The following is a 58,017-nucleotide window of genomic DNA, read 5'->3' as shown; positions in this document are numbered from 1 at the left end:
CTTTAAAGTTCATTTTCTCAGCTTTAAAGTACTGAAGGGCAAAGTCCATTTTTTTTCCTCCTACTCTTCAGCTGGAGGCTGTCATGTTATACTTTTTTAAATAGTGTGTTGGAAAGTTCTTTATATAGGAGTAAAGCTGGTTTCTGTCATTTCCAGGAATATTAGGGTCATTGCTACTAAATATGCCTAGTGTTAAAGCAATCCTGGTATAAAAATCAGAATTGTCAGAGAATACAACCTAATGTAGAAAAAGCTTCAGGCAAAATATTATACCTAGACACCAGCTTTATAAATTTTTTATAACTTTCTTTCCATTGACATACTTGAGATCTTGAATTTTGTAGTATGTGACATTTGTTAATTTGACATTTGGGAATAAGGACTTAAAAGATACACAAAATACTGAAACATTAATGAAATTTAGATAGGAAGAAAGTTTCTTCAAAATTGGGATTTCTGCATGATATCTGTTAAGGATGAGAGTTCTTTAATGTGTAGCCAATAAAAGAAATCATGCACGTGGTCTAGGAGAATTTCACTTTAAAAAATTGGATTTGTTCCAGACTCTAAATGCCTGCTGCTTCCTGAAAATGACTGAACTATATCTACTGGTTTCAGTAATGCTGAGTAATTATCATTAAATCCAGTATTTGATACTTTTCTAAATACGATCAAGATGTACGCAATTAAATGTAGTCCACAAAGCTGAAATCTTAGTAGATCATGGAGGATAAGAAATAAAACCACCATCTTGAGCTCAAGACAACTGAAATATTGATGACTTTCCCCTCAAATGTTAATAGGCAGTGGTAGTGTAGAAGGGCAGGAAGTTTTTAAACCACTGACTGGTTCATTATCCTCCTAAATGTCCATCTTGAACTTAAATTTATTAATGGTTTTTATATATATTGTCTGATTACAATTTATGTTTCAAAAATTCCAACTATACATTGCTGGCAGAAGCCTACAGGCCTGTTTTCAGTAAATAGCTAGCTGCATGTTGGAGGCTTTTTAAACCTATAGTCTTTTTTTCCAGTAGACTAGCAATTTAATTTGATGGTAGGTCCTGCCTCCTCCATAAATATCCCAGTTTTAGAATGTAGCATTTCCTATCTGTAGTAATAGGAGGTCCCTTAACTGTCATGAGAGCCATAGATTTGATTTGTTGCATACATTAGGTAGTACAGTTGGCAAATATTAGTCGCTTTCTGTTGTGTGTGCTAGCACCTTCAGTTCACAAGGGGGTAAGAGGAATCCACTTGATTTGAAGTACCTTTTGATTACCTGGAATAATCTGAGTTGTTCATTCAGAAAGCATAGAAAAGTCAACTGCATCAAGGTTTTAAAAGCAGCATTTATTGATTGAAAATAAATGTGTAGATAAGCTCACAACAGCATGGAATCCATGTTATTTAATGAAGTACATGAAGACTCCTTAGATCTTCCACCATGTATCTTGTGTGTGCTTATAACAACCACCATATTCAAATGGAGGGGAATTTTCAATATTTTACTGAAAAAAAATTAGAAATTCTTTCTTCAGCAGCTCTCCATAGTTTGACAAACTTTTGGAAAGAGATAAAAACACATGCCAGTATTTGTACGTTGAATGTTTATTACAACTAATTGGCGAAGTGATAAAGACAGTGCTCACGTGGCCTGAATATTGGTCACAATCACAACAAAGCTTAATCCAGCCCAGAATATACAAGTGAAAGTATAAACCATGAAGACACGTTTAGATATGTATAAGTACTTAGAAAAGTGACACTGAACAATTATATAGCTTTAAAAAATATAGGGCCAACTAATGCCATTTTACCTCATTCAACTCTCACTTTTTTATATGAAACATGTCTTTTTAAATTTTTATAAGACTTCTGTTAACTAGGCAGTGCCATGGAAAGAAAGGAAGCTGCTGTAAAGTTTGCAGCACTTCTAAGTGGAGGGAAGCAAATAGGGAAGCAAAATAAATTTGGCATTAACAAGCATCCCAGAAGGAACATTCATGCTTTAAACAATGACTTTACACATAACACTGTGAAGAGAGCAACATGTTTTCTGTAAGATACTGTTATGAAGAATTCCTGGCAAATTAACATTCTCACTTTATTTTGGGCATCAAAAACAACTATGTATGTCATTATGACCACAAAAAAATTCATTTCAGGAGTCAAATGTGCCTTGGCCTTAAAAATTATGTGCTTACTATTATGAAACAATCCTGTTTCTCATCCCAGATTCAGAATGCTTAAGAAATAATTTTTAGTGTAGAAGTATCATTCCAATTAAGTCATTAAAAATAATTCCCTTTATTTTTGAAAATATTCCCTTTTATTTTTGAAAGGTATGTAATTTCCAATAGGAGTCTTTGGAGTAAATTTACTTTTTAAAGTTTCAACAAAGTTAAGTCTCCATTCATTTGATAAGTGACATGTAATTCCCTTTTTTTATATATATATACCGAAATGCTGCACTAATCTTTGGTTTCATAAAACCAGGTTTCACATTATAATTTAAGTTTCCTTTGTCAAATACAGTAATTAATAAATGTATACTGCCTGATTTTGTATGTATATGTGCCATTTTCATATGTGAACATAATCAGATTAAGAGAAACTGACCTTTAAAATATCCAGAAAAGGTATCTTTTTCTGCTACCATTCTAATTCATATTTAAGTCCCTTATCACTTGATAACTAAAGTTCCCTTTAAAAAAAAATTGTGTAGGCATGAATGAAGCAGCTTAGCAAAACAGTAACACTGACAAGACATCATCTTACACCATTAACTAACATGGACATGAAGGGAGTGACCATCTACAGTGTGTGAAATGCCACAAGAAGTCATCAAGGGAGGAGAGTTATGTCAGTCCAATTTCTTCAAGAACACTACGTGGGGTTTCAGCTTCCTGTGGAGGGAAAATGTGAGACTCTGGTAAGCAGATCCAGGGAGTCTTGAGAATGTAAAAAATTGACATGGAGAACATGCTTGTTTTAGAGAATCAAGAAAGCAATTTGGTGTCACAGTAGTATTCTAATAGTGGCAGCCAGTGGTTAGTTAGGGTTTTGTGCCCCAAACGTTGGAGACCACTAAAGGACGGTTTCAGCATTCATTAAGTCCCTGCTAATTACCTACCAACATGTTTCGGCATTCATTAAATACCTGCTAATTACCTACCAACGTGCTGGATGCCGTTGCTGTAAGGCAAAAAGCACTCAAGCCCAGTGCAAGCCTACTAGCAAATTATGAAATCACTGCTACTCAATTATATCTATGAAAGGTTAAGTTATCTTCGTGGTAAAATTCAAAACCTCTTCCCTCTGTGTTCCCACAATTCTTCACCTAAAGTTGTGTTCCATGCTTTCTGTCACATGCATTTATAGAAATGTCTTCCTCTTGGAGATTTTAGTTAACTGTGTCCACAGCAGCAAGTCTTCAGAAACAGCTATCTTCCCAGACCTCCCCAGGGCAACCAATGGCATCACTAGAGGCCACATACAGAAAGAATACCCTGGGACAAAGGCATTTTTGTTCTGTGTAGCAACCAATACTGGTTTTTAAATGTCAAAGGAGGTCAAAACAAACCAGGCATATCCAGGAAAAAATTAGTTAAAAATTTTCCAAAGTGGCTGATTTTGCAAATCACAAAATAAAGGACCAAGGAGGCCAACTTTCAGGTATTACTAGCAATGAATTTTGTAATTAAAAGGCAACACTGTCTTTTAATGAAGGAAAATAATATACATTTTTGGTATCCAGTAATAAACTTACTTTTGCATCCTAATCATGGTACAGCACAAAACAAGGAGAAGAGAAATTATATTAAACCATAAATCTTTAGAATATTAATTGCATATAAAGCACTTCATGGTGTAATCTTAAGTAAATTAAACTCTATGGTCTGTTTCCTTATTTGGAAAATATGGGTAATGGTACTTACCTTCATATGTTGAGATTAAGTGAGTTAAGGCTCTGCCTAATTTATAGAAAGTGCTCCCAAAATGTTAGGTGATACAGTTACACACTTGAAATCTAAAATGGAGGTATTTAGCATTTAGTACTAAATGCAAGTACTATAAACCAATTCTATTTATAAAGCTTATGACCTTTTAGTATGTCTGTGTAGTAATGAAAAATGGGTAAAAAGAGTCTAACCTATGAAGTATTCTTGCCCCCTCAAATTGAACCTCAATCTAGTCAGGTTACAGATCTAAATAGAGATGAGGGATAAAAGAACAAGCTAAATATTGCCACATGAATACGATGGCCAAATCCATAGGGTAGGACGTTCTGCAGCATAAATAACCTGGTTTAAAAAAAATGGCAAGGGGGGAAAAAAGCAGAAGACTTGTTAAAGATTAAAAGAGACTTAAAAGACACATCAACCAGATACAGTGTGAGAGTCTTGGTTGGAAACTGATTCGAACAAATCAAATATAAAAAGGCATTTTTTAGACAATTAGGAAAAACTGAGCCAGGCACAAGATATTATTAATTGCTGTTAATTTTGTTGGGTGTGGTACACATCTGTTAGGGACACATACTGAAGTATTAAAGACAAAATGACAGAATGTCTAGGGCTTGCTCTAAAATACTGAGGCAAAAATGCGGGGAGTGTTTGGGGAAACATTTGACATCTAAATCACATAAATATTAAAGAAAAATTTAAAATAATTATTTCCATGTAATGTTAAATAGTTTAAAAGTTCATGTGGCCTTTAATGTATTAAAGGATGCGTACATTGAATTCTACACAGTTTACGTTCTCAGCTTATCCATGTAAAAATGTCCCACAACTACTGCTTGGAGCTGGTCAGACTTTTCCCCATGTGCTCACTGCCTGCAATCTTATATAGCATTTCCTGAAGAGAATCATGCTGCTTATCAAACATGCATTATTGAAAATATTTGTCCTTTCTAAAAGGCCTAGTTTCAAAGAATTATTTACACATTTTTTTCTTGTGAGACTTGTACAGATAGAGTTTAAAAATAAAATGTGTTGATAATATAAAATGGAACTTTCATATGTTCACACTGAAACTGTAGCTCAAAATCAGCCAGAAAAGTTATTATCTAAAGTAGTAAAATTTGTAGAAACAAAAAGTCAAATGGTGGTTACCAGGGGCTTGGGGAGAGGGAGAAATGGGGAATTGTTGATTAATGGGTATAGAGTTTCAGTTTTGCAAGACAAAAAAGTTCTGGAGATCTGCTGCACAACAATGTGAATATACTTAACACAACTGAACTGTACACTTAAAACTGCATAAGATGGTGAATTCTGTGTTATGTGTTTTTAACCACAATTTTTAAAATTTGCCTGGAAAAATGAAAATATAACAAGTTATGAGGGATGGAGAAGAAAAAAGTCATTCACATGAGACGAAGTACATGCAATACTTTTATTTTAGACATGCAAGGAAAGCTATTTCAGAATCTACTAATTTAAAGCAAGCAGCTGTATACAAATAGCAAAAGAAGCAACATTTTGTTACAGCTTAGCACAAGGCATCCAACACAAACAGGCATGAGACAATGCATATTTATGTAGCATTAAAAACAGATGAATAACATATTGTGGGGCAGGAGGAGGAATGGAAGGGAAAAATGGAAATGAAAGACCAATGTGTTTCAATGCTTCCAATGTATGGTGCTAAATTTACCATTTGATAGCACATCCAGGTGCTTCAAATGTAGTGCATTACAGTGAGAATGTTAAGAATGGAAAATCTTATCTGTATACCTGCCTAATGCTAAGTGTGGTCAAAATACATTTTCATACATCTTCATTCAGTGGTAAATCAGTTTGAACATCTTGTGAAGTTATTGTTTAATAACTTAACTCAGGCTTTACGCTCTCTAGATATAAACAATGAATTGTTTTCCTTTTGTAATATGCTGCATGTTTTATTAAAAGAATATGCAATAGTTATCAATATTAAAGATTTTAAAATTCAGAAATATAATGCCACAGTTAACAAAGCATTAAGTATTTAAACAGGGACTTAATATATTACAATGTCATCACTAGTAAAATATAAGTATTTAGGTATTAAAACTGAATATTAGGCCGGGCGTGGTGGCTCATGCCTGTAATCCCAGCACTTTGGGAGGCAGAGGCGGGTGGATTACTTGAGGTCAGGAGTTCAAAACCAGCCTGTCAAACATGGCGAAACCCCATCTCTACTAAAAATACAAAGCTCGGCATGGTGGTGCATGCCTGTAATCCCAGCTACTCGGGAGGCTGAGGCAGGAGAATCACTTGAACCTGGGAGGCGGAGGCTGTAGTGAGCCAAGATCATGCCACTGCACTCCAGCCTGGGCAAAAAGAGCAAAACTCCATCTCAAAAAAAAAAAAAAAAAACAAAAAAACCCCCCTGAATATTAGAATTTTTGAACTATATAAACTCAGCATTAATGCTTTGAAAGCAGACTTTTCAGACATAGCTCTCTAATAAGTTCTTAAAGGGATTGTTTGATAATATATAGCACAAGTGTGATTCAATAAATGTGGCACTACAAAATTTCCTAAGACTGAATGTTTTAACCTTAAATATATAATAGCACAAATTAATTTTAGTTTCTTGTATTATTATTATTATTTTTTGAGGCAGAGTTTCGCTGTTGTTACCCAGACTGGAGTGCAATGGCGCGATCTCGGCTCACCGCAACCTCCGCCTCCTGGGTTCAGGCAATTCTCCTGCCTCAGCCTCCTGAGTACCTGGGATTACAGGAGCGCACCACCATGCCCAGCTAATTTTTGTATTTTTAGTAGAGACGGGGTTTCACCTTGTTGACCAGGATGGTCTCATCTCTTGACCTCGTGATCCACCCGCCTCGGCCTCCCAAAGTGCTGGGATTATAGGCGTGAGCCACCGCGCCCGGCTCTTGTATTATTTTCACATTTACTTTTATGTGATACAGTAGAACACATTAGCTCATACAGATTGTAAGATAATCACATAAAATAGTTTCTTTTTTTAACCTCAATATTTGAAGACCAAACCATACTATGTATTATGGTACTGCTCATTTTGACCTAGCACTTCAGCTATATTTTCTTTGGTAAATATTTTAATGATTGTCATGTTTTCCTCTTGTAAGATTAATCATAGGTGGTTCATTAATGATAATATGTATGTGTTTAAGATTTAATATTACTCAAAACACTTCTAGGTCATATTTTATCAAGATGAGATTAAATCAGTTTCAGAGAGGAATAAGCTGTATCAAGATCACATACAGAATGAAAATAAAACAGAAAAGTTTGGAATGTGAACAGGAAAAAAATACAATCATAAAAGTACTAGTTCTGAAATATTCTACTATAATTATACAAGATAATAAATCACCATGCTGAGGATATTTTCTTTCATATGTATATCAGCATTCTATTTCCTCTGTGAAATTCTGCATACTCGATGGGTAGTCATTTAGTACACAGGGACATTAAAATATTCATGACGTGGCTACAAAAGAAATGCATATATTCTTACACACAGTATACAAACTGACATAGACACAATCAGATTTCTAGAACATTTAGTTCACAGTAAAGATAACTAAAACTTAAGTTTCTGTTTGTTTTTGTTCTTTGGTGTAAGGCTGAATATTTAACTTCTAAACAATGCCCAAGAATTTAGATTCATTTTTTTCTAACTTTACTATATATAGTGGTCAAAAGGATCACTGACATCCTCCAAAAATTCTACAAAATCCTAAAACACTATATTTACTACTAATACTATGACAAGATTTTCAGTGTAAGTCATCTAGTCAATAATGAGTTGACCAAAAATTCAATTAGAATATTCCCCTTCCACCAGTGTTTAAATTCATCAGAATTTTATTACATGAACTAAAGAACCTAGAGAAAAATCCTTCCCAATAAAAAGTGGAAAAGTAGTCACTCATCTGGTATTTTAAGTAGCAATGAAGGTTTTTAACGGTTTACTTATAGCTACAAAAGCAAAAAATCCATATTACTTTTTAAAAAATCCTCAAGACAGATTTTAATGTACTCTCCAAACAGATTTGAGTGTCTATAGAAGGACTTCTAGGGGCTCCAAGAGTTCTGTGAAATTAGAAACAAAATGATGTACAAATGTTCCTGGGGAGAGGGCACATCACCCTTCAGGCTCTCAAAGGGATTATATCCCCACCAGAAAGCAATTTTAAAATTGCTTATTTGAGTGTCTTTAAAGTATCCTCATTTTAATATTTATTCAAGTTGAAGCTTTGAAATGTTGAACTACAAAATCATGTAAACTGTTTCAAAAAAAATATCTAACAAATCCTTAAACTTACACAACCATTAAATACAAAAGTATCTGAAGACAAAAGCCAGTTACATTTTAATCCTTAAAGAATTCCTAAATATTTTAAAGAGATAGCTGCCCTTTCCTCCCCACTCAGAATAGATTATAGTGGAATGAAGCAGCAAGTTAAAATCATATTAATAAGAAATTAAACTCCCAACTACTTCATTTTCTTATAGAAGCTCTCATTTTCATAGGGAAATTCTTCTGTATCAATGGCATTAGTGATTCACAGTATTTAATGAATGCTTTTTGTGTCAATGAACCTCTGAACCTATTTCCATATTCTGTGTAAAAAATAAATTATAAGCCCCAATAATGGATAATTATCCAAGCAAAATTCCCTATGAAAATATCAGTTTAATGAAGTAATTGGGACTATCCCTTGGGACTTAATGTAATTAGACTTTTCAGGTAATGCTAAAATGTAAATAACAAACTTGACAAAATTGTAATTACAAACTGAATTTATATATCCTACTACATTTTGATGCATGTCAGTACTCCGGCACGTATTCTAGTACGCTTTCTTATACCCAATGAAACTCTTGCTGTGATACATAGTCTCTGTTTTCTGGAGAAAGAACAAGAAAAGTTTAGGTCTGTCAAATAACCTTTTCCTAAATAATACCAACCTGTCAAATAGCCTTTTGCCTAAATAATACCAGTTCTTTGAGCCTTTATATTATAGTTTTTCGTCTTTTTATTTTCTCTCTTAATTTTCTATCATACCATGTAAAAACCAACCATCTAGAGCTTATGCTCATTAAAAGAAAAGAGGTGGTTTCCCAAATAGAGTTGAATATGCGACCATTCCTCCTCAGGAGACTTACTATGAACTACACCAACAATTATACAGGAACAATTCTCAACGTGACCACCCAGGCATTTCTACCACTTATACTCTGATACACTTTTCACTACTTTTAGGAAAGAAAAGGGTTGATGATAAGCCAAACTATTCTTTGCAGCCAATGATCCATATTACTATACTTAAATAAGAAATAGCATTTATTAATTGTGAGAATACTCTTCATAGGGAGAAACCCTTCTTCATTGGAAAAACATCCTTCAAGAAGAAAAGAAACTCTAAAATGCACCAAAATAAATGTATTCTTTTTACCATTTTTAAGTCGCTTTAACAACGTTTTAAATAATTTCCCACTTTAGACTACTAGGGTCAGAAAAAGCTCTGTTATAAATGCCTTAAGGACCACTTAACATTTAAGGTAATTTTTTAGCTAAGTGATATGCCCATAATTAACCAAAATATTTTCCTCTCAGATACAAAGAAAGTAGATTGAATTACAAACTCCAGTTCATAATTGAATCTCTCTCTTACCACCAGTACCTCTTGTGAGTCACATAAAAATTATATCAATTAGGAATTAGGGAGGGTGAGAGTAAAGTCTGTCATAGCACACAAGAGACCCTGTGCAGGCCTAAGTCTACTATCTTGTTCTTCCCCTGGGTACCTGTACGAAACAGTCACATACAATACTTAGCAAATTATCAGTTTCTTTAAACACTAAAACCTCAGTGATTTCAGTTAAGTGGGAATAAAGGCCACAATGAAAACAGTGAGAAAAAAAATTTTTTAATCCAGTTGTATTATACAACTATAAACCACATATTGTCCTTAGTACAGATTCTCTGGAGACCTATTCTTTGAATAAAGATGACAATGTATTATTTCAACCTGAAACAGGCCTTCAATCCCAGGAACTCTTTTTTACTCCTCACTAATTTGCTCCTCACTAAGTCTACTGCCAACTCCTCACACTGTCCTCAAGCTATATACAACTCCTCCCCTTCTCCCCAGTCCCAACAATTCTCCCTTAGATGATGTCATTTCTCAAGACTAAGAAAATGACATTTTCTCAATTTTGCTCATCCTACTGATGAATTAAAGAAAAAAAAGTCTACAGCTTTACCAATTATCACCTTATAACCAAGGAGAAAGACTCTTCCCATTCAAGACCAATGTTTTTGATTCCACTCCCATTCTCCCTTCCAATACACTTTTTTTTTCCGAGACCTGTCGCCCAGGCTAGAGTGCAGTGGTGCGATCTCAGCTCACTGCAACCTCTGCCTCCCGGGTTCAAGCAATTCTCCTGCCTTAGCCTCCTTTGTAGCTGGGATTATAGGCACCTGCCACCTCACCCAGCTAATCTTTGTATTTTTTTTTTTTTTTTTTTTAGCAGAGAGGGGTTTCATCATCTTGGCCAGGCTGGACTCAAACTCCTGACCTCATCTGCCTCGGCCTCCCAAAGTGGTGGAATTACAGGTGTGAGCCACCACACCTGGCTCTAATATACTTTTTCTTCCCCCCTCCCCACCCATGCCAAGAGACAGAGTCTTGCTCTGTCACCCAGGCTGGAGTGCAGTGGCACTATCTTGGCTCACTGCAACCTCTGCCTCCCTGGTTCAAGCAATTCCCCTGTCTCAGCCTCCCAAGTAGCTGGGATTACAGATACGTGCCACCATGCCTGGCTAATTTTTATATTTTTAGTACAGATGGGGTTTCACCATGTTGGCCAGGCTGGTCTTGAACTCCTGACCTTGTGATCTGCCTGCCTCGGCCTCCCAAAGTGCTGGGGTTACAGGCGTGAGCCACTGAGTCCAGCCCCAATATACTTTTTCTTTTATTCTATTCCTATTTGTCCTTCTTAGAAAACATGCACTTCCACTTTCTCCTGCATGAAGAAAAATTTTGTTCTCAAAACCCTACAAAAAGGACCAGATGTAGTGGGAAGTGTAGCATGACAATTAAACAGCAGAGATAAGTCAAGTTACATCTGTTCTCAAAACCTAAGACAAGGCCTGTTACCAAGAAATTTCCTAGATATTCACCATACTAGGCTTTGACTCAAGTAGAACCAACCGGGAGGCTATAACCAACACAGATAAAGTAGCAATTATCTGCAGGCTTAAGTCTTGTTGACATGAGAAGTGCTTAAGTAAACCAATAATATTGAATATCCATGACTGAATGCCTAGACTACTGATTCTCTTTCTAGTACTATAATGTAGTAAAAGAAAATAATTTACATTCAACGAAAAGTAAATGTAAATAAGTGTAATTTCAAGTTATTGCTGTATTGTAGTTTTTCTTATAAAGGGACTTCTTTACTTATTCCTTGCACAATAAAGTGGTATGCTTCATCCTTCATATTCTAGAATACGGTGGTCCTTTTTATTGCCCCTAATCAAATTCTATGGCAAAAGATGCAAAGTCCTTACTCTCAACTCTGGAACTCCCTTTCTTGCGTCAAAGACCAAGATGGCCAGAGAGTATCTAATTTCACTAAAATCTATTTTGAACAATAAATGAAAAAAGAGAAGAATTGAAAGCACTCTATAAGGTGACTTTTAGATGACAAGGATCCTGGTGTCAGTCTTATCTCACAAGCATTTGTGAAGTGCTAAGAAAGTCAAGAGATTTTTTTTTTTTTACATTAAGTTAGCAATGAGTGGCAAGAGCTACATGGTTGCTCCAGATGGTTAGTGTCTAAAATGGCCAAGACCAGACAAGTGCTTTACTTTACGTGCTGAAACTTTATTTTAGTAAATTCTACTCTACTTTTACCATCTGGAGCAACACGATGTACACTCTTTCATTCACACAGCAGCATTTTTCCATTTTTAAAAAATGTATAATACTAAATACATGCTTGTTTTTACACTGGTATAAAAAGGGAAGGGGGAACTTTAAACATTTTCAGAGGTAACACAAGTTAGCTAATATCCTGCTCCTAAGCCTGGGCAACATGGTGAAACCCTGTTTCTACAAAAAATAAAAAAATTATTCACTAGGTGTGGTGGCATGTGCCTGTAGTCCCAGGAACGGAGGAGGCTATGATGGGAGGTTTGTTTGAGCCCAGAAAGTCGAGGGTGCAGTAAGCTGAGGCTGCAGTGAGCCACTATCATGCCACTGCACTCCAGCCTGGGTGATGGAGCAAGACGCTGTCTCAAAAAAAAAATAATAATAATAAAATAAAATAAAATAATATCCTGTCCTAGATCTTTTCTCACTTGATATACTTGGAGTATCATTCCATATCATTGCAAAAAAAAAAAAAAAAATCTCATTTCTTTTACAGCTACATCAGTTTCATGTATAGTTGTATTATAATTTTCTTAACCTATTTCTCACTGATGAATATTTGGTTAAGCTTCAATGGTTTATTATACTAAGCAATGTGTCTCAGTACATTTTTGTTGAATAAAATTCCTTAAAGTGTAACTAATGGGTCAAAAGGTATGTACACATTTAATCATTAGCAGATATAACCGAACTAATCCTCCAAAAGAAAATACAACTTTAAGTGCTCATTTTTGCCAATCCAAGAAGAAACAAACAAACAAAAAACGGTCTAGTTGATTTTTAAATTTATATTTCCTTAATAAAAGGACCATTTGTTTTGCTTTCATCTGTGAATTACATACTCATGTCTTCTGCTGTCTTTTTCTATTGTGCTATTGATCTATTTCTATTACATTTGTCTTATAAATTTGTCTTAAAAATAATGATGAGGATAATTTACTACATCTTATAAACTATGCTCTAAAACCCATTAGTTATCAAATACTAAGGACAAATTACTTTAGCTATTAATTGTGCTTTTAAAATAAAAAAGCAGAGGCCAGGTACAGTGGCTCACATCTGTAATCCCAGCACTTTGGGAGGCCAAGGTGGGAGGATTGCATGAACCCAGGAGTTTGAGACCAGTCCTGGCAACATGGCAAGACCTCAATTCTACTGAAAATTTTTAAAAAATTAGCTGGGCGTGGTGATGTGCACCTGTAATCCCAGCTACTCAGGAGGCTGAGGTGGGAGGATCACTTGAGCCCAGGAGTTCAAGGCTGCAGTGAGCCATGGTGGCACCACTGCACTCCAGCCTGGGTGACAGAGTGAGACGCTGTCTCAAAACAAACTATACAAACAAAAAAAGCAGAATAATTAACTTAGCAAATATAATTTAAGAATGAGGGATCTCACTATATTTCCCAGGCTGGTCTCAAACTTCTGAGCTCAAGGGATCCTTCCGCTTCAACCTTCCAAGTAACTGGGATTACAGAACTGTGCCATTGTGCCCAGCTAGCAAATATAATTTTAGACTGCAAATAAATATTTTAAGTATGTTTTAGGACATGCTGTATTGTATTTGCCTTGGAATACCCTAAATTTAATCAAGGTTTTCTTAAGGTAAAAGATTTCTTAGAATCACAGAATTTCAAATACTAAAACGCTACTAAATATCTTTACTAAGTAAAATCTTTAAGGCTAATAGGATGCAAGAGAACAACAACAAAAAGTCTATATATGCAACAAAAGTCTATATATGTAAATTCTGGTCATTTGAACTATTCTACCTTTAAGAAATTAACAAATCCCTAAAGTGGATAGGAAGACTGGCAGAAAATTGAAAGGTGTTCTGTCTGTAGGGTATACACAATTCAGTTTCCACTTAAAAACTCAATTACCTTAACAGAAGTTAACAGATTTGGCTGTTGCTGAGGAAATTAAATTATACAGTGACACCCCACAAGCCTTGCTGTAGGTTGGATTCTAAAGTCAACTGTAGATTATCACCCCAGTTACTGATTATCAAGTAGAGGTAATTTTGGTGAATCACAGGGATGACTTTTTTGAGACAGAGTCTTGCTCTGTCACCAGGCTGGAGTGCAGTGGCATGATTTTGGCTCACTGCAACTTCTGACTCCCTGATTCAAGCAATTCTCCTGCCTCAACCTCCCGAGTAGGTGGGATTACAGACACGCGCCACCACACCCAGCTAATTTTTGTATTTTTAGTAGATATGGGGTTTCACCATGTTGACCAGGATGGTCTTGATCTCCTGACCTCGTCATCCACCCACCTCGCCTCCCAAAGTTTTAGGATTACAGGCATAAGCCATCTCGCCCAGCCTAGGGATGACTATTATAGCTATTTGTGTGTTCTTAAGCACATTTATCCTTTCTCGATTTTTTGCATTTTTGATTAATTTTTTAGCTAGTTATACTGTGGTCTATATATAATATTGAAAAAAATGTAGCAGTCTATAAATGTAAATGGAATCTTTATTCTATAGTGTTAAATTAAACCAAGGCTTCTTAACCTGGGCACAACTGACATTTGAGGCCAGATAACTCCTGTTCTAAGGGGGCTGTCCTGTACACTGTAGGATTCTCAGCAGCATCCTTGGTCTTTACCTACTGGATGCCAGTAGCACTGCACCCCTCATTGTGACAACCAAAAATGTGTCCAAACATTACCCAACGTCCTTTAGAGGGGCACAACTGCACTACTCCCACCTCATAAGAACCACTGGGTTAATCTAATTGGCTCTAGTTGGTGGGTAAGATTATATTCTAGTGTGTTTGCTTGTATTTGCTAATGTTTCCATAATGGGAATTTTTATTTATTTATTTATTTATTTATTTATTTTATTGCATTTTAGGTTTTGGGGTACATGTGAAAAACATGCAAGGTTGTTGCATAGGTGCATACGTGGCAGTATGATTTGCTGCCTCCCTCCCCTTTACCTATATCTGGCATTTCTCCCCATGCTATCCCTCCCCAACTCCCCATCCCCCCACTGTCCCCACCTCCCCACCAAAAGACCCCCGTGTATAGTGCTCCCCTCCCTGTGTCCATGTGTTCTCCTTGTTCAACACCCACCTATGAGTGAGAACATGTGGTGTTTGATTTTGTGTTCTTGTGTCAGTTTGCTGAGAATGATGTTTGGGAATTTTTATTTTTTTAAAAAAAAGGCATCAGAGGAAACAAAAGAAAATGTCAGTAGGTGAAAAAAGGACCCAAACCTGAAAATTTTCAGAAAGTATTTTTTAATTAAAAAAAAATTCGTCACCGACACCACAGACTATTCTCTTTGCAGGTCTCTGTGCAGGTTCCAACCCTAGGGCTCATAAAATCAAATTACTAGGTCAGGATCAGCATTTAAGAAAAGTAGAATAGGCCGGGCGCGGTGGCTCAAGCCTGTAATCCCAGCACTTTGGGAGGCCGAGGCGGGTGGATCACGAGGTCAAGAGATCGAGACCATCCTGGTCAACATGGTGAAACCCCGTCTCTACTAATACAAAAAATTAGCTGGGCATGGTGGCGCGTGCCTGTAATCCCAGCTACTCAGGAGGCTGAGGCAGGAGAATTGCCTGAACCCAGGAGGCGGAGATTGCGGTGAGCCGAGATCGCGCCATTGCGCTCCAGCCTGGGTAACAAGAGCGAAACTCCGTCTCAAAAAAAAAAAAAAAAAAAAAAAAAAAAAAAAAAAAAAAAAGAAAAGTAGAATAGAAATAGCAAGGGGAAAATACTCAAAATTTTGAAAAGCATAAAAAGAAAAAAGGCTCAAAAACACATAAAGCAAAATGATTACAACCTGAGAACCAGTGAGTAACAACACTGGCCAAATTATTATTTTATTACTTTTTTGCGGGGGGACAGAGTCTCACTCTGTCACCTAGGCTGGAGTGCAGTGGGTCGATCTCAGCTCACTGTAGCCTCCGCCTCCAGGGTTTTCAAGCCATTCTTGTGCCTCAGACCCCCAGGTTGCTGTGACTACAGGTGTGTGCCACCACACCCAGCTAATTTTTGTATTTTTGGTAGAGACAGGGTTTCGCTATGTTGGACAGTCTGGTCTCAAACTCCTGGCCTCAAGTGATCCGCCCGAATAGGCCTTCCAAAGAGCTGGGATTACAGGTGTGAGCCACTGCCCCCAGCCAAATTGTTTCTTAATAAATGTAAAATGAAAGGCAAGATTTGTCCTCCTTTCTGCCCTTCTTTTCAAGTATTTCCATTTCAAGCATTAATGTAATCAAACCTCATTTATCCAGAATTTGTTCTAATAAGCCGTGATTAAGTTTACCTATAAAAAACTAAAGTATGCTGGCAATAAAAGACTATAGGCTTGTTAACTTTAAACCCAATTTAAAAGAGTTAGGCTTGAGGGATTTAACATGAACAGTAGTAATTACATAGGAATTATAGGAGTTTGTCTTATTTAAGCAAATTTTAAGAGGAATCATATCAAAATGCTTTTTGCTGTTAAAAGACATTATTGAATATATTTGGAAGCATCTCTTTTTTTCAAACAATTTAAGATATTCTTGAGTTTGACTAGCATGCCCAAATATTCTTTCTTTTTTTCCCCCTCCCTCCCTCCCTTCCTTCTTCTTCTCTCTCTCTCTCCCTCTCTCCCTCTCTCTCTTTCTCTTTCTCTCTTTCTTTCAGCAAGGTTTCAGTCTGTTGCCACCCAGGCTGGTATATAGTGGAATGATCATGGCTCACTACAGTCTGGACCTCCTGGGCTCAATCAATCCTCCCACCTCAGCCTCCCGAGTAGCTGGGATTACAGGCACACACCACCACACCTAGCTAGTCATTTTTTTTACTTTTTGTAAGGACGGGGTTTCAGCACGTTGCCCAGGCTAGTCTCAAACTTCTGGGCTTAAGTGATCCACCTGCCCCAGCCTCCCAAAGTGCTGGGATTATAAGTGTGGGCCACCACGCTCAGCCCAAATATTCTTAATTATATCAACAGCTGACTTTTAAAAAACCCAAAACTTCATATTAAAAGATGTTATTCAATACTTCAAAAAGTACTTATTAAAATAATTTTAAGTTATAAAAGCTTCATTTTTTAAAAGAAATCACTTTTCTCCTAAGATCCTTACCTTTCCATTTGTATGCAGTCCCACAGATTATTACTTTCACAAAAATATAGCATAGTACTAAGATATATCATGCAGCCCCCAGCACTAAAACAAATCAATTTTAGCAGCACTAATTCTCCATAGAGTACCACTTTCTAGATGAGGCAGATAAACAACTGCAAATCCAGTAAATCTATTCATAAAGTGGATCATCTCGAAGTAGAAGCAAATTCATGAGTATAATCCTTGCTTTTGGTACCTCACTTATTTTGCATTTCACAGATTACTTTAGTGAGAAAAAATACCAACAGCAAACAAAGCTCAAAAGAAAAAAAAACCCACAAATTTCAAAATGATGCTGTTAGTAAAGCACTAATCAACACCATCATGCATCAACCGCTGAGGGTTAAAGCCCAAATGCCCAGTATTTAACTATTTGATCTTCACAGATCAAGCAAGGACTTAGAAATCATCTCACGTGCAACAGTCTTTGCATAGCACTCCATTTTATCCATGCCACAAAAATGGTAAATTTAGTAGTTACCAATAAATAAGTTGGGGATCAAAGGGACTAAAGCCTTAGACTGGCTCTTTATCATAAGATATCCTCAGACAAACCTCCCCATTCTTCATTCTGGCTCTATAAAATTAAGGAGCAGAGAAAAACTGGTAAGTGCTTGACTTTACATTAAAAAAAAAAAAAAGCCATGCTATTATTTCCTTTATCATTATATATATGTGTGTTTAAATAAATCCAACTACATCACCATCCCCACCCTATCCCTCCAAAAATCTAGCTTAAAATAGGTGGTGGGATCCCAGCACTGTGGGAGGCCGAGGCGGGTGGATCACGAGGTCAAAAGATCGAGACCATCCTGGTCAATATGGTGAAACCCCGTCTCTACTAAAAATACAAAAAAATTAGCTGGGCACAGTGGTGCATGCCTGTAATCCCAGCTACTCAGGAGGCTGAGGCAGGAGAATTGCCTGAACCCAGGAGGCAGAGGTTGCAGTGAGCTGAGATCGCGCCATTGCACTCCAGCCTGGGTAACAAGAGTGAAACTCCATCTCAAAAAAAAAAAAAAAAAAAAAAAAAAAAAAAAAAAAATAGGTGGTGGGGAAAAGTATTCCAAGTATTGCAAAGAATATCAATTTAGCAATTTCAGCATGTTGTACTTCAATAATTTAAGAATCAGCTTTAGTACCAGTGGCATGTTAAGATAGCCAAACATTAAAAAATGAATAATGAGCCGATTTCTGGGCTTTACCCAATATATAATTATGTATTCATACAACCAAACTCCAAAAGGAATAAATATGAAGTTTGGTCTAAAAATGTCAAAACTAATCCCTTATTTACCAAGTGATGAAGTAAAATAAAAAAGATAACTTTGTTATTTAATCACAATGTCTGCTGATATTTTAGCAACTATGATTTGAATACACATTTAATGTTACATTTTTACTGACTGTAATATGCTAACAGAAAATCTGTATCCACTAACCCTCTTCCCTATTTGGCTATAAAATGAAGGACTACCTTAAACTATGTGTTTATACAAACTGGGTAAGAGAAAATTTTTTAAATTTTTCTGAAGAAAATAAGCATTCTTAAAGATAAAAATGTATATTTCACAAATTTTTAAAAAATCAAAATCATTTTGATATTTACATATACCTTTAAGCTAACAGATAGAAGTACATTATAAGTTCAAAGTCATCTTTGGTGCTTACAAATAATCAATTCAAGTAAAAGACCTGACACTAAATAGAAAAATCATGATACATGAAAAATTAGATTAAAATTGACCAATTAGGACTTCTACTACAAAAATAAGGCTGAATTTAGATCTTCACAGCTATATTTACAAGTGTGGAAGCAAAATCATTTCATGACATTGATTAAGTGAATGCTATACCCCAAACTACAAGACTAAAAAAGTTATAAATCTAGGCATTTTGATCAATTCAACAAGAAATAGGTTGAAAATTATTATTTATATCTACATAGCCAATAAAAAATTCCAACTACTGATAATCTGGACTATAAAAATTCCCAGTCTAAGAAGTCAAAGATGGCACTGTCTTAGGAAATCTACTCTTTTCCACACAGAAAAACCTCTGGGAGAATTATTAACTTCTCACTATATGACTGAGAAGCAAAGAAGTTGGTATCTTAAACAGAATGTTTAAAATATATATACCAAGACAATACATAACTGGGGCTGAGGGGACTGCACAGTGGTTAAGATTTTACATAGCTGTGAAGAAATCTGGGTTTGGAATCCTGGTTTCGTCAGTTGCTAACCAGGTGGCCTCAGACCAGTCATGGAACCTCACTGAACTTCCACTTTCTCATTAGGATACCTCTAACCTTTCACAGGATTTCTTGAGAATTAGCACAGGATGCTTAAAGCAAACTGCTGAGCCCAGGACCTCGCATACGAGCACTCAAGCATTAGTTACCATCATAATTATTTTTGTTGTCATGGTATCCAGAACAAAAAGTTTTCCAGCAGTTTGTGGACTGCTTTTTCTCTTATTCCACTCGCTATTTTATGAACATAATACTCAAATACTCTCCCACAGATGTAAACTTGCATAATGCATCAAAAACATAAATGAATCTCTTTTTAGGAAACATGCATCTTGTCATTCCTGCATTTCTTCTCAGAATATATTGATGAAGAGAACAGAATAACCTGAAGCCTTACTCCTCCACACAGACTTGAGCTTGGCTCCATAATGGCCTTAATCTACAATGTATTCTCACTCTAAATTCAGAATGGACCACCACCTTCTGCTTCCCCCCCAAGACCTAAATGACTAAGAAAAATGGTTCACTCAGACTGCTAAATAAGACATCTCAATGTAGTACTCAGTTTCGTTTGTGTACAAAGCAATGTAAAAGTAGTCACAGAAGAGAAATAGGACCACAGCTTTCTTCTAAAGACAAGGAACTGTAATTAACAGTAGTTATTTATTTTAAACAAAGGTTATAAGGGGGTAAGGAAAATTTTACATGGGACCTCAGTCATCCTATGCTTTTCTCCCTATGCTTACTTTCCCCAATTAAAGATCTAAAAATAGGCCAGGCACGGTGGCTCATGCCTGTAATCCCAGCACTTTGGGAGGCCGGTGGGTGGATCACCGGTCAGGAGTTTGAGACCAGCCTGGCCAACACAGTGAAACCCCATCTCTACTGAAAATACAAAAATTAGCTGGGAGTGGTGGCATGTACCTCTAGTCCCAGCTACTTGGAAGGCTGAGGCAGGAGGATTGCTTGAACCCAGGGGGCAGAGGCTGCAGTGAGCCAACATTGCGCCACTGCACTCCAGCCTAGGTGACAAGAGCAAAACTCTGTCTCAAAAAAAAAAAGACATAAAAATAGTACTTCAAAAAAAGGGACAATATTAACGATTAAAATAATCCCATAGGGAAATATATATACATATGTACATATGTACACACCAAAATAAATATGGATCTGCAATAATGTTATCCCCTAGTAAATTAAACACTCAATATATGCTCTAAGGTAAACTTAACATTGCTGTCATATTCTAAGGTCTATACCAATTTCCCAGTAGCATTTAAAAATCCAGGCATAGCTGGGCACAGTGGCGCATGCCTTTAATCCCAGCACTTTGGGAGGCCGAGGGGGGCAGATCACTTGAGGTCAGGAGTTCGAGACCAGCCTGACCAACATGATGAAACCCCACCTCTACTAAAAATACAAAATTAGACAGGCATGGTGGCACATGCCTGCAATCCCAGCTACTCGGGAGGCTGAGGCAGGAGAATCGCTTGAGCCTGGGAGGCAGAGGTTGCAGTGAGCCAAGATTGTGCCATTGCACTCCAGCCTGGGCAACAAGAGTGAAAGTCCATCTCAAAAAAAAAAAAAAAAAATCCAGGAACAAAGAAATATCAATACCCTAAACATTACTCTCCAGGAAAAACATTAAAAGTTAAACTTCAATAACTTTAAATACATTTTAAAGCAAATGTAATTAATTAGAAAACAACGAAAAACTTGGAAGAAATGCCAGGTTCTGATAGAGTAGAATATCGATCTGTAACAAAATATGAAAGTGATCAAGGGAAGAGACATATATGAATAATTTTAATCCTGGTTTTGACCTAATTTTTTCAAAAGTCTGATTAGTGAACGGCAAAATAAAGAGATACTAAATTTAAAAACCAATTTTACAACAGTAGAGTGTATGCTTATAGTCAGCACACCTGATACTAAAAACAAACCTCCAAAATAACATTTCCAACCGACTGGTAAACCACCGTGACAAACTGTACACACAAGGCAAGGGGTCTGTGTTCATTTTACTACTGAGGAGTAGATGGCATCAGGGCTGCCAATCTAATACTTTACTTTTGCAGGTACCTTAACTGCTCTTCTGATAACTACAAGATCATTAAGTGTAAAATGCATTGTCTCACATTTAGTAGATGTCTATCCAGATGATGTCATCTGAACTTCAAGCAATTCCCACAAACCAACCAGTCAGTGACTGATGCGGTGGGATCCTCAAATAGCTTTCCCTTCCTCCCAGAGTCTAAAAGTTAGGAAGTTAAAATGGAGAAAGTAAGTTACTCTTCTTCCTTTATTTCATTCCCTTAAAACTGAATGCATCCAAGGCTAAAAAATGGGACTTAAAGTCTCCTTTGGTGACTAAAAAAAGACAAGAACAAACTGATAAACAAGTATGTAACAAAGAATGGGCTAAAATAGACTAGAAATACAAAATCATATTTTCAATGCTTTTGGAAAATGAACCAGTGAGACAAAAATATTCAAGACTTTTTATATACATGCAACATACACTTAACAACTATTTTAGTGAAAACACATTTCATTTTTTAATATTTACTAATCACTTCTCATGCTGTAAGCTTTCCATATGATAAAAATCACAATTAGCTCTAAAGCATAATTCAATTTGGTATCTGAATTATGGTATCATTAAGTTTTTAGAAATAGGTAGCCTTATCTATGAAACGTTAAGCTTCAGAAATAGAAGGTACATCAGCATCAACTGCATGATTAACCCAGGATGACTATGGTAATTAGAAAGAAAAGGGAGTTACACATCTGGGGATATGAAGGTAAGACAAGAATGCAGTTTGACAGAATGTGGTTTGTTATTTAACAAGAGCAAAGAGAAATGCAAATAGTTTAGTTTTGCTAACAAAAAAACGAGAAGGTTCTACAAAAAGTACAATTAGAAAACACTATCATTTGCTTGGCTACATTTGCATTTAATGGACATGAGGTAAAAATATGAGCCAATTTGGAATGAAAATGTCATAATCTCACAGTCAACTCCTGATTATCTACACTAATGTAAAAGGGGGGGTTATCTTAAACAATTTGAAGCAATAGATGGAGGGGTTATCTTAAACAATTTGAAGCAATAGATGGAGGGATTATCTTAAACAATTTGAAGCAATAGATGGAGAGTTCTCAACTTACTGCTACTTTCAGCCAATCTTTTCCCTTCTTAAAGTAGTCTGTTCTCTAAAGGTTTAGACTCCAGCGTTTTAGAGTCCAAAAAAGGCCATCGGGAAGGGGCCTGACTGACAGACCATCTCCAAACTGAACCATCCATCCAGAGATAACTGAGTTGACGTGACTGACACATATTCCAGTGAATAAACTGCACATGGATGGACACGACATGCTAGCATGCTTCAGTGTACTTTCTGAAACTTTAAGAATGATGAATGAGACTTCCCAGCAAGGGCAAAGCATGCTAGTGCCTACCGAAGAGAACAAATAGCTTACCTCCTGCAGTAGATCGGCCTGCTCAATTGCTTTAAGGACATTTTTCTTGGATGTTTCCTGAACTTCCCCTCCCAAAAGAAACTCATCCAAAATAAAATAAGCCTTCTCAAAATTAAAGATGATATCTAGTTCACAGACCTGAAAAGAAAAAAAAGAAAAGAAAAAACTGTTACAACTTAAAGAAGCAAAAGATGCTTATTCACTACCAGATAGTGAATATGATCTGACCAGAGTGAATCAATCTTAATTCTTTCTAAAAATGACTAAGTATCACTGACTTCAGTAAGCTTAATTTCCAAATCTCAAGTACTTGAAAACATATTCCTACAAGCTAAATAAGGCTGGGCTCTGCATGCTCCCAATGAGGGTAACTTAATAATTTCTACTCATAAAAACTGATCTTTAAACATATATTTCCTAGGTGACATGATCAGAACTGCTAACCAAACATAAATTCTATACTAGGTACTTCCAAGATATTAATGTTTGTAGTTGGACTTGTTTATATTTCACTATTTTAAACCTCATCCTCACCATCTTAATTAAATGAGTTAGGTCTATAGGGCCAGCAATTCTGAAAGTTAGAAACTGAATTGGCCCACTGATGAGAAATAGTCATTCCCGCCCTCTCCTGCGGTTAGAATCCCAAGACAACCAAATAATAAACTTGTTAGAAAAAGGGTTCTAAAGAATACTATGGCATTCAATTTCCTAAAATAAAATACTACTCACACTGCCAAAATACTTGTCAAGTAATTCCACATAACGATGAATTATTTCCAGGGTAATTAGTTCATTGTCCTGATCCTCAATAGCACAGCAAAAATACAGACTAGCGTATCTGTAACAAAGTACAAATGTGAAAAAAATTGTTACCCTGTAATCATGTTTTCTAAATATATTCTTGTATCCTATTATGAAAGACCCCAAGTTTATACAGCTTATTTCTTCTTTCACAACAGTACAGATTTTTCTCCTAGACTACAAAAGTAATAAATGCATAAGAGAAATTTTGAAAAGCATAGGCAAGAAAAAAGAAAAAACAAAATAATCACACCACTTAGAATAAGTTATTTTGCCCCTCTTTCTTTCAGGTTCTTTTCTAAAAACATTTTAAAGGATAGCAGACCCAGTTTTTTCCTAAGTTTACTTAATTAAAACAAAATATATAGCAGATTAATTCAAACTGTAAGTGCAGGGAAGAAAACAAACCTTCCAGCTGAAGGAGGACTTGTTGAAGGTACTGTCAAGGTGAGGTCAATATTTTGGGATATCTTATTGGAACATGTATAATATACACACAGAGAAGATCTTAAGTCCTAAAAGCTCAATGAATTTTCAAAGTGAACCCAACTACATACCAGCACCCAGATCAAGAGGCTTAACACTACTGAGCCCTGAAACTCCTCTGATACCCTCTCCCACTCACAACCTCCCATCCCCAATGGTAACTATACTCTTGACTTCTAACAGCATAGAATTGTTTTTAAAAAGGTTTCTAGGATTGTGAAATAAACCACAAGAAAAGAACAATAGCTCCATGTTATTACAGAAGTTAGAGAAAGAGAACAGAAAGTTCCTATCACTTAAAGGAAACTGAGACCTGTCCTCAAATTTTCCAAGTTCTACACTGTTGAACTGAAGGGTAGTTTATTTACCCTAGAAGAGGGAATAAGGTTGGGAAACTTATATTCTCCTTCAAATTATGATTCTAGAATATGGAACCAGGTTATGCTTGACCCAAGGAAACAAAACTGCAACCTTGAGGCATAGTAAGTCCTTTGAGGGGATTAAAAGGGCATTTTAAATGGTTTACATGGACTTAAGGCTTTTGAAAAGAAAGAAAATAAAAACCTAAGATATGCTAAACATAGAATATATCAGTTGAGATTGTAATTTTCACTGAAGATCACTTAAATGATTTTTAGAAAACACAATGGGCAGTTATTACTCGTAGCATTAATGTAAAATAATACTGCATACAGAATAACATGAACAACCTGTTTTGAGACTCAATGAATTCTTGGTCCTCAGTATGAAAATAACTGGTATTCACACAACAGCATTAATTTCAATATTATTAAAACCATTTCATCTTATTTGATGTTTTCAATAGCAAGTACTATCTTTCATCCTTGATTATAGATTAAAAAAAGACAAAAAAAAAATGAGGCCTAAGCATACAAGGCCTACAAGTGCTAGTACTGAGATAAGAAACCTGATCATTTGACCTTAACTCCAGGCCTTTTTCTACTGTATCATACAAACTCACTTGGGATATATATTATGACTTTGTACATGTCTACTCTATCTGACTTCCACACTAGGTTATTTAAAATGGTGGGCCTCCTGCAGTCTTACTGAGAGGAGGTATTCACATGTGTTCATTTATCAACATTGCGAAGGGAGTCAGTCATGGAAGACAAAACAGGGCATCAATGCCAACTTTAACAAAGTGCTCCCTCTCTTTCCCATCACTACTCTGTTTTTGTTTATCTACTTAAAAGAGAATGGAGTATTCTAACTCTCTATCCTCCCTAACCCATGCTCATTAAATAGAACTTTGAATTTGGGGAAACTGAAAAATGATACATAAGATTCCCTGAATTAAGAAAACTAAAGAATAAAGTAACTGACATAAAAATGGTAGATCAAAAACCAGATATGACTAGCTGATAGGAACAGAATGCTAAATAATGTATTATACAGAGGTTACTAACAGTTTCAAGTAAAATTCCTTTTATTCTTATTTAAGATTTCCTCAATGCTACTATTGAACAATTTAATGCTTGTACCATCCCTGCTCCTTATCCACAGTACTGCCTCTTTTCTTACAAATAAAAAGCACTTAAACACTAGTCAAAGCTCCTAAACTGCATGAATCACTTGGAAGCATTAATTTAAAAATCATCAGTAATGATGTGTCTAAGCCCCAGCCAGTAATATTTAAACAAAAAACAATAAAAACAAACCCCATAAGACTATCTAAATGTTTACTTTCACTCAGAATGGAAAAAGAATAATCAAATTAATGAATTTGTTGGTGTAGGTGAACAGATAGCTATCAGGATAATAATGTAGCTCTTTCCAGAACGCTTAAGGAAGGAAGAAACAAGCATATTTAATTATGTACCATTCATTGAATCCTCACCCTACATGAGACACTAAATGTCAGCTAAGGCTTTTGCATACTTTACCATTCTAATCCTCACAACAACGGCATCCAGGAGATACCATTATTACTTGCATTGATAAGAGACCCAGGTTCGAGTAACTTGCCTAGAAACAGCAATTTGACTATAGAGCTCAAGTTTTACATTAAAAACTATAGCCAGCAATTGTATTAAAGTAATCCCATACCTGGCAAAAATTAAAATATGCTCAAAACAGTATTTTAAGAGCTTTGAAGAAGAGAGAAATAAAAAATGCCATACTGATTTAGTAAAAGATTACCAAGAGAACCTGAAGTGTACTTCCTATATTTAGGACCAAATGGTTTTAAAAAATTCAATAATAAGCTCATTTTGTTCTCTTAGTGCATATTTGTAAGTCTAAATCTGAAGTAAAATTAATAATAGACTAGTAAGAAGAAAGGTATGTTTGGTTATTTTTAGCACAGTGGATTAAGCTTACTCTAATTACTGGCACGCAGAGAACATCTGAAAGTGCCTATTCTTATATTCAAAACACATGACTTCTCCGCAGTCAGCTAAATATCAGCTGACTGTGGGTGAATGTAGCTAAAGAATTCTCAATACCCACTGGTATGTCATTAAAAATTCTTTTGTTAGTAAAGAAAATCAGTAAGTATTCTTTAATAAATTCTCAAGCTAGTAATTTGGAGAGAGATATGTTTTTAAATTAATTTTAAAAGACCTTAATCCAGTGACTCTTCCACAAAATGCTACACAAAACAGGAAACAAAAAAGCATAGTATTCTGTCTTACAGGGATCTTTAAGAGCACTTATTTTAGAGATAAGGAAACAAAGTGACTTGTTTAAAGTCATAAAACTAGCTAATGTTACAAAGGAAACAGAACTCAAGTCCCCAGATTTTTAGTCTGTCTTTTCAGGTAATATTAATTATCCTTATCCCTCTATCAGTCCCCCTCAAAAGGGAGAATTTGTATGCCAAATAGGATGAAGAACGTGGGTGAGAAAATTTAACAAAAACAACAAAAAGCACTTGCTGGCATGAACAGCAAAAGTGCTAGTCCAGAATTTCTCAGGAGCTAAGCAGTAATTCTCTTGCTTAAAAACGTTTTCTCTTCCAGTAGTAGGAAAAACGAATCACTTGTTTATACCAACAAAAAATATGTCTGTAAGTGGTATAGTAGGTGAGGTTTTTGGTATGAAATGGAAGGGGGGATGTATAGAGAAAGAGAAGATAAATTCCACCTTTTGTATATGACTGACATCTCAATAAAGCAGTTAGTTTTTTAAGTCCACCTTTCATTTAAAGGGGTTTGATGTAAGTATCAGAGTTGGGTTAGATACCTTTTATAGCTTTTAAAAGAAAAAGTAGTGGCTCGACACAGACACACGGGCTGAGTGACATGTGCGTGAACACCAACCAGTGTTTTCCTTTCTTCCCAGAACAGTCCATTCCTGGGACTGAATCCCTTGCTGGTATTTTCCTCCTCCACACGGGGGGACTCCTTCCCCTATCTAGAAATAAGCTTAAGAATCTCACACCTTTTTTAAAAACCTTGTTCCCCACTCCTATGTCTATGAGCAGTTACCACCTCGTCTCCTGTCCTTCACAGCAAAGTTCCCCAAAATAGTCTACACATGCTATTTAAATTTCTCCACCTCTTCACACTTCGCCCCATTACATCGAGAGTTCTATCTCCACTATTCCACTGAAAATGTTGTGGCAAAGGGCATTATATGAAATGCTCACTGTAAAATCTATCAGATTCCTTCTTCACTTTCATTGAACTTTATGAAACATCCGGCATTGGTGAAACTCCGTTTCCCTGACTTTACTGACCCAAGAATTACTCTCTTTGGTTCTCATTCCACTCTGAAGGTCTCTTCATCTCCTTTGCCTGCCATTTGAATGCTGATGATCTAATACTTTGTCTTATTCTCCCCAGACTTCCACACCTACGCCAACCACATCCCACCAGAAAATCAGGCTTCTCATAATGAAAGTCACATAGACATCCCCAAATCAACTTGCCCCAAAATGAGCTGAGTTCTCTAGCTCACCTTGTACTCCACTAGCAAACCAGAAATGTGGAGATCACCCCACTCCTCCCTTTCCTTTGCTGCTCTCTCCACTTTTTGTTGTTGTTGTTGAGGTTCTCACTCTGTCACCCAGGCTGGAGTGCAGTGGCCCAGTCAGGGTTTACTGCAGCCTTGAACTCCCAGACACAGTCAATCCTCCCACCTCAGCCTCTAGAGCAGCTAGGACTACAAGTGCATGCCACCACACCCAGCCTTTTTTCTTTTTTTTGTAGAGACAGTGGGGTCTCACTAAGTTGCCAGGGCTGGACTTGAACTCCTGGGCTCAAGCAATTCTCCTGCCTTGGCCTCCCATGTTCTTCCCACTTCTAGAGGTGACCAAGTCTTATCAAACCTATCTCAATCATAGCCTTCCTTTCCAGTGCCTGGGTTCAGGACCTCATTATCAGGTAATCTCCTACTGATCTTGCAGGTGCCAGTCTCAGCCCCTCCTGCCCTCATCTGTTGCCCTAGTTCAATCTTTTAAGATATGTAAACCTGATCTTTTTTCAGCCCTGTTTAAAATCTTTGCCTCCAAGCTTAAGATCTGAGTTGCAGCCCCATGTCAATCACTAACTGGCATATGGCCCTAGACAAGTCACTTCTCCCAAATTCGCATTCTTTATAAAACTAAAGTTTGATCAGCAATGGCAGTTTTCAAACCCAGGAACTGTCGCCTGTGCAGAGGGCAAAGGCCAAGTGAGCCAGGGTACGGGATCCTCCTTCCTGATTTCACATGGAACAGCCTCACTTTCATTCATTTTATTTAAGGTTCTACCCATGGGGCAAAAAGCTTAAAACAAAATCAAACAAAATCACCTGACTAGATTACTGTAAAACATCTCTCACCTCTCAAATGGTATGATTTTTCTATGATTTTTAATAAGACCAAACCAAACACTGGATATAAAATCACCCAAAGATACAAAATCACCAAAGATCATTCAATAATAAACAGAAGTCCTCAATATTTAAGAAACTCTCTATGTCTTATAATCTCCATTTCTTCCTAGTCATCTCCCTGACAAAATACCCAATCCATATTTGGAGTGCATTAAAGGGAAGCCCAGAAGAAAACCAGACTTCTCTCCCACCCTCATTGTATCCCATACTGTTAATTCCATGCATATTTCCCACACAAGCGAACTTTTTATATGCAGAAATGCTCTTATCTTAAATTCAGTAAATTATTCAAAAGGAAACAAATGGGGAATAAAGTAAATGTCCCCTCAAAAAAATCTTCCATAAAAGAAGAAAGTTTATTTCTTTTAACCCACTTAAAACAATCTTGAGAAATTTATTTTATGGCATTCAGTTTCAGATATTTATAAAATAAAGATGTATAGCATTAAAAAAAAATTTCAGTGTTAAAAGACAATCTATGAGTCATTTTGTAACATCAAATTTTTTAAAAAATCTGTCAAAATTATCTGTCAGATTTAATCACACCCCCACCACAGCAACAAGGGTACTTTAAGTTAATAAACACTACTTACACACAGATCCTGTATATACACGAAGTTTTTAAAACATCTATGTGATTGAAACAGTCTACATATTCAAGGCATTTATACGTAAGATTCTAAAAATCAGATAAAGGCATGTCAAATATCAGTCATTACTTTATAGATTTTCAGGGAAAGGGGATTAGACTCTATGTGTACATGTTTAAATTAAGAGAATTACTCACACAATTTAAAATACTGACCCTACTTTACCCTGTAATGAAATGAATTCATTAAACTCTTCTATAAAGATGATTAAGCATGAATAATCATTTGTGCCTTTAATTATGTAACTAGTTTTCAAATGATTTCCCTGCCTTTATCATTTCAGCCTCAGTAATCAATCAAAATACCAGTTATTTTAAAAACACAATGCTTTATGTTAAACCTATTTCATCTAAATCTTTATTAATCATTATTTATAAATGTCATCACTCAAAAGTCTGCAATTTCCTAAATCACCTAACATTTGATTCCATTGCACCTTTCTGATAAATAAAAATTATACCTTTTGTAAACAATCTTCAGATCTCGCCACTCAAGGAAGCTGCACATTTTAGGTTTCCGTGCTAAAACGGTCTGAACAAGTTCTCTGGTGATCTTTTTCTTCTCTTTGTCTGATAGTGGGACATACCATTTTTGCAGTCGAAGCTTTCCCTGACGACTAAAAAGCAACATAAACTGCATCTGTTAAGATAAATAAAATCAAGATTACATGGCATACTTTGAATCAATAAAGTTAAGATTATGTGTTTCACAGAGAAGCTTTGGGGGATGGGGCATTTAAATGACAAATGATTGGTAGCCATCAATATTTCTATGCCAATTAAAATAGCAAGAAATTCTTTTGAACAGATCTTCTTCTAGATGCAAACTTTCCAGTCCCACCTTGTTCCACATTATATTTGGAGGGGAGCGTGCAGGAGAAAAAAAGAAAAATAGGTAATAAGCTGAAGTGAAATTTTGAAGAAAAATAAAGATCACTCTTTCAATTTAAGAAAATTTTCTACCTGTACTATACATCGTGCAGTCTCTATATGCATCAAAAGAGAATGGTAGACATCAATTGGTTTGACTTTTCAAAGAAACGGAAGACCTGCTATTTTTCACCCTGAGGCCGTTCTTGTTCCAGGCTGGATTACTTGTAGACAGTAGCTTATATCTTGGAATGCTCTCCTCAGTTTATGATGGCATATTTTAAGCAAAACAGAATGATCCAAAATATTAACCAAAAAATCCCATAAATACAAATTTTCCTTAATCAAAACATATGTTTTCATCTTACTTTTAAAACATTCCAACTTAAATATGTACAAAATCCAGAACTGAGTTAATGTAGTATTATGACAGAGAATACAAACGTTAAAAAGGCCACAAGATTTACACTTATTAAGATTTAGTATTGAGACTTTATATGAAATACTTCCTTTAAAACAAAAAATAGTATCTACAGAGTGGATACTGAATTCTAATGTATTTTATATAATTTGTATGTATTTATTTGTAATCTGCAAATGTGTTAAGTAGCCTGCATGTTTCATTTTTAACGCCAAGGGTTTTTAAATTCAATTGGTCATCACAACTGCAAACAGAAGTATTGTTTCTACAAAGGTAATTTAAAGGCAGAATTTACATAGGTATCGTTTTTTCTTTTAACCATTTTAAGTTCCCTTAACAGCGTTACTGCAAGTAAGATTTAAGCCTGATTCTCAAGATTCATCACACCATCTTGAATTTGAACACGGGGAGGGGAAATTTACACAACCAATGTAGAATAAAAATGGGCCCTAAATTTTGGTAAGAAGATTATTGTCGCTCTTTTGTAACCATCCAAAAAGGTATCAACACGAGATCTAGAAATTTATGATGTGGCAATTCAACTTCAGTAAAGTTAAAATGGTCTTATTACCTCACTTAAAATGTGTCAGGGGCACAAAATATACGGACATTATTAGAAGATATCGAAGTGCCTCCCGAGCAAGTCCTGAAGATAGCGGCATTCGAAGGGGGCAGCAAGTGAAGCATCAACTGGACATTTACTGCAAACCCGTTACCAAAACTTGGAAAAGAATGAATCCCGTATTCCTAGATCTTTAGCCACCAGAAGGGGTGAGGGTTTGCCTGCGAAGAGAGTATGAGCTCAAGGCTGTCTGGAGCAGGGTCCTGTATCCGCCCTACCACTTTGCAGGACGAAAAAACAATGTATTCTCCTTAAAATAAATTATGTGCTAACATGGGACGAAACCCGGTTGCAAGCCACGAGTATTCCTTCCCTCGTGTTAAAAACGCTTTGATTTTGCCGAAAATCACAGGGTACCACAATTCCTCGAGATTGGCATTAAACACAATGGGCTCAGCCGCGGCGCGGGCTCGGGGCCAGCGTTCCACGGGTCCGGCCGTCGCCGGTGCCTCCCCCCCTCCCGTGGCCACACTCCATCACTGACCAAGCCCGGGCGAGGTGAAAGGCAAGGAGGGGAGCAGACAATGGCATCCGCCGCCGCGCAGGGGGCGCCAAGAGTCCTCGGCCGCCACCGCCCCCGGCCCCTCCCGAAAACGCCCCGCAAAACTTGAGGCGATTCTCGAACCACAGGTGCCGTGGGGCTGTCGCGGAGTCCGGGACTGGCCCCCACATCCCCGGGCGCGGCGCGAGTGGTGCGCAGGGCGCGGACACGGCGAGAAGTGAGTTGCAGGCGCGGCGACCCAGTGGCGGGCCGGGCGGGCGCGGGGTGGGGTCGTCGGGGCGCGCGCGGGGTGGCGGGGGGCGCGCCCAGCCCTCCCTCCCAGTCTCCATTCCCGGCGCCCCCGCTTGTCCCCAGGGACTTACGGCGGCCACGGGCCGCGGGCGCGGCGGAGCTTGGCCGGCGGCGGTGGCTAAGGGGAAGCCCCTGCCGCCTTGCTGAGGAAGAGAAGCCGTGGTGCTGTGGGGAGGGGACCCGGCTGGCGGAGGGCAGGCTTAGGCAGAGAGGGGAGGGCGAGCCGACAGACCCCGCCCCGGGGGCCGGACGAGGGAGGAGCCAGGGCTGCGGTGAGTCGAGGGGCGGGCTAGGCGACGCGCGGGAAGCGGCTCAGCCGTCACCAACGGCACCGAAGGCAGCGCAGGTGACCGCTGAGTCCAAAGAAGCCGATTGGAGGCTTCTTCGCCGAGAGGGGTGGTGCGAACCGGAAGCCGGGCCACGTGACCCGGAAGCGGCCTTACCGGGCCCGCGCGCCCGCGCACTCCTGCCGGTGCCTCCGGGACGCGCGCGGGCGGCTGTCCTGGCTGTTTAATGAAAGGCGGACAGGATTCTGCGGCGTCCTTAGCCTAGCCGGAGGTGCGGGGCAGAGAAGGTCCGGACAGCGGAGAGCCAAGTTCGAGCTCTGATGATTCTCCGTGTCCCCAGAGGGTGGGTCGGGGAGGTGTGACAGCTGACGACGAGGGTGGGAGGAGTGAGGGAGTGCTGCAACTCTGGAAAAACAATTCAGCTCTTCTGTGGAGCTAGTCACGCGTTCACGGGCCTTTTGCTATAATTCTGTTCCAAAATTGCCCAGAATCCAGGCTGTCCTTCCCATTGCACTGCTCCAACCCTAGCCCAGACACCTTTCGCCCCGAGCTTCGCAGGGGTCTGTTCCCTGGGCTCGCCTCGCCCCTCCTTGATGCTGCAGACTGGATGAGTTACCGTCCGTTCGGCTGAAAAGCCCGGACAGCACCTCACCTTCGAGATCCCGCTTCCTTCACACCCGGTCGCCCCACCAGCCGCCTGGGTTCCAGTTTAGCACTGCCGACGACTTGCTGTGCGTGGCATGTCCTTGCTCTTAAATGTTACATCTCCTGCGAAGCCTCACCCTAAAACCCTGTAAGAGTGATTCCCTCATTTACCCGCATGCCCGTTAGCCTTTATTTAGCACACCTTAAATTATATTCATTTTGCATCCCAACCTAGTTCACTGCCTGGTAAATGTGAGTTGGCTGATAAGGACTGTAAAATGATAAATTTAAAAGCTGTAATGCTGAGCATAATGCCGGGGCATAATGGATGTTCATAATTTTCTGAATGATAGAATGGATGAATCATCTAGTCCTTTACAGATAAGGAAAGGGGAGCCCCACGGGATTAGGTGACCTTCCTTGAAAAGCCACGGGTTTCCCATATCGAATGCTATTCATTACCCGAGTCACCTGGGTTCTTACAGAGGAAGCGAGAAAATTGCTTTTGTTGGGCCATGCCCCTTTTGCAGAGGTTCCAAAGTATAGTCGCCAGAATTTTTTAATGGCCTGAAGTAAAAAAGAAATGCTAAATTTTTCACAAAGCTAAATGTAATCAATGTAAAGGGATCCTTTATTAGTGATTATATTCTTTTTGTGTGCATTATACTATCTATGAATCTAAGACAGTAGTTTTTGGGGCATTTTAAAAAATGCCTTTGTATGGCAAAACAAAAAAAAATGTGTAATACCTCCCCTTTTCAATCACTACTATGCTGCTTGGAAAGTTTCCTACTAACATGTATGATTAACGTATACTGGAATACTAAAGAAGGGGACGACACACGGCACAGATTTGGCTTTCTGTAGTTCTTTAGGTCCCCTCGACCCCACCAGATTTCTCCTTGCTCCCTGCCCAGTCATGCCCCAAAGGTGCTTTCGAATGTCCCATTTCTCTCTTACTACAAGAAACAGATGCCATTAGCCAGTTAAAAGATAGCTCGAATGCTACACAATGAAAATTCGCCCTCTGAATCCAAATGCTGCGTTTCTCTTTTTCTGTACAAAACACTTATATCCTTAAGGTTCCTGAGACAGCCACCTCCAAGTTTAAACTCTGGTTATGCTCCTAATGTTACTCGGGCTCTGAAAATGAGGACGGGAGACTTGCTGATGACATATTGGCAGTCTCCTTTCCCTGCTCCTAGCCAAAAAAAGGTGGGGGTAGGGGTAGGGAGGGGAGGGAATTGTGGGAAAAATAATTAGCCACTGAAAGCAGCTATTACATAATCTTGGCTGCTTATTAATTTAGCAGAAGGAATGGCTTATTAAATTCTAATAGCAACAGCACAACTGCAAACAACCTAGCAATTAACAGTGCAGGGCCCATTATTTTGTTAATATGTTCTCTTCTTTTGGCAAGTGTATGAGAACAAAATTTATAGAAGCAGATGGTCTTTTTCAGTAGATTATAGATGGTTTATTCCCTTGTCTTAGTATTAAGTACTAATTGTGCATTCACTGTGAAAGACAAAAGAAACATGGTTGCCATCTTTGTTAGTAATTAACTGCTTGACTTTGATTCCCACAATTTCCCAATTGTAGGCTTTGTTATATACATGTTTCTTCTCATCTAGTATCTTCTTCATCTGTCATGTCAATTGGTTGTCTTTTTTAATCCTCTGTTTTTGTTTTCTTTATGTTCCTGATTTATTGGTGTTAATGATACAAGAATTATACAAAATTCGTTTCATGAAAAATTAAAAATCAGATTTTATACTTGTTTCTTAAATTTGAAAAAATACTTCACTGTCATTTATGCTAAATGTAAGAGGTGAGGGGAAAACAGAAATTTTTACCCTCTAAAAATAAGATTTTGAGGCTTTTTATGTAATCTTTCCAAAGTTTTCAAAAATAGTTTTAGTTCCTGTTAAATATGTGATGGCCATATACTTTTATCCTCTCTCTCAAAATACCATTAAATTTTAAAAAGGGGGACGATTTAAAACACATACCCACGTGGAAAATAAGAGAGGGAAGGAACATTTACATGAGGATGTCAATAAGGATGTCAGGATACACTGTCAGCTCATCATTTAAACACTGATGATTTAAAGAAAAATTGTAATATATTGATATTGTGGAGGAGCAGAAGTGAGGGGAGGTTGAAATAATGCTAAATCCTCACGTGCTAAAGGGAGGAAAATAGATAACATCCAAAATAAATCACGAAATAGAATTACTAGCATATTCTTTAGATACCAGGAAGTAAATCTCAGAAGCAATTGTGAATTTCTTTCCGTGGACAGAATCTTGCAGTAGGATGTAATAAAGGGAATTATTACATTTTACTTAGATTTTTTTCCTTAAATAATTTTTTTAAATATTGTAATGAAGTTGATAAAAACCATTCAGTTGCTAGCTCTGTATTATGGACTTATACGGAGTTCCTTTAGCCAGTCTATGGATTATTTAGAAGTTATTAAATGAAAATGCCCAATAATGGAATTCAGTGCTAAAGCTGTGTAGAAGATCACAGAAAGTGTAAAAAAGATGCTTAGAGTTTGTGAATTTGCATCTCCAAAGATAAAGTTGTTCCAGGGAGAAAAGTGGCCTAAAATAATGAGGATTTGTGAACCAAATCATTTCAAAATAGATAGAGCTGTCACTGCCAAAGTCCTCAACAATGAGCTAAAGAGAAATGTGGAACATATGCTCTTTCTCAAAGCCTGTTTCCATAGCTTTGAATAAAATGCAGGAAAATTACTACTCCCCTATTAACATTAGGTTAGAGCAATGATTCTCAGTCTGGGCACTTTTGCCTCCCAGGGGACCCTTGTCAGTGTCTAGAGACATTTTAGTTGTCACTACTAGGAGTAGTAGGTGATGCTGCCAGCATCTAGTGGGCAGAGACCAGGGATGCTGCCCAGCATCATATCCTGCAATGTACAAGACAGATCCTATAACAAAGAATGATCCAGCCCCAGATGTCAGTAGTGCCAAGGTTGAGGAAGAAATCCTGGGTTGGTCACTGAGGAGATTAACATGAAGTAGCATATATGTATTTTTTTGATCTTCGACCTCTGTTATCCTTTCTTCTGCTTGGTCAAAGTAGAATATTTTTATAGACATTTCAAGAAATGGAACAAACACTATCTTAATATAAGTTTCTCTCTCTCTCTCTCTCTCTCTCTCTCTCTCTCTCCTCCCCCCTTTCTTTCTCAGAGTTGGAGGCATTATTCTCAATATCTGCTAGATAAAATCATAAGCTGCTGAAAAGACTGGCGGCACATATAAAGCAGTCAGTACTCTTTAATAACAACTATTCAAATTGGTTTTAAAAAAATAACCCCGGAATATTAGTAAAAGTTAGTTAAGCACTTGAATCCATGAGATGACTATTCTATACATACATACATTGTAAATGTTTGTTATGTGTCTACTTTATGCTGGGCACTCTGGAAGGTAATGAAGATTTAAAGACGAATAAGATATAGACTTGGTCCTAAAGCTCCATTTCTTCTAACACAGAATTTCAAGTCTCTTAGAGACAAACCCTGGGTGGTCAAAGGATAGTCACCAACCAAATGTATGAACATTTTCTTTTAGGAAACCCCTAGAGATGCTTCATAGAATCTTAGATTTCTGTAACTAACACCTTTGAAAACCACATGCTCTAATGACCTCCCAGGGCTCTTCACAATATTTTCGTTCGGTGAATTTTTATGACACTCTTAATTCACAGCAATATAAGAGAGAGATTCTATATGTTTTAAACAAATGATTTCAAATAATATCTTGATTTGGTCCTTGAAGTGAAATGCTTCGACAATGATCTAACTCAACTCCAAATCGCTAAACCAGTGGTTCTGGAATATTCTTTTAGAGGACTTGTGAAAGTACAGGTTGCTAGACCTCATTTCCAGAGTTTCTGATTCAGGAGGTCTGAGGTGAGGCCTGAGAATCGCTTTACTAACAAGTTTCCAGGTGATGCTGATGCTGCTTGTCTGGGAACCACAATTTGAGAACCATTGCTCTATACCAAAAAAAGCTATGGTATCCAACTCTAAAGTTGTGATATAATTTTCCCAGACAAATGGTCTAAAGGAAACTTGAGATCTGAATTTTTTTTAATCGCTGACCTCATTAAGCCTGAGAAGATTAGAAGAGTAATATTCCCAGTTATATTCACCTGAAGCTAAATCTATATGCACAACTGAGAATGACATATGGTCATTGTATGCCCTACACAAACTAATGCATTGTAATATTCTAAGGCAGAAATTGGAGTGCTTAGGGAAACTTGAAGGTTGCCTCATAAAAGTCAGATGCTTACTTGATGAAAATCACTACCTTAAAAATATTTCCCAACTACTCATGGCAAGTAGGAATCACCTCTGAAATATTTCATGAGCAACTAAAGACATGGGGTAGAAAGGAAGAAGTTGAGAGGGAATAGCTAGACAGAATCAATGTGCCCTGGGGGTAAGGCAGAAACCAGAGACCCCTATGTAGTAATCAAAACCTGCCCATTCTCTTCCTTAGCACACAGCTAGACCTCATTCCTCTGCTTCCTCTGCAGTTAGTTGTGCCCATGGAGCTGAGATCTGGCCAATGAAATAGGAATAAAAGTGACAGGCTTGGTTGGGTGCGGTGCCTCACGCCTGTAATCCCAGCACTTTGGGAGGCCGAGGCGGGCGGCTCACGAAGTCAAGAGATTGAGACCATCCTGGCCAACAGGATGAAACCCCGTCTCTACTAAAAATACAAAAATTATCTGGGCATGGTGGCGCACGCCTGTAGTCCCAGCTACTCATGAGGCTGAGGCAGGAGAATCGCTTGAACCTGAGAGGAAGAGAGTGCAGTGAGTGGAGATCATGCCACTGCACTCCAGTCTGGTGACAGAGTGATACTGCGTCTCAAAGGAAAAAAAAGTGACAAGCCTAGCCCATAAAAACCTCTCACAGGAAAATCTGTTTCCTTCCTCCCTCCCCAGACCTGCTTCTGCCACTTGGATGTTGGCACCTGGGTATCCTGCCAGCCTGAGTTCCTGAATGACTGCAAGGAAGAGAGGTACACAGACCACTACCACCATAATCACTCCTACCGCCAATTGTACTTGAAATGAATGAGAAATAACTTTGTATTAAGGCGCGGATTTTTTCCCAGTTTCATTTGTTATGCCTACTAGCATTCCTGTCCATTCTTGAAAGCTTATTGCACACTTAGTTACAAAGAGAAGGAGCCATGCATAATGATGGGAAGAGCAAGTGAATTTTCAAGTGGGTAGCTCTTTTACTTGATTCTAATCCTGCTTTTTGTACTCTTTCATACATCTCCCTTCCATTGAAATTTGAGAAGAATTGTTAAAAAGTCTGAGCACAGAATTTTAAACTACTTGTCTATCAAAGAGGGCAAAAAGAATGATTTAAGGCTCTTTTTTACATTCGTCTGACAAAGCCTAGCATTCATACTAGGCAATAGATAAGGCAAAATTTTAAAAATCATAGGCTGAAAGGGCTGAGGAAGTGAAGTGGGGTTAGGGGCAAGCTCATTTGGGTAAACTGTCCTTAACTGGCAAAAGTGAATACAGTATATCATCCATCTCTTAGAATCAAAAAACCAAAGCTTGAGATTTATTTATGACTCTATTATATCCTTGTCTTCTAAATACTATATGAAAAGCTAAGTTAAAATATTTATCCTAAAGCACTATTTAGAATACATGAACATTTTAGATGATTTGATGAAAAAATTTAGAAATACTGTACACATTTTAAATATAACACATACATAAAATAATAGAATTTTAAAGGTGATTTTATTCAAAAATTCTATTTTATAAGTGAGGAATGAAGTCCAAAGAAGTTAAGCAAATTGTTCAAGATCATACCAGTTACTGGCAGGTAGAGAAGTAAGACTCCTATGTCCTGTCTCCAGGCAATGTTCTTGCCACCACAGGACACTGTCTATTGCTCAGAAACTACTAGCCCCTTATCTTTAGGCAAAAACAAACAAACAAACAAACTGGAAAACCACACTCCCTTACCCTTGAAACATAAACTCTTCAAATCTACTTCCTTTTGCCTCTTTGCCCAGTATTAAAGTATTTCTGTCTTTACTGGCTGACTGAAACCCTTGCAGTCTCCAAAACTGGAATAATATCTTCAGAACTGCTTTATGGCATAACCTAATGCAATGCTTTGCATAGAGTAAGTACTCAAAAATGTTAAGTTTAATTGAGGTGCCAAAAGAAGGTTTAGGCTGAGCACGGTGGCTCACGCCTATAATACCAGCACTTCGGGAGGCCGAGGCGGGTGGATCACCTGAGGTCAGGATTTTGAGACCAGCCTGCCCAACATGGTGAAACCCCATCTCTACTAAAAATACAAAACAAACAAACAAAAAATTAGCTGGATGTGGTGGTACGTGCCTGTAATCCCAGCTACACGAGATGCTGAGGCAGGGGAATTGCTTGAATCAGGGAGGTGGAGGTTGCAGTGAGCCGAGACCACTCCACTGCACTCCAGCCTGTGCAACAAGAACAAAACTCTGTCTCAAAAAAACAAACAAACACAAAAATAAAAAAAAAAATGGAAAAGAAGAAGGTTTAATTGGACCCTGTCTCATTACTTCTTGAGTGTTATCAGTTTTTCTGGAGTATTCTCCTTCTTTCCATCACTACTAATATTGCACTAGGTCAGACTAACAAACTGGACTTTATATCTCAGCTCATTCCCTCCACCTGATTCCATTATGGTTCTTTCTGTACATGGCCACATGCTTTTCTAAAACATAAATCCAATAGAGATTAAACCTTGTGCTTAAAATGCTTCACCTTCTTTAATTAGTTCATTCAATTTGCACAGCCATGCCAGGTACTCACTGAGGACTGGGGATAAAATAGAACACAACTTAGGCATGGAACCTTTCACCAGGTTCTTATGGTATAATGGGGACAAGAGGGATGGCACAGTATACAACCGGCAATCCCAGTACAGTGTTTCAAACTAAGAAGTTTCTTTTTTTTTTTTTTTTTGAGACGGAGTCTCACTATGTCGCCCAGGTGGAGTGCCGTTGCATGATCTTGGCTCACTGCAACCTCTGCCTCCCGGGTTCAAGCGATTTTCCTGCCTCAGCCTTCCGAGTAGCTGGGACTACAGGTGTGCATCACCCGCCCAGCTAATTTTTGTATTTTATAGTAGAAACAGGGTTTCACCATATTGGACAGGCTGGTCTATGACCTGACCTCAGGTGATCCGCCTGCCTTGGCCTCCCAAAGTGCTGAGTGCTGGGATTACAAACATGAGCCACCTTGCCCAGCCTCAAACTAGGAAGTTTCAAAGAGTACAGTGTTTCAAACTAGGAAGGCCAGGGAGCTGTGGGAACACATAGGATAGTGCCTAGCCCAGAGTTTTTGTGGTAGTGATGGGTGGTGGGGTCAGTGGGGTCAGAGAAGGTTTCTTGGAGGACAAAGCCCTTAGGCCAAGGTCAGAAAAAAATGGGGGAGAAAGCCAAGAGAAGACAGGACAAGAATGTTCCATACAGGGAGAATGACATTTGCCAAGACAAAGAGATGGGTTCATATCTTAGGTGCCTGAATGGAAGGTCAGTGTGGCCAGAGGGTTCTCGAGTAAAGATAAGTCTACAGAGGCTAGGAGGACCAGATCATGCAGGATCTTTCAAACAAAATTAAAACATTTGGACTTCATATAAGGATATTGGAGGGCATTGAAAGATTTTAAGCAAGGGCAATGCCATTATTGGATTTGAGTTCTAGAGCTTCAGAGAGCTCACTCTGGATGAAATGTGATAAATTGTAGGTTATACTGTAGTCAGAGTTCAGTTGTAGATAAAATAAATGATACAAACAGAAGCAGTCTAAAAATGATTGGAATTGCTGGAGGAGCAAAATCTGAGCTGAGCTTCCAGGAAAACCTTCCAGAATAGCACTGCAGAACTTGACTGCCAGAGAGCTGCTGCCTCTCCTGTGATCAGTGAACTGGAATATTAAGCCACTGTTTCCATGTAACAGCTGGCTCCAGGACTATCACCCTGCTATCATGATCTGGAAATCAGAAAGCTGCTGCCAGCAAAGAGGATGCCTTTTTTCACTGCTGCTTTTCACTCATGTAGCTGGGGACTGGACACTGGACTCCCTCTATAACTATCACTGAAAGCCAAATGCTTTCGTAACCCTGCTTGCCCCAGAAACAGCAGAAGCAGGTCCCCTGTTCATGATATATCACTTCCACCTTCCAAATCTTGCATGGGTACACCTGACTGTTGGAATTTACGTCGCAACCAGAAGCCTAGCTAAGAAATCTAGTTTTTAGTTTTCCAAAAGGAACACAAGGAGGTTAGAATGGATCTTGAAGAAGCAGATCCAAATGTCCATTGCAGAGGTCAAGACTGGTGGCCAGGAGACCAATTGGGAAGCTGTTGAATAATTCACATGAGAGGTGAAGGTAGCCTGAACAGGGAATAAGCAGAGTTGTTCTTATTTTCTCCTTTTCTTTATTAATCAAGAAAAGGAGGTATATTAGAGAGAGTTTAGGAGGTTGGGTTGATTGATATAGGTTGTTTTGATGTGGCGGCAGGGGGAGTGGGCATACAGTCAGAGATGACACTGGGGGATGATTTCCTGGGAGAGAGAACGCACAAAGAAGGCAGGCTGGTGGTGAAATGATGAACTCATTTTTCAGCCTCTAAAATCAAATATATGTGGAGCGTCCAAGTAAACAGTGGGAGTTGTTGATACAGGTCTAAAGGCTCAGGAGTGAGGTTGGAACTGAAGTTAGAGATTTGTGAGTCCTCAGCATAGAGCTGGTAAATAAAGCTGAGTAGAAGGGTGAGATCACTCCAGGAGAATATGTAGAATAATAATAATTTTTTTAAAAACTGTGGAAAGCAGAATTATAAGATGGTTACCATGACATTCCCCACCTGGTATTATTCCCACAATTATGTTAAGTTACCTGACAAAAGGGAATTTGCAGATATAATTAAAATTATTAATCAATTGACCTTAAGATAACGAGATTATCCAAGCATGCCTAACCTAATCATATGGGCCCTTTAAAAGAAGATAATTTTATCCAGCTGGTAGAAAAAGAAGTCGGAGAGATTGGAGCATAAGAGGTTCAACAAGGAGCTTCTTCAATGCTTAGATCGAGGGGCCACATGGAAGGACTTGAGAGTAGTCTCTAGGAGGTGAAAATGAACCCAGCCCACAACAACTACAACAAAAACGGAGACCTCGGAACTGAATTCTGCCAACAACCTGAATGCATTTGTAAGGGGACCCTGAACTCCAGATGAAAATGCAGAGCCAGCTGATACCTTGATTTGAGCGTTGTGAAAGCAAAGCAGAGGACCTAGCTAACCTGTGCCTGGACTCCTGACCCACAGAAACTGAGAGATAATAAGTGGTTGGTGTTTTAAACTGCTAAGTTTGTGATAATGTGTTATCTATTAATAGATCATTTATACAAATACTCAGGACACAACTCAGGAATACTAACTTTCAGGGGGCAGACAGCAGAAGAGTCACAAAAGAAGATACAGGAGGAGATCCAGAAGTGTGTACAGTCATGAAGCTAAATGAAGAGATCCTGCTAAGAAGGAGAAAGTTGTCAAATATGCCAAATATTGGTGAGAATTCAAGTAGGAATCAAAGGGGCTCACTGGATTTTTTTAAAAGCCATTTGAATGAAGTGATGTGTAGAAATACTGATTGTAAAATAAGGAGAAAAAAGTGGAAAGGAAGAAGTGGAGACAGCTCTTTTAGGAGGTTTAGATTTATTTATTTATTTTGAGATGGAGTCTCACTGTGTTGCCTGGGTTGGAGTGCAGTGGCGATCTCTGCTCAGTGTAGCCTCCGCCTCCCAGATTCAAGTGATTGTCTTGCCTCAGCCTCCTAGTAGCTGGGACTACTGGCATGTGCCACCACACCTGGCTAATTTTTGTATGTTTAGTAGAGATGAGGTTTCACTGTGTTGCCCAGGCTGGTCTAGGACTCCTGGGCTTAAGTGATCCACCTGCCTCAGCCTCCCAAAGTGCTGGGATTATAGTCGTGAGCCACCGCACCTGGTTGGAGGTTTGCATTTAAAAATGAAGAAAAAAATAGAGAGGTAGCTGGAGAAGGGGGTGTCCTCAAGCTAGAGGCGCTGTTGTTGCCTAAGAAGGGAGAGACATGCTAATGGGAAGCAGTCAGTAGAGAGGCAAAAGCTGAAGATGGGTGGGGGAGTGAATAATACTACAAGGACACTGAGTAGTAAAGAGGTGATGCAAGCCACAGCACAGGGAGAGAAAATCAGCAAAGGGGATTTCTGCCATTTTGCTCAGAACAATGAATAGTAGGGGAGGAAGAAAGGATGTAGGTAGGCATATAGTTTATTATAGCTAAGCATATCCCCCAGATATATTCAAATGCTAACCCTTTATTCTTATGCTAGTAGTCCTGTCTCTAAGGTCTAGATGACAGCCTTGCCTGAGTAAGGGAAAATATCGACTGAACTTGCTGTAAATGTATATACAGGCCGGGCATGGTGGCTCGTGCCTGTAATACCAGCACTTTGGAAGGCTAAGGCAAGAGGATGGCTTGAGCGTAGCCTGGGCAATATGGCAAGACCCCCACCTCAATTTGAAAAACAGGTGGTGTGCCCCTGTAGTCCCAGCTTACTCCGGAAGCTGAGGTGGGAGGATTACCTGAGAATCACCTGAAGTCGAGGCTGCAGTGAGCTGTGATCACATTACTGTACTCTAACAGGGTGAAACTCCATCTCAAAAAAAAATATATCTGCTGGACATGAAGAGGGAGGTGGAAGTAGAGATGGGTTGAGAAGTATGGAGTTTCTACTAGAAACCTTAGAGAACTGGAGAGAGGCTTCTGGAGCAGTATGGAAAGATAACTGAGAGTACAGTTGAGATGAATCTGTGACAGGGTCAGTCTATAATTAGTCGCATTGATAGAGCTAAGATTTGCCAGATGACTGAGATGAAAGAATGAGAGGCTGAAGTGACAAACCATGGAATTCAAGCCAGGCAAGGAAAGCAGTAAAAATGAAATTGGGGAGTTTCAGCACAGGGAGAGAGGTTGTGGATGCTGATGGAGCAGAATGAGAGAATGTAATGGAGTTGAGGAAGAGGAAGACTCTGTGCCTTCAAAGTCCAGGTTATAGTTAGAGCAACTCAGTGAGATATCTGGAAGTATTGAAGGTTGTGTTCTGAGAGAGCGAGATGAGAATTCATTGTTCTGTTGTGGAGAGAGTGAGGGAGTCAGGTGAGGCTTGCAACAAACAAGGGTGGAGTGGGTGGCCAAGTGGAAAGGAGGTGAAAGTTATTGGAGAAGCAAAGACCAAGTAAAGGGCTCACTGGGGCATTCAGTGATGGCTCTTCCATATGAATGTCAAAGTCATTTATGATAGTAAGAGGACCTGATAGAAAAGGTAACAGTGATCCAGTTTCTAAAGATTCCAAAGAAGGAGAATATATGATGGTAACAGGAAGAGTAGAGTGGATTTTTAAAAAACAGCTTTATATTGAGATCTAAGTCACACCACCCAATTCACCCATTTATAGCATACAATTCAATAGCTGTTAGTATAGGCAGAGTTGTGTATTCATCACCACAATCAATTTCAGAACATTTTCACCACCCCAAAAATAAATCCCATACCCCTTAGCCATCACCCCACAATCTCCTCATTTCCCCTAATCCCTGGCAACCACTAATCTCTTTCCTGTCTATGGATTTGCCTGTTCCAGCCATTCCACACAAGTGGAATCATGCAATATGTAGTCCTTCGTCCCTGGCTTCTTCCACTTTATATAAGGTTTTTAAGGTTTATCCATGTTATAGCATGCATCAGTATTTCATTTCAAATCATGATTTTAAAGGATGGAAAGAACCTCAGAGGAGCTTAGGGGAAGATACAAGGCCAAACATTTCCCTTGGACACCAAGTCAGCTCTGGTCATTAATATTCAGTGCTGAAATTGTTATAAGTCCCTTTCTTTTTTGAGTATCTAAAATATGTCAATAGTAAATGCTAATTCTTGCTTTTTTCCTCCCCACCCCCAACAAATATAACTGAAAGCCTTGCTTAATTACAAAAACTGAGTCAGTCATTGTTGCTTCATGTTAGCTACTTGCCTAAGAAACACATTTATCTTGTAGAGGAGATAATGAGCAAGACTGGCAATGCCCTAATAAACTCTTAATTAAGCATACATAATATTGAACACAATATAAGAATCAGCAAAAAAAAAAAAATTCTACTTATTGATCATTAATGTTAATGAGAACAGCAGCAAGTGGCTTTGTTCCTGTTCACTTAGAAAGTATAAAAACAAGGTAAGCAAGCAATCAGGAAGGCTAATGTGAGGATTCCATTTTCATCCTAATAATGGAATAATTTATTTCCTAGCCTATTGGCCTTGGAAGCCCACAATGGCTTCATCTTCTCTGGTTTCTGACTAATTTTCAGCCACCCTGGTAACAGAAACCATGGAAATGGGATCAGGGCCTACTAAAAGCAACAAAACTGAATGAATACATTTACCTCCAGGAAATGTTGATTACAAACTAGCATAAGGGACTGTTGTCTATATGGAGGAAATAAAGCCTTTAAATAATAATAGTGGAGTTTCTTAGTCAGTTTGAATGGCTGTAATAGAATGCCACCGACTGGGTGGCTTTAACAAATACTTATGTCTCACAGTTTTGGAGTCAGTGGATTTCAAGATCGAGGTGCCGGAAGAGTCAGTGTCTGATGAAGGCTCTGTTAATGGTTTGTAGACGGCCATCTTCTCACTGTATCTTCACAAGGCGGAGAGATAAAAGGAGGAGAAGCTAGCTCTCTTGAGCCTCCTCTTATAAGAGAACTTACTTCATCATGAGGGCTCCACCCTCAGGACCTAATGACGTTTAAATGGCCCCATCTCCAAGTATCATCACATTGGGGATTAGGGTTTCAACATCTGAATTTGGCTGGGTGGGGACATGAATATTAAGTCCATAGCATGGAGGAAGTAATCTAAGAGACTAAATTTGCTGGTGAGAGAGCCTGAGGACCTCAGATTATAAAAGATACGTAAGAACGCGCGGGAGGAGGAAGATAGCAATCAAAGATTCAAACCACAAGAACAGCATAGACCTGTAACGGTAATGCAAGAAAGACTAGATAGAGAGAACTGAGCCTTGCTGAAGGGCATCTGAATTTGAAGGTTCACTGCTGCAATGGAATCTGTTTTGTTTGCCTATTATCCCTCACTCCCTTCGAAAACAGTACCCCCATTCTTCGGAGAAACTGTTCTCTCCGCCTACCACCATCACTCCCATTCCAACAATGCAAACTAAAAAAATGTGAGTCTTCAGGTTTTGACAAATCATGTCTGACAATATGAAAGTAATTTGCAAAAGAGATTTGTAAATATCATCTGTAATCTATGGGAAAGAGAAGCACTTCCTGAAGACAGGAAATGGATAAGTGTCTTGGTTTTCAAAGAGAGGGAGAAGGCTAGAGGGAGATTCCACAATGGCTCACGCCTGGAATCCCAGCACTTTGGGAGGCCAAAGTAGGAGGTTGAACTCCTTGAGGCCAGGAGTTCAACACCAGCTTGGGCAACATAGGGAATCCCCATCTCTACAAAAATAAAAAATTAGCCAGGGATGTTGACACACACCTGTGGCCCCAGCTACTTGGGAGTTTCAAGCAGGAGGGCCACTTGTGCCTGGGAGGTCGAGGCTGCAGTGAGCCATGATTGTGCCGCTGTATTCCAGCCTGGGCAATAGAGTGAGACCTTGTCTCTTAAAAAAAAAAAAAAAAAAAAAAGAAGAAGTGGAGAGAAGGTTGATGATACAGATGTTAACTGGGAATTTCAATGTTAATTCTCTCTTAAGAATATCAAATGGATGATGTGTAAATGTCCAGAGAGAAAAGAGGTGATGCTTTAAAAAAAACAACAACGTGAATCTACTAAGAAAAAACAGGATGACAGACAGGTCTTGGTTTATTTTGTGATATGTTTATTAGACTAGTAGATCAAAGGAATACTGTGGACATAGAGTTTCTGTATTTCTGCAAGGCATTTTTCATTATTTCATGGCATCTTTGTAGAAAAGGTGGAGACACTGGATGGATGATATGATAACTTAGCAGCATAGCCACTCTATAGTAAGAATGCTGATTAATGGATCTATTTTTGTCAAATCTAGCAAATTTTGTCAAATGTCTGTATCGAACAGGGCTGTTTTCCTGGCATGGTCTTTTTCAACACTTCTTTAAGCAATCTAGATATGGGCTGAACAGGCCTGGTTATCAGTGTATGGAGAACAAGAAGCTGGGAGGGAGTGCAAATTAATCAGATGACAAAGCAAGATCCAGCCTGGCATTGGCCCAAGGATGATGTGTCAGTCACCTAGTATCTTTTGAAATAAGGCAGGAAAAATGCATAAATACATGCATAAATGACCATGTCTATTAAAATGAAATTTAACTAGGACAAGTTTTAGTGTTCTATCCTTGGAATTAAAGTTAAGGCTATAGGAAGAGCTTGCTAAATAGCAGCATGTGGATAAAAAGACTTGTAGATGTTAGTGCCCTGAATCCAGTAAGAGCCAAGGGCATGATGAGGCTGTAAAACCAAGTGTGCATGTAGGGGCAAGGGGATCAAAGGGTTTCTGGGCTGTTTAAATAGAAATATAAGCTATTTAAACAGTGGTGCACATCTGTAATCCTAGCACTTTGGGAGGCCAAGGTGGCAGATCACTTGAGCTCAGGAGTTTGAGACCAGCCTGGGCAACATAGTGAAACACCATTTCTATATAAAATACAAAAATTAGCTGGGTGTGGTGGCACACGCCTGTAGTCTCAACTACTTGGGAGGCTGAGGTGAGGGGATCACATCAGCTCCAGAGGTTGAGGCTGCAGTGAGCTGTGATCAGGCTACTGCACTCCAGCCTAGGTGACACTGTGAGACCTGGTGTCAAAGAAAAAAAAAAAAGAAATATAGTATTCTGACTGTTCTATTCTTTGATAATCAGTTTTACCATACTTTTATTTATTATGTTCAATTCTGGGAAACATATTTCATGAGAGACAGACCAACTTCAACTCCCTCATAGGAATCATATCATATAGTGCTATAAATCATGACATATGAGCAACAGCTAACATGAATGAGAATAGTTAGCTCAGGAAATAAAATATTTAGGGGCAAAAAGATGGCTCTCTTACAGCATTTAATGAGATGAGATATAAGAGAGAATTCTGTTTCGTTCGAAGAGGAAAACAAGGATCAATGGATGAAAGTTACAGGGTAGTAGATTTCAGATATAAATAAGTACTATGTAAAAATAGGAGTCTGGAATTGAAGTAGATGAGCTCCTGGTTGTTGGAGATGTTCAAGGAAGGGCTGGAAAGTCAGAACCTTAAGGGTCCTTTCAGTTCGGTGATCCCAAAAAGCGCAATTTGGATCTGATATTGCTTTGGGGTGTGTGTGTGTGTGTGTTTGTGTGTGTGTGTGTGTGTGTGTGTGTGTGTCTGTACATGTGTGCTTCCACTCTTAACAGAAATGAAGTGTTCCATGAGTTATGTCAGAAGTCTAGGAACAGTCAGGTATAATAGGTGAGACTAATGTCTAGAATTTCCTTTGAATTGCCCCAAAGCACCTAATAACAAGCACTCAACGAAGGAGCTCTTTCCTTGAGGCTTTTCTGTATTTCTTGTGAAGATGCTTTCTTATTTTATTTATTTAGTTATTTATGAAACAGGGTCTTGCTCTGTCACCCAGGCTGGAGTGCAGTGGCATGATCCGATCATGGCTCACTGCAGCCTCCATGATCCTATTGCCTCAGCCTCCCGAGTAGCTGGGACTACAGGTGCATGCCACCATGCCAAGCTAATTTGTGTATTTTTTGGTAGAGATGGGGTCTTGCCATGTTGTCCAAGCTGGTCTTGAACTCCTGGGCTTGAGTGGTCCACCTGCCTCAGCTTCCCAAAGTGCTGGGATTACGGATGTGAGCCACCGTGCCCAGTCGCTTTCTTATTTTTTACCTCATTTCTATTCATGATTTAACCTTGAATTGAGGTGGTTTTCTTTCTCTTAAATAAAAGTCTTTCCTTTAACTGCTTCTTTTGTGCTTGTGGGTATCTCCCAATGTAAGAGTGGAGAATCATGTCTTTTCACAACTCCTTTAGAAACTGTAACTCCTCACTGTGATTTCCATCACTGCAAGTTCACCGTAAGTAAACATGCTGTTTTAATTTTTCATTTGTTCTTTCTGCAACAGGGCTTTGTTTTGGAAGGTACTTGGTGTTTGTCACCAAAAGCCAGAAAGAGCTTTTCAGGGCACCACACAAAACAGTATGCCCTCCAAGTCAGGCAGACCCAGGCTTAAAATCTTGGCTTTTCTTCATACCTTAGCTTGTTTAATCTCTCAGAACCTCAGTTTCCTCATCTATTAAATTAGGTCAATAATATATATATATGTTTCAGAAAGTTATTTTGAAGGTGAAATAAAGTATGTCAAGGACCCATCATGATGCTTAGTACGTGGTAGGTACACAATGACAAAATGGAATGTGAATATTAGTATTAATTCCCCACACAGTAACTTCCCAACAATCTCAGCTCTCCTTAATGTAACAGAAATTTAATTTCTTAAGACTATAGTATTTGTATTTAAAATATTTAGTGCTTAGCCAGAAATTTAATTTCTTAAGACTATAGTATTTATATTCAAAATATTTAGTGCTTAGCCAGTGGCGCACACCTGTAATCCCAGCACTTTGAGAGGCTGAGGTGGGCAGATCATTTGAGGCCAGGAGTTTGAGACCAGCCTGCCCAACACAGTGAAACACCGCCTCTACCAAAAAATACAAGAAATTAGCCAGGCCTAGTCATGTACACCTGTAATCCCAGCTACTTGGGAGGCTGAGGCAGGAGAATTGCTTGAACCCAGAAGGGAGAGGTTGCAGTAAGATGAGATCGCGCCAATGCACTCCAGCCTGGGGGACAGAGTGAGAGACCCTGTCTCAAAAATAAAATAAAATAAAATAAAATAAAATAGTGTCAATTTTTCATTTCTTTCTCTAACCTAACCATTTAACTACAGCTAAAATGTCTTAACTTAATATTTATTTATAGGTTTGTTTAAAAAGTTTGTCACGATGGTAACCAAATCCAAGGGAAGTGTTTATTAGTAGCCTAGACTTTTTCTACTACCTGACCTCAGTCTAGGTCTGAAGCTATCATTTTTTTTTTTAAAACACCTCTCCCAGAGAAAAGCAATTGCAGGGTTCCTGCTTCTGTAGCCTGCCCTAACTGAGCTGAGGGCACTGACTTTTTCCTTTTCATACTTTGCAGAAATTTGCTTCCTCTGTTTGATTTGAAGTCATGAATCTGGGTTGCAGTGAGCAATACACTCTGTTTAATGAATCATTAGTAGAACAGAGAAAAGAACAGACTCAATTACATGCTGGGGTGGTTAGCCAGCCTTTTCCTGAACATTGCCCTACTCCAACCTACACTGAAACAGGGAGGCCTTTGTATGGCAACAACTCCCTCACCAGTAGTTCTGTCTGTTGAACTTAAGACCCATATTCTACATTCTTGATTGATTTTAATCTGACTTGGCAGCTTTCTTAAGTACTATGGCCATCTGCAAGCAGAAATAATGAGGCTTTGTACAAATAGCATAGCTGCTGGGCTCCCTGCCTTGTTTTCCCCCTTTCTGTCTTCTTGACCACATACTCCATCACCTGTGGATATCAAATTCCAATTGGTGGCCCTTCAAGGTCAGGCTTTTAAAAATTTTTGTTGTTTTGAGACAGGGTCTTGTTCTGTCGCCCAGGCTGGAGTGTAGTGGTGATATCACAGCTCACTGCAGGCTTGACCTCTTGGGCTCAAGCGATCCCCACCTCAGCCTCCCAAGTAGCTGCGACTACAAGTGTGCCACCATGTCCAGCTAATTTTTTTTATTTTTTGCAGAGACAGGGTCTACCTATGTTGTCCAGGCTGGCCTTGAACTCCTGAACTCAAAGACCCCTCTCGCCTCAGCCTCCTGAAATGCTGGGATTACAGGTGTGAGCCACTGTGCCCAGCTGAGAGTCAGGCTCTTGGGGCTTGCTCAGAACATGATAAATCAGAGAGGTAAGGGGAGAGTGGAGGATAGATAAACAGACAATAATCAAGTGATGATAAGTGCCACCCTTCTTTCCCGTGCATCTGGGGCTCCGGCCTCAGAATATTGAAGTTTCCTGAACAAGCTATGTTCTCTTACACCTCAGTGACTGTGAATGCCTGTGGAGCGCTTCCTCTGCCTTCAGAAACATCTCAGTCCTTTTGAAGTCTTCAGTGAGGCCTCCTTGAAATTCCCCACATCATGGCCTCTCCTATGAAAAATGGTTGTCCATGTACTCCTACTAATCTGGAGGCTCTTTACAAGCAGAGACCATATATTTTTATTCTCTGCATCTCAGAGACCTAATGCAGTTCCATAAAGACTGCTCAATAATTCTTGGCTGATTGAATGAATGGATAAGGGAAGAGTTGAAGCCCAATCTTGATTTATCACATAAATGATTACTGAGCACCTGTGACATGCCAGGGGAGCCAGGCAAACCAACGATAAACCCAGAAATGTGTCAAGTAGTGAAAAGTGCCAAGAGGTAAGATGAAGGGAGTAACAGCAGAAGACACACAATAAGCAGATAAATAAATAGGTCAGGAGATGATAAATGAATCTCAAGTGAGAGAAATACCAGGGAGTGGCTGTGGGGGTTGCTATTTTGAATAGAGTGGTCAGGGAAGGATGCTCTGGCAAAGTGATATTTTAGCAGAGATCTGAAGAAAGTGAGGGAATGAACCAGGTAAAATGTGGGGGATAAGTTTTCCAGGCAGAGTGAACAGAGTGCTTAGCAGGAGGAAGCATGGCATATTTGATGTAAGGAATTGGAAGGAAACTAGAATGGCTGGAGTAGAGCAAGCAAAGAGCAGTGTGGTGGAAAGTGAGGTCAGAAACAAAGAAGAAAGGCTGGGTGTGGGAGGCTGAGGCAGGAGGGTCGTTTGAGCCCAGGAGTTCAAGAGCAGCTTGGGCAACATAGTAAGACCTCATCTCTACTAAAAATAAAAATAAAAAAGAAACAAAGGAGAGAAAAACACAGATGAAAGATGCAGCACTTATTGGCTGTTAGTATGGGTTTGAGCCCAGGTGAATATGATAAACAATCAGAGAAAACTTACAAATGAGACCCTTAATGCCTATAGTTGGAAAGTAGGAGAAACACCAGAGAAATGGAGGAGAGGAGTCATAATTCTGAAAAAGGAGACAATATCAGACATAACAGTCTAGGATACTTGATGTTATTCCCAGGTAATGGATTACAATATTCAAAGAATGATTTGCAAGCACCCACACAGGAAGGTAGTGAGCTGTGGAAGGAGGACAGAGGGGTCTCAAAGAAGATCATATCTGATCATCAGATTTCCTTTTACTTCCACCTTCACTGATGATGTTAAGCTAGTTGATCAAAGTAATGTGGTACAAATAGTGTGCAGTTTTCTCCAACGCATTTGGCAAGGTCTTGGTATCCTTGTGGACAGGATGGACAAACACTCCGCATGATCACTCTGTTAGATGGCTATGTTCTTTTTGCCCATTCCTTTTATTGTGGTAGAATATGCCTAACATTAAATTAACCATTTTAATGATTTTAAAATATACGATTCAGTGGTATTAAGTAGATTCACAACATTGTACAACCATCACCACTATCTAGTTCCAGAATTTTTCATCGCCCTGAAAGGAAACTCCATACCTATTAATAGTACCTCCCCATTCCCCACTTTCTCCAGCCCCTGGAAACCACCAATCTGCTTGTGCTTCTGGTGTCATGTCTAAGAATCCATTGCCAAATCCAGAGTTATGAAGATTTTACTCCTAGGTATTTTTTTCTAAGAGTTTTATAGTTTTGCTACTCTACATATTCATGGAGAAGTTGGAAGGGGCAGGAAGTACCTTGTATCTATCATGTAACAGTGGGAACTGTGAAGGCCTTGGGGAGTCAGAGGAAGGGCCTCTTGGTTAGAGGAACATCTTGCTGTCAGAAGCCTGCCAGGGGAGTTGGCTTCCCAGCACCTATTCAGCCTGCAGAGCTGGCAGACCTTCTTCCAGGGGCATTAAATGCAAGCTTCCTTTCAGGGGCAGAAGTTAACTGGCCCTTAAGTGGGGTTTCTACAATGAAATCAGAGATTAGAAAAGACACTGTATGAATAGGTAGGCTACAAAAAGTAATGCAGAACCAATTGTGCAGCTCTGCAGCGCTCTCTTGATGCACGTATAGGTAAGGAGTCCTGAAATAAAATCCCAAGAGGTGATCAGGAACTACGTGTCTGCTTTCCCAGGAGTCTTGTAGGAACTGCTTGACTTGGCCTGGGACGATGACCAGACAAACAGGAGGTGTCAGCCTCTGCACATAGTCTTCCCTTGGCTATGTCTATGTGGTTTTCCTACACATTATAACTCTCTGTCCTCTTCCTTTCACTTTAAACAAATTCTTTTTTAGAGACAGGATCTCACTCTTGCTCTGTCATCCAGGCTGAAGTGCAGTGGTACAACCACAGCTCCCTGCTGCCTGAAAGTCCTGGACTCAAGCAGTCATCCTGCCTCAGCCTCCCAAGTAGCTGGGACTATAGGCATGTCACTATGCCTGGTTAACTTTAAAAAGAGTTGTTTTTTTTTAAGAAATGAGGTCTCCCTATGTTGCTCATGCTAGTCTTGAACTCCTGGGCTCAAGTGATTCTCCAGCCTCAGCCTCCCAAGTAGCTGGAACTACAGGCTCTCTTTCTTCTATTTTTAAGGACCCTTGTGATGCCATCAGGCTCACCCAGTAATTCGGGACAATCTCCCTGTCTTCAGGTTAGCTGATTAGCAACTTTAACTCCTCTTTGCTGTGTAAGGTAAGAGTATTAGTCCATTTTCATGCTGTTAATAAAGAAATAACCGAGACTGGGTAATTTACAAAGGAAAGAGGTTTAATCGACTCACAGTTCAGTATGGCTGATGAGACCTCAGGAAACTTACAATCATGGCAGAAGGGAAAGCAAACACATCTTTCTTTACATGGTGATATGGTTTGACTGTGTCCCCAACCAAATCTTATCTTGAATTGTAGCTCCCATAATTCCCATGTGTTGTGGGAGGGACCTGGTGGGAGATAAATGAATCATGGGAACAATTTCTCCAGTACTGTTCTCATGGTAGTGAATGAGTCTCATGAGATCAGATGGTTTTATAAGGGGAAACTCCTTTCACTTGGTTCTCATTCTCTCTCTCTTGCCTGCTGCCATGTAAGATGTGCCTTTAGCTTTCTGCCATGATTGTGAGGCCTCCTCAGCCTTATGGAACTGTGAGTCCTTTAAACCTCTTTCCTTTATAAATTACCTAATCTCAGGGATGTCTCAGGTATGTCTTTATCAGCAGCATGAAAATGGACTAACAGACATGGTGGCAGCAAGGAGAAGTGCAGAATGAAGAGGGGGTAACCCCTTATAAAAGCATCAGACCTTTTGAGAACTCACTCACTATCATGGGAACAGCAGCATGGTAGTAACTGCCTGCATGATTCAATTACCTCCCTCTAGGTCCCTCCATGACACTTGGGGATTATGGGAACTACAATTCAAAATGAGATTTGGGTGGGGACATAGCCAAATCTTATCAGTAACATATTTACAGGTTCTAGGGATTAGGACAGACATAGGCACGTTTGGTGGGGGGCATTATTCTGTCTACCACATCTTCTTTGTCATCTTTAGGACTTGAAAGGATCTCCAAACTTCTAAAGAGTTGCTCAGCATTTTTACCTTGAATGGAATGGAATTATGGACAGCTTTATTGTCCCACATTTTTCTTTCATTACAAATAGCCTGCTCCAGGGCTTCTGCCGTCTTTGAGCATAAGCCTTGTGACCACCTAGTCACTGATCATTCCAACTCAGCCTGGTGACTTGCCAACAACCCCAGGGAAGACATATCCCACACCCCCAAGTGAACCCTTCTGTCTTTGCAAAGCACAGAAACACCTATAGCATTAGGTCAACTGGTATTTGCCCCACATTGAGTGCCAGCTATTACATCCTGGGGCAAGAACAAATACTATACACGGCACAATGGTAAAGCAGATTTGCTGAGGAAGCTTAGAGGTAGAAGGTCAATGAAATATATGGCAGGCAATGTCATACATACATCATGCCACCACCTCCCCATACTGAAATTCTTCTCTTTCTATAGGTAAGTATTTTGGAGTTGGGTATGGTTGGAACACCAAGGCTTGGCTCCAGGATGGTCCCCAGTACTGATACAGAAGTTGGCAGGGGGTAAGAGATACCCGACTGGGAATGTGTCATTAGGAATTAGAAGGACATGGGTTAATGGCCTTGCCTAGGTGAGGATCATCCTAATGCTGGATGTGAACCATCTGGAATTTGCATACAGCAACCATGATTCTTGGCTGAAAATCTTGTGGTCATTTTCAGCCAAGAAAAATAAATATTTTTCAGTAAGAAAAATATATGAGACAGCCTGTTGCTAGGCTCCCTGAGGAGAGGCACAGGGTGGTCCAGCAGACTGCCCATTTTTTTTTTTTTTTTTTTTTGAGATGGCAAAAACTGATCAGATTTTCAGAGGACACTGGAATGAAAGGAATACCAATTTCAGAATCAGGATTTGAAAGATTGCAGCAAGCCAGAAAGATGAATAAAACCTAGCCAGATGACATTTATTTGTGATTTCTTTCTTTTTTCTTTTCTCTTCTTTTATTTTGCAAGTGTGTCTGAATACCTCAATAGCATTAAGTTCAGCATGTATAAGAGGGGTCACCTGTGGAAAAAACTCAGAGGTTTTCTAGGCCAGTTGAAATACTAATACATGTATGGATTGGAGATTAATTTTAAGGATTTAGATTTTCCTTCAAAGAGTAACAAAGAACTAGAAAAAATAAGCATCTGCTTAAGAAAAATCAACATGAAAATAGCTACTAGTGCTCTTAACAAGAGCCCAGAGGCTACCCCACTAGTAATAAACCAAGGAATGCAATAAAAGTGCTTGGATTTATTTCCAACATCCCATAACAGATGAATGCTAAAATTTCAGCAATATGTCTTCTTCTAAATCAGCAAGCTGAAAAGCCACTGGTTACCAAAGATTTTGCTTGATGTATTGATACCTCTCCTCCACTTGTAGGAGCAGATTTTGCTAAGAACTCTACCTGCCAACCCATCACCACTACCCCCATGCCATATGTAATTCAATTAATGAATGGAACGTGTACATGGGGATGGGAGTGGGGTAGAAAAATCACAATTTAGACACTGAAGGAAACCAAAACATTTCACCCCAAACTATGACTCCCTGGTATTGTTACCAGAAAGGGGCCCAAATCCAGACCCCAAGAGAGGATTCTTGGATCTCTTGTAAGAAAGAATTTGGGGTGAATCCATAGAGTAAAGTGAAAGCAACTTTATTAAGAAAGTAAAGGAATAAGAGAATGGCTACTTCATAGGCAGAGTAGCTGTATGGGCTGCTCGACTGAATATACTTACAGTTATTTCTTGATTATATGCTTAACAAGGGGTGGATTATTCATGAGTTTTCCAGGAAAGGGGAAGAAATTTCCCAGAACTGAGGGTCCTGTGGAGTCCTAATTAAGGAGATGGAGTAGGACTGGCAGGACCAAGGGAAAGCAAAAAGAGAAAGCAGATAACCTGTAAGTCTGCATTTCTTCATGGTCCAAGACACGTAGCCCTCCTGTGCCCAACGTATCACCAGACACCTGCAAGTTAGCTTACTTGCAACCTTGGCATTACCAGTACTGCTCAAAGCCCTCTTCAGCATACAGCACAGTACCATTCTGTAAAATCCCCAGCAAGCCTTAGTCTCTTTGCAGTCAGCTTCTCTCTTGCTGTCTTCCTGTTGCTACGTTGCAACATATTTTCCTACTTTCTCTGACAAATCTGCCTGCCTTTACCTACAACTGTCATGGTAAATTTTTCTTACCCCGGCGCCACCAGCCCCAGGTAGTTGCTGCTCAGCTGCAACAGATCCCTCCCCTTTTTAGACCACATAGGGTAACTTCTGAATGTTGCCATGGCATTTGTAAACTGTCCTGGTACTGGTGGGAGTGTCTTTTAGCATGCTAATGTATTATAATTAGCATACAGTGAGCAGTGAAGATGACTAGAGGTCACTTTCATCACCATTTTAGTTTTTGTGGGTTTTGGCCAGCTTCTTTACCACATCTTGTTTTCTCAGCAGGTTCTTTATGACCTATGCCTTGTGATAACAGTCCTTCGTATTTCATCCTGTGACTAAGAAGGTTTGACCTCCTGGAAATGCAACCCAGTAGGTCACAGCCTTATTTTACCCAGCCCTTATTCAAGATGGAGTTGCTCTGATTTGAGTGCCTCTGACAGTATCATGAGTATTTTGAATAAAAGGCCCTTAAAGATCAATAGATACTGGAAGACTTTCCCCTAAGACCAGACAGACCCCCCCCAAGGAGAACAATTGTTTTTTTTCTTCCCATACCTGTTATCTCATTATTTATTGCAAAAAAATAAGACTGTAGATTGTAACTGCACCTGAACAGACCCTTTCACAAGATGTCTCATTCAATTTCTGAAGAGAACCATTTACAAGTTAATCTCTGATCCCCATCCATTCATTCTTCCTAGTAATCATCATTTATTGCCCCTCAACAGAATTACCTATACTCCCCATCTCCCTCCTCCCCTCTGAAAAAAAA

At 39.0% G+C, this 58,017-nt stretch overlaps 1 protein-coding gene across 7 annotated transcripts; it reads right to left on the bottom strand.

The window, feature by feature from the left end:
• Positions 1-1,336: 1,336 nt before the first annotated feature.
• On the bottom strand, positions 1,337-46,022 carry AP1S2 (adaptor related protein complex 1 subunit sigma 2). Of its 7 annotated transcripts, XM_064364503.1 has the most exons (6): positions 45,930-46,022; positions 30,034-30,212; positions 23,524-23,632; positions 22,792-22,929; positions 8,800-8,892; positions 6,825-7,469 (listed from the first exon to the last, which is right to left on the bottom strand). In XM_064364503.1, exons 1-5 carry the CDS (start codon positions 46,014-46,016, stop codon positions 8,836-8,838), a joined length of 570 nt encoding a protein of 189 aa, XP_064220573.1. In that variant the 5' UTR covers positions 46,017-46,022; the 3' UTR covers positions 6,825-7,469; positions 8,800-8,835. The 7 variants fall into 7 exon arrangements, with proteins under 7 accessions (XP_012289949.1, XP_012290000.1, XP_064220573.1 ...); XM_012434526.3 differs by lacking the exons at positions 6,825-7,469; positions 8,800-8,892 and adding an exon at positions 1,337-2,911 and having other exon boundaries at positions 45,930-46,009; XM_012434577.3 differs by lacking the exons at positions 6,825-7,469; positions 8,800-8,892; positions 45,930-46,022 and adding exons at positions 1,337-2,911; positions 32,350-32,467.
• Between the last annotated feature and the right edge of the window lie 11,995 nt (positions 46,023-58,017).

The sequence above is a fragment of the Aotus nancymaae genome, unplaced genomic scaffold (assembly GCF_030222135.1).
Source record: "Aotus nancymaae isolate 86718 unplaced genomic scaffold, 86718_ANA_hifiasm-v0.15.2.pri h1tg000058l, whole genome shotgun sequence".
Lineage (NCBI taxonomy): Eukaryota > Metazoa > Chordata > Mammalia > Primates > Aotidae > Aotus > Aotus nancymaae.
Note: the sequence above shows the minus strand (reverse complement) of the source record. Positions and strands in the feature narration are given on the sequence as shown.

Bases quoted from the DNA above. Each gene is read 5' to 3' on its own strand.
- AP1S2 (XM_064364503.1), bottom strand. From the start codon at position 46,016: ATGGCCGTCTACAAACCATTAACAGAGCCTTCATCAGACACTGACTCT. The intron at 23,633-30,033 runs GTATAATTTTTA...ACTTTGTTACAG, and splicing joins CTGAAGATTGTTTACAAAAG to ATACGCTAGTCTGTATTTTT. The intron at 8,893-22,791 runs GTAAGCTATTTG...TTCTTTCTCCAG, and splicing joins AGGCCGATCTACTGCAGGAG to AAAACAGAGACTATGTATCA.